This window comes from Leptodactylus fuscus, chromosome 7 (genome assembly GCF_031893055.1).
Source record: "Leptodactylus fuscus isolate aLepFus1 chromosome 7, aLepFus1.hap2, whole genome shotgun sequence".
NCBI lineage: Eukaryota > Metazoa > Chordata > Amphibia > Anura > Leptodactylidae > Leptodactylus > Leptodactylus fuscus.
The window spans coordinates 154,612,985-154,685,073 of NC_134271.1; the positions used below are offsets into that span (position 1 = coordinate 154,612,985).

Sequence of the window (72,089 nt, forward strand, 5' to 3'; positions counted from 1 at the left end):
ATTGGAGTAGTATTATAGTAGTTATATTCTTGTACATAGGAGCAGTATTATAGTAGTTATATTCTTGTACATAGGAGCAGTATTATAGTAGTTATATTCTTGTACATAGGAGCAGTATTATAGTAGTTATATTCTTGTACATAGGAATAGTATTATAGTAGTTATATTCTTGTACATAGGAGCAGTATTATAGTAGTTATATTCTTGTACATAGGAGGTAGTATTATAGTAGTTATATTCTTGTACATAGGAATAGTATTATAGTAGTTATATTCTTGTACATAGGCGGTAGTATTATAGTAGTTATATTCTTGTACATAGGAGTAGTATTATAGTAGTTATATTCTTATACATAGGAGGTAGTATTATAGTAGTTATATTCTTGTACATAGGAGTAGTATTATAGTAGTTATATTCTTGTACATAGGAGTAGTATTATAGTAGTTATATTCTTGTACATAGGCGGTAGTATTATAGTAGTTATATTCTTGTACATAGGCGGTAGTATTATAGTAGTTATATTCTTGTACATAGGAGGTAGTATTATAGTAGTTATATTCTTGTACATAGGAGGTAGTATTATAGTAGTTATATTCTTGTACATAGGAGCAGTATTATAGTAGTTATATTCTTGTACATAGGAGCAGTATTATAGTAGTTATATTCTTGTACATAGGAGCAGTATTATAGTAGTTATATTCTTGTACATTGGAGTAGTATTATAGTAGTTATATTCTTGTACATAGGAGCAGTATTATAGTAGTTATATTCTTGTACATAGGAGCAGTATTATAGTAGTTATATTCTTGTACATAGGAGCAGTATTATAGTAGTTATATTCTTGTACATAGGAGCAGTATTATAGTAGTTATATTCTTGTACATAGGAGTAGTATTATAGTAGTTATATTTTTGTACATAGGAGTAGTATTATAGTAGTTATATTCTTGTACATAGGGGGCAGTATTATTGTTCTCACATGCACCAAGGTTTTCTTGATGGTAAACCTGACCTGCAGGTTCTGGTCTGGTTGTAACCCAGTGTAACTTGATGGAACCACCTCCAGAGTGTTTTTGCCTCTCGCCTCCTCTCTTGTATTTTCAGATAGTTCACCTGTGTTATTGGGATGACAGACTATAGTAAATTCCGACCCTATAGCAAAGGTTAGTAGAAGTAAAAACAGGAGGGGAGGTAGAGTGACCTGGGGTCCCAACCAGTATGGAACCCTCCGGGGTCAGCATCAAGGATACCCCTGCATATATAAGTACAATTACACTCCTTACATAATCCCTTTTAAACAATTGTACCATTTCCATAACCCACAGGACAGGAGATAAGAGTCAGATTTCTGGGGTTGTGACCACTGGAACAGAATAGAGCGTCGGTCACATAAACATACCTGCGCTTCATTCACAGGGAGACATGTGGGACCCCATTTCCCTGATGGCTGGGGGTCCCAGTGTTCATACCCAGAGTGATCTGACTCTTATCCCTTTTCCTGAGGATTGTATTTGATGGAGAAACCCTTTAAAAGGATTCATGAATGAAATGCAGACAGGAAGAGATAGTTATAAAATAAACCTGCGTGATACGCACCATCCTCCTCTGTTCCTGCGCTGGGTCGGCCTTCACCTCCATCGCTCAGTATACAGAACAGTGGCAGCCAAACACTGTATACTGCCGAGGGCGGTGTTTGGCTGCATCAGCCTTGTTCACATGACATCTGTATAGAGTGGCCGGCCCAGCACAGTAACAAAGGGCTATATATGTATTATTATTGTTTATTTATATTTCACTATTAATCCCATGGTGCTCTGTACATTATTATATTAATCCCATGGTGCTGTGTACATTATTATATTAATCCCATGGTGCTCAGTACATTATTATATTAATCCCATGGTGCTCTATACATTATTATATTAATTCCATGGTGCTCTGTACATTATTATATTAATCCCATGGTGCTGTACATTATTATATTAATCCCATGGTGCTCTATACATTATTATATTAATTCCATGGTGCTCTGTACATTATTATATTAATCCCATGGTGCTGTACATTATTATATTAATCCCATGGTGCTTTGTACATTATTATATTAATCCCATGGTGCTCAGTACATTATTATATTAATCCCATGGTGCTGTACATTATTATATTAATCCCATGGTGCTCTGTACATTATTATATTAATCCCATGGTGCTCTGTACATTATTATATTAATCCCATAGTGCTGTACATTATTATATTAATCCCATGGTGCTGTACATTATTATATTAATCCCATGGTGCTCTGTACATTATTATATTAATCCCATGGTGCTCTGTACATTATTATATTAATCCCATGGTGCTGTGTACATTATTATATTAATCCCATGGTGCTCTGTACATTATTATATTAATCCCATAGTGCTGTACATTATTATATTAATCCCATGGTGCTGTACATTATTATATTAATCCCATGGTGCTCTGTACATTATTATATTAATCCCATGGTGCTGTACATTATTATGTTAATCCCATGGTGCTCTGTACATTATTATATTAATCCCATGGTGCTCTGTACATTATTATATTAATCCCATAGTGCTGTACATTATTATATTAATCCCATGGTGCTGTACATTATTATATTAATCCCATGGTGCTCTGTACATTATTATATTAATCCCATGGTGCTGTACATTATTATGTTAATCCCATGGTGCTCTGTACATTATTATATTAATCCCATGGTGCTCTGTACATTATTATATTAATCCCATGGTGCTCTGTACATTACTATATTAATCCCATGGTGCTCTGTACATTATTATATTAATCCCATGGTGCTGTACATTATTATGTTAATCCCATGGTGCTCTGTACATTATTATATTAATCTCATGGTGCTCTGTACATTATTATATTAATCCCATGGTGCTGTACATTATTATGTTAATCCCATGGTGCTCTGTACATTATTATATTAATCTCATGGTGCTCTGTACATTATTATATTATTCCCATGGTGCTCTGTACATTATTATATTAATCCCATGGTGCTCTGTACATTATTATATTAATTCCATGGTGCTCTGTACATTATTATATTAATCTCATGGTGCTGTACATTATTATATTAATCCCATGGTGCTGTACATTATTATATTAATCCCATGGTGCTCTATACATTATTATATTAATTCCATGGTGCTCTGTACATTATTATATTAATTCCATGGTGCTCTGTACATTATTATATTAATCCCATGGTGCTCTATACATTATTATATTAATTCCATGGTGCTCTGTACATTATTATATTAATCTCATGGTGCTGTACATTATTATATTAATCCCATGGTGCTCTATACATTATTATATTAATTCCATGGTGCTCTGTACATTATTATATTAATCCCACGGTGCTCTGTACATTATTATATTAATTCCATGGTGCTCTGTACATTATTATATTCATCCCATGGTGCTGTACATTATTATATTAATCCCATGGTGCTCTGTACATTATTATATTTATCCCATGGTGCAGTACATTATTATATTAATCCCATGGTGCTGTACATTATTATATTAATCTCATGGTGCTGTACATTATTATATTAATCCCATGGTGCTCTGTACATTATTATATTAATCCCATGGTGCTCTATACATTATTATATTAATTCCATGGTGCTCTGTACATTATTATATTAATCTCATGGTGCTGTACATTATTATATTAATCCCATGGTGCTCTATACATTATTATATTAATTCCATGGTGCTCTGTACATTATTATATTAATCCCATGGTGCTCTGTACATTATTATATTAATTCCATGGTGCTCTGTACATTATTATATTCATCCCATGGTGCTGTACATTATTATATTAATCCCATGGTGCTCTGTACATTATTATATTTATCCCATGGTGCAGTACATTATTATATTAATCCCATGGTGCTGTACATTATTATATTAATCTCATGGTGCTGTACATTATTATATTAATCCCATGGTGCTCTGTACATTATTATATTAATTCCATGGTGCTGTACATTATTATATTAATCCCATGGTGCTCTGTACATTATTATATTAATCCCATGGTGCTCTGTACATTATTATATTAATTCCATGGTGCTGTACATTATTATATTAATCTCATGGTGCTGTACATTATTATATTAATCTCATGGTGCTGTACATTATTATATTAATCCCATGGTGCTCTGTACATTATTATATTAATCCCATGGTGCTCTGTACATTATTATATTAATCCCATGGTGCTCTGTACATTATTATATTAATCCCATGGTGCTCTGTACATTATTATATTAATTCCATGGTTCTGTACATTATTATATTAATCCCATGGTGCTCTGTACATTGTTATATTAATCCCATGGTGCTCTGTACATTATTATATTAATCCCATGGTGCTCTGTACATTATTATATTAATTCCATGGTTCTGTACATTATTATATTAATCCCATGGTGCTCTGTACATTGTTATATTAATCCCATGGTGCTCTGTACATAATTATATTAATCCCATGGTGCTCTGTACATTGTTATATTAATCCCATGGTGCTGTACATTATTATATTAATGCCATGGTGCTGTACATTATTATATTAATCCCATAGTGCTGTACATTATTATATTAATCCCATGGTGCTCTGTACATTATTATACTAATCCCATGGTGCTGTACATTATTATATTAATCCCATAGTGCTGTACATTATTATATTAATCCCATAGTGCTGTACATTATTATATTAATCCCCTGGTGTTGTACATTATTATATTAATCCCATAGTGCTGTACATTATTATATTAATCCCATAGTGCTGTACATTATTATATTAATCCCATGGTGCTGTACATTATTATATTAATCCCATAGTGCTGTACATTATTATATTAATCCCATGGTGCTCTGTACATTATTATATTAATCCCATGGTGCTGTACATTATTATATTATTCCCATGGTGCTGTACATTATTATATTAATCCCATGGTGCTCTGTACATTATTATCTTAATCCCATGGTGCTCTGTACATTATTATATTAATCCCATGGTGCTCTGTACATTATTATATTAATTCCATGGTGCTGTACATTATTATATTAATCCCATGGTGCTGTACATTATTATATTAATCCCATGGTGCTCTGTATATTATTATATTAATCCCATGGTGCTCTGTACAATATTATATTAATCCCATGGTGCTGTACATTATTATATTAATCCTATGGTGCTGTACATTATTATATTAATCCTATGGTGCTGTACATTATTATATTAATCCTATGGTGCTGTACATTATTATATTAATCCTATGGTGCTGTACATTATTATATTAATCCCATGGTGCTGTACATTATTATATTAATCCCATGGTGCTGTACATTATTATATTAATCCCATGGTGCTCTGTACATTATTATATTAATCCCATGGTGCTGTACATTATTATATTAATCCTATGGTGCTGTACATTATTATATTAATCCTATGGTGCTGTACATTATTATATTACTTCTATGGTGCTGTACATTATTATATTAATCCCATGGTGCTGTACATTATTATATTAATCCCATGGTGCTGTACATTATTATATTAATCCTATGGTGCTGTACATTATTATATTAATTCCATGGTGCTGTACATTATTATGTTAATCCCATGGTGCTCTGTACATTATTATATTAATTCCATGGTTCTGTACATTATTATATTAATCCCATGGCGCTGTACATTATTATATTAATTCCATGGTGATGTACATTATTATATTAATCCCATGGTGCTCTGTACATTATTATATTAATCCCATGGTGCTCTGTACATTATTATATTAATCCCATGGTGCTGTACATTATTATATTAATCCCATGGTGCTCTGTACATTATTATATTAATCCCACGGTGCTGTACATTATTATATTAATTCCATGGTGCTGTACATTATTATATTAATCCCATGGTGCTCTGTACATTATTATATTAATCCCATGGTGCTCTGTACATTATTATATTAATCCCATGGTGCTGTACATTATTATATTAATTCCATGGTTCTGTACATTATTATATTAATCCCATGGTGCTCTGTACAGTATTACCATATATACTTGAGTATAAGCCGACCCGAATATAAGCCGAGGCCCCTAATTTTATCACAAAAAAACTGGGAAAACTTATTGACTCGAGTATAAACCGAGGGGGGAAAATGCAGCAGCTACTGGAAAATTTCAAAGATTATTATGGTCAGAGTTTTTGGGTGCAGTAGTTGCTGGGTGATGGGGAAGGGGAGGGGGTGTTTTGGTTGTCTGTCTGCCCCTTCCCTGAACTTGAGGACTGTTCCCCCCCCCTACCCCACTTGGAATTCAGCCTGGCTGTATATAGGGGATCTGCAGTGCTGCTATATTCAGTAGACCGGGCACTGTCAGACACAGGGAGACCTAATTTTCTACATTTATATGTATTCTAGGGACAGGAGGGATTTACAACTTTTATTTTATTTAAATCTTTTAATTTTTTTTGCACTATTTTATGGGAGATTCTATACAGTAATACTGTGGCTGGTCATAGACCCCCCCCCCCTCTCCCCTAAAAAAAAAATAAAAAAAATTTTGCTGACTTTTGCCGAGGGGGGCTTTTTCAGCACAAAAACAAGGCTGAAAAATTCAGCTTATACTCGAGTATATACGGTATATTAATCCCACGGTGCTGTACATTATTATATTTATTCCATGCAGTGGCGTAAGTAGGAATGGTGGGGCCACGTAGCAAACTTTTGACATGGACCCCGCCCCCCCGACCGACACGGACGCTGAAGACCTTGACTGACCCCCCCCCTGCACGTTCTATTATCCTCCATAGTGGCCCCTGCACACAGTATTATGTCCCATAGTGGCCCCTGCACACAGTATTATGTCCCATAGTGGCCCCTGCACACAGTATTATGTCCCATAGTGGCCCCTGCACACAGTATTATGTCCCATAGTGACCCCTGCACACAGTATTATGTCCCATAGTGGCCCCTGTACACAGTATTATGTCCCATAGTGGCCCCTGCACACAGTATTATGTCCCATAGTGACGCCTGCACACAGTATTATGTCCCATAGTGGCCCCTGCACACAGTATTATGTCCCATAGTGGCCCCTGCACACAGTATTATGTCCCATAGTGGTCCCTGCACACAGTATTATGTCCCATAGTGGTCCCTGCACACAGTATTATCCCCCATAGTGGCCCCTGCACACAGTATTATGTCCCATAGTGGCCCCTGCACACAGTATTATGTCCCATAGTGACCCCTGCACACGGTATTATGTCCCATAGTGGCCCCTGCACACGGTATTATACCCATAGTGGCCCCTGCACACAGTATTATCCCCCATAGTGGCACCTGCACACAGTATTATGTCCCATAGTGGCCCCTGCACACAGTATTATGTCCCATAGTGACCCCTGCACACGGTATTATGTCCCATAGTGGCCCCTGCACACGGTATTATACCCATAGTGGCCCCTGCACACAGTATTATACCCCATAGTGATCCCTGCACACAGTATTATCCCCCATAGTGACTCCTGCACACAGTATTATGTCCCATAGTGACCTCTGCACACAGTATTATCCCCCATAGTGGCCCCTGCACACAGTATTATGTCCCATAGTGGCCCCTGCACACAGTATTATACCCATAGTGGCCCCTGCACACAGTATTATCCCCCATAGTGGTCCCTGCACACAGTATTATGTCCCATAGTGGCCCCTGCACACAGTATTATCCCCCATAGTGACCCCTGCACACAGTATTATGTCCCATAGTGGCCCCTGCACACAGTATTATACCCCCATAGTGGTCCCTGCACACAGTATTATGTCCCATAGTGGCCCCTGCACACAGTATTATGTCCCATAGTGGCCCCTGCACACAGTATTATCCCCCATAGTGACCCCTGCACACAGTATTATGTCCCATAGTGACCCCTACACACAGTATTATACCCCATAGTGGCCCCTGCACACAGTATTATGTCCCATAGTGGCCCCTGCACACAGTATTATGTCCCATAGTGACCTCTGCACACAGTATTATCCCCCATAGTGGCCCCTGCACACAGTATTATGTCCCATAGTGGCCCCTGCACACAGTATTATGTCCCATAGTGGCCCCTGCACACAGTATTATGTCCCATAGTGGTCCCTGCACACAGTATTATACCCCATAGTGGTCCCTGCACACTGTATTATGCCCCATAGTGACCTCTGCACACAGTATTATGTCCCATAGTGGCCCCTGCACACAGTATTATGTCCCATAGTGGTCCCTGCACACAGTATTATACCCCATAGTGGTCCCTGCACACTGTATTATGCCCCATAGTGACCTCTGCACACAGTATTATGTCCCATAGTGGCCCCTGCACACAGTATTATACCCATAGTGGCCCCTGCACACAGTATTATGCCCCATAGTGACCCCTACACACAGTATTATACCCCATAGTGGCCCCTGCACACAGTATTATGTCCCATAGTGGCCCCTGCACACAGTATTATGTCCCATAGTGACCTCTGCACACAGTATTATCCCCCATAGTGGTCCCTGCACACAGTATTATACCCCATAGTGGTCCCTGCACACAGTATTATGTCCCATAGTGACCTCTGCACACAGTATTATGTCCCATAGTGGCCCCTGCACACAGTATTATACCCATAGTGGCCCCTGCACACAGTATTATGCCCCATAGTGACCCCTGCACACAGTATTATGTCCCATAGTGGCCCCTGCACACAGTATTATACCCATAGTGGCCCCTGCACACAGTATTATGCCCCATAGTGACCCCTGCACACAGTATTATACCCATAGTGGCCCCTGCACACAGTATTATGCCCCATAGTGACCCCTGCACACAGTATTATGTCCCATAGTGGCCCCTGCACACAGTATTATGTCCCATAGTGGCCCCTGCACACAGTATTATGTCCCATAGTGGTCCCTGCACACAGTATTATGTCCCATAGTGGCCCCTGCACACAGTATTATGTCCCATAGTGGTCCCTGCACACAGTATTATACCCATAGTGGCCCCTGCACACAGTATTATGCCCCATAGTGGCCCCTGCACACAGTATTATACCCCATAGTGACCCCTGCACACAGTATTATGTCCTATAGTGGCCCCTGCACACAGTATTATGTCCCATAGTGGTCCCTGCACACAGTATTATGTCCCATAGTGGCCCCTGCACACAGTATTATGCCCCATAGTGACCCCTGCACACAGTATTATGCCCCACTGTGGACAACCATGAACAATATTATACTCTGGGGTCTTTTCAGACCCCAGAGTATAGTAATCGGAGAACTGGGGGGATATAAACATAAAAAACTGTCACTTACCTATCCCCGGCTCCGCTGCAGTCATCAGTGCTGTTGACCATCTTCAATGTCGTCGGGATGTCACATGACCTGGGACACAGGTCCCGGTCATGTTACATCAGATATGTCACACAACTAGGCTGAAGCCTGTATGCAGCACGGAAAGGTAAGTAACACATTTCTTATGTTCTCTTAACTGTCCAATCATTTTATTCGCGGGTCTGGAAAGATCCCCGTCTATAATAATAGTGCTTGTGGGGCCGCGGCGTCACTTACCAATCCCAGCCTCTGCCAGGATCGGTAAGTAAATAGGGCCCGTTACCGGCTGGAGTAATGGAGGGAATGTAGGTATGAATGTGGGCTGATTTTCTAGCCCCTCCCTACTGCCACACCCTGTATAATAATGGGATATTTTCATCTCTGTACCAGTTAGACCGCCCATAAGAATATGGATCCTATCATCCAAACAACATTTTTTCTAACTACCACGTTGGCATAGCCTTAAGAAAGGCTATTCTTCTCCTACCTTTCGTTGTCTTCTCTATGCTGCCGTTCGCCTACGATTCCGGTTCTTGTCGGTATGTAAATGAGCTCTCTCGCAGCACTGGGGGCGGGCCCCAGCACTCAGACAGCACTGGGGGGATCCCCAATGCTGCAAGAGAACTCTCTCCAGCGCCGCCTCCTCTTCAGCCTCTTCTTCCGGCGGTGGCTTGTAACTTCTAAGGCCTCTGGCCTTGGGCAGAGCAGACTGCGCATGCTCATAGGCCACGAGAAAATTGGCCACTTGCATAGCATTGAAAGCAGCCATTGTCTCGGGGCCTGTGGGCATGCGCAGTCTGCTCTGCCCAAGGCCTAGAAGTAAGAAGACACCGCTGGAAGAAGAGAATGAAGAGGCCGTTCCTGACGAAGATGGAAGCGGTGCTGGAGAGTTCTCGCTGAATTGGGGCTGCCCCCAGTGCTGTCTTAGTGATGGGGCCTGCCTCTACTGCTGCGAGAGAGCTAATTTGCATACCGAGAGAAACCGGGATTGTAGGTGAATGGCAGTACGGAGAAGATGACGAAAGGTAGGAGACGAATAGCCTTTCTTAAGGCTAATCCCACGTGGTACTTAGAAAAAATGTTGTCTGAATGATAGGATCCCTTTAAGATTTTGACTCGCTGGTACCGATGCCCGGACCTCCTTCACAGGATCTTCCCTTCGGGGCCTGATACTTGTTGGCGCTGTGGTTCTGCTGTAGGCTCCCTCCTCTTTATTTGGTGGGAATGTGAGGAGATTTGGGCCTTCAGGTCCACCGTGTTTTCCCTCTACACTAAGGTCAGCAGACGGGATGTGGTCCCCTCTCCTGTCCCTCATCCCGGGTCGGATATCTCGAGTTAAGGGTAACTTCCTCTATCACTTTCTCACGGCCACCAGAACAGTTATCCCACGCCATTGGTGTAGCTCTGTGGCCCCTTCTTTGCTGAAGTGGCTCCAGGAATTTCTTCTCATTTGACGGATGGAAGCCCTGGTTGCGGAGGACCCCCCTGCCTCCACTAAATTTGAGGTGCTCTGGTGGCCGTGGGTGGTAAGAATCTTCAGAATTCTTTACCATGTTTTCATGACTCTGTTGGGCCTTTCCCTCTCCTTCATCCCTTCCTGTCTTGTTTCTCCCTCCGTTGTCAGTGTTTCATGGTGTTTCTCAGTCATCCCACCCCTCCATTTCACTGGTGTTTATTCTCTGACTTTGTTTTCCTTCTTATATTGGACTAGTTGGTCCATTTGCACAGTTTGTTATGTGATATGTGCTCCTGGTTGCACCTAATCCTTATGCCCGACATGTCATTGCAGATATAACCTCTGTCCTCCAGGATGAATATAGACCCTCCAGAAAGGAAACATCTAGAAGTCTTCTGAAATCAAGACTTGCTTAAGTAAGGTGGATCTAGAGTCTCTAAAGCCCCTTAACTAGTCCATCAGAATGGACAACCTAAGGCTGGAGTCATGTCCGTACCTGATACCTAAATGTCCGGGTTCTGATGCCTTTTCTCTTCGCGTAGATGGTTGTCCCAACAACTTTTTGCAATCTTGCCAAAGTAAAACCTCAAATCCCTGCCTTGTAAATATTCTGTAAAGTAGGCCATCTTGGAAGGCCACAGTCTAGAGTTTTCTTAGACCAGGTCCAATTTCAGAGTAAACACCAGGAGTTCATTTTCCTGGAATTTTCTCTCCGAACTCTTTGAACGTAGGAGAGGTATCGGCCTAAGATTCCTTGACCACTTTCCAAACAAGACGAACATTTAGGAACCATCATCCCCATTTTAGAAATGGGATATCTCATGGGCACTCTGGATTTGAGGAAACATCTAAAATGCCTGTGCAGATAAGAGGGTCAAGCACTTGTAACTCACAAGGTTTCTGTTGAGGATCTCCTCGGCTCCTCGAACCTTTATGTAAGGTGGTGTCCTGTTTAGCCACCTTTCTAAAACACACGGGATATCTCTGGTTCCTTACCAAGACCATTGGTTAATAAATGCCATCACCTGGTTAAATATTGGATTATGAAGAAGACGGATACCAAAACAATGAAGTTCTTGAGTTTTGGCATAAATTGCCAGGAGACATTGCGCTTGCTCCCACATAGGAGGACAAACTGTAGCTAACAGAGCTCTTAGATCTTCTGTTCCCTTGAGACTTATGGCTCTCTTACAGAAATCTTGAGACTGTGGAGTTTGAATATTAGGTGATCCCTATCAATCTTGTCAGTTCCTCAGAGGAAACAGTGTGGAGACAAGTGACCCTCAAGGACTCTAGGTCCGGTAACAAGAAAATGTGACTCAACTCAAGGACACTATTTGAGAAGAAGATAGTACGGGGACCATGTAGTACCCTTGAAAGGTCTATGTCCTCAAATCTTAAAGAAGCTAGAGCCATATAATCTATTACTTGTAGATCCAGATGAATAAAGTGGACAATGTGACGTCAGTAAGCAGCATTGCACCAACATCAAGGATATAGGAAGGATCATAGCAAGGACAGCCTTATTGGGCTACTGTCCATATTCGAGCATCAACTCTCAACATTGTTACTGGTTGATTGAGATAAGGTCTACCAGCCCTAGAAGAATGGCTCCTCCATCTAGATATCTTCATGTAGACAAGAAAAGAACAAGTTCAATGCCAAGGTCGAAAGATTTGTTTTCACTTTATCAATCTCTTGGCAGTAGATGAGATGAGTCAAAAGCTGTTCGCGGTAATAGACGTCACCGTTCTGGCCAATAATGTCAAAGTTCTTCCACCTCATTCAGTAGAGTCGATGGTGTTACTGGCGACTTCCTCTTGTCCCTCAGAGGACTCAACACTGCCAAATTCTGAAGACATTCCACCCCAAAATTTGAAGACTAAGCAGTCTCATTTATAGAGGACACTCCAACACAGTCGTTACAAGACCTTGTCACATCACACGTCTCAATCCACTGATAAGGTTTACACTATCCTACTCAAGGTGGTATCCTACTCAAGGAGTGGACAGTTATAAACCCCATCAAAATTATAGACTACAGGACCTTATTCACCATTAAAGTCAAGACTTTGCCCATCAGGTAAATCATTGTCACAAGAGCTCTCGGTACAAAGGTTAACGAAGAAGTCTTCTAGAATGAGAACCTCTATCTTCAGCCTGGACACATTCATTTCACATGTACATTGGCTGAACCATTATTTCCTTGTACATAGGGGCAGTATTATAGTAGTTATATTCTTGTACATAGGAGCAGTATTATAGTAGTTATATTCTTGTACATAGGAGAAGTATTATAGTAGTTATATTCTTGTATATAGGAGCAGTATTATAGTAGTTATATTCTTGTACATAGGAGTAGTATTATAGTAGTTATATTCTTGTACATAGGAGCAGTATTATAGTAGTTATATTCTTGTACATAGGAGGTAGTATTATAGTAGTTATATTCTTGTACATAGGAGTAGTATTATAGTAGTTATATTCTTGTACATAGGAGGTAGTATTATAGTAGTTATATTCTTGCACATAGGAGCAGTATTATAGTAGTTATATTCTTGTACATAGGAGGTAGTATTATAGTAGTTATATTCTTGTACATAGGAGTAGTATTATAGTAGTTATATTCTTGTACATAGGAGTAGTATTATAGTAGTTATATTCTTGTACATAGGAGGTAGTATTATAGTAGTTATATTCTTGTACATAGGAGGTAGTATTATAGTAGTTATATTCTTGTACATAGGAGTAGTATTATAGTAGTTATATTCTTGTACATAGGAGGTAGTATTATAGTAGTTATATTCTTGTACATAGGAGTAGTATTATAGTAGTTATATTCTTGTACATAGTAGCAGTATTATAGTAGTTATATTCTTGTACATAGTAGCAGTATTATAGTAGTTATATTCTTGTACATAGGAGCAGTATTATAGTAGTTATATTCTTGTACATAGGAGCAGTATTATAGTAGTTATATTCTTGTACATAGGAGTAGTATTATAGTAGTTATATTCTTGTACATAGGAGGTAGTATTATAGTAGTTATATTCTTGTACATAGGAGCAGTATTATAATAGTTATATTCTTGTACATAGGAGTAGTATTATAGTAGTTATATTCTTGTGCATAGCAATAGTATTATAGTAGTTATATTCTTGTACATAGGAGCAGTACTATAGTAGTTATATTCTTGTACATAGGAGGTAGTATTATAGTAGTTATATTCTTATACATAGGAGCAGTATTATAGTAGTTATATTCTTGTACATAGGAGCAGTATTATAGTAGTTATATTCTTGTGCATAGCAATAGTATTATAGTAGTTATATTCTTGTACATAGGAGCAGTACTATAGTAGTTATATTCTTGTACATAGGAGGTAGTATTATAGTAGTTATATTCTTATACATAGGAGCAGTATTATAGTAGTTATATTCTTGTACATAGGAGCAGTATTATAGTAGTTATATTCTTGTGCATAGCAATAGTATTATAGTAGTTATATTCTTGTACATAGGAGCAGTATTATAGTAGTTATATTCTTGTACATAGGAGGTAGTATTATAGTAGTTATATTCTTGTACATAGGAGCAGTATTATAATAGTTATATTCTTGTACATAGGAGTAGTATTATAGTAGTTATATTCTTGTACATAGGAGCAGTATTGTAGCAGTTATATTCTTGTACATAGGAGCAGTACTATAGTAGTTATATTCTTGTACATAGGAGGTAGTATTATAGTAGTTATATTCTTATACATAGGAGCAGTATTATAGTAGTTATATTCTTGTACATAGGAGCAGTATTATAGTAGTTATATTCTTGTACATAGGAGCAGTATTATAGTAGTTATATTCTTGTACATAGGAGCAGTATTATAGTAGTTATATTCTTGTACATAGGAGTAGTATTATAGTAGTTATATTCTTGTACATAGGAGTAGTATTATAGTAGTTATATTCTTGTACATTGGAGCAGTATTATAGTAGTTATATTCTTGTACATAGGAGTAGTATTATAGTAGTTATATTCTTGTACATAGGAGCAGTATTATAGTAGTTATATTCTTGTACATAGGAGTAGTATTATAGTAGTTATATTCTTGTACATTGGAGCAGTATTATAGTAGTTATATTCTTGTACATAGGAGGTAGTATTATAGTAGTTATATTCTTGTACATAGGAGGTAGTATTATAGTAGTTATATTCTTGTACATAGTAGTATTATAGTAGTTATATTCTTATACATAGGAGGTAGTATTATAGTAGTTATATTCTTGTACATAGGAGTAGTATTATTGTAGTTATATTCTTGTACATAGGAGGTAGTATTATAGTAGTTATATTCTTATACATAGGAGCAGTATTATAGTAGTTATATTCTTGTACATAGGAGCAGTATTATAGTAGTTATATTCTTGTGCATAGCAATAGTATTATAGTAGTTATATTCTTGTACATAGGAGCAGTACTATAGTAGTTATATTCTTGTACATAGGAGTAGTATTATAGTAGTTATATTCTTGTACATAGGAGTAGTATTATAGTAGTTATATTCTTGTACATAGGAGCAGTATTATAGTAGTTATATTCTTGTACATTGGAGCAGTATTATAGTAGTTATATTCTTGTACATAGGAGTAGTATTATAGTAGTTATATTCTTGTACATAGGAGTAGTATTATAGTAGTTATATTCTTGTACATTGGGGCAGTATTATAGTAGTTATATTCTTGTACATTGGGGCAGTATTATAGTAGTTATATTCTTGTACATAGGAGTAGTATTATAGTAGTTATATTCTTATACATAGGAGGTAGTATTATAGTAGTTATATTCTTGTACATAGGAGCAGTATTATAGTAGTTATATTCTTGTATATAGGAGTAGTATTATAGTAGTTATAATCTTGTACATAGGAGGCAACATTATAATACTACTCCTATACTGTAATGACCTCACATACTGTTTCAGTCACTCCCTCATGTTGTGTGTTGGCCACCATTAGATGCAGTAATATTTCTGACAATACCATGACAGCTGTTGGTATATGGTATGGTAATGGTCGACGATCATTGGCCTCCACCTGGACAGTGGCTTAGAGTTCCCACCATGCCTCTTGGGGGGTTTAGTTTCCCACCTGCAGTATAGCCCCAGGTTGGAGACGTTTTTGTGGAGGACAACACACCTTAGAAATCAAGAGATCCATTTATTGTGGCCTCCTGTGGTCAGATTACAGCTGTCAATCACAATGTGTTGGTGTCCATTATAATTTTGATCCTCGCTACACCTGTATCCGCCATATTGGTGAGTTCTTCAGTCCGGTGTCTGCCTGCTGACATAGCCATACAGTTCCGGACGGTGATGATCGTGCAGTGGCATGTCCCTGCGCAGCTTCTGAAGATACGGTAGGTCGATCTCAGCATAGCATAAACCCGTACCATCTGTGCACTGCGCTACGACCACCCCCCACGGATCTACCACCATAGCGTGGCCATACGACGTCCTGCGAGCATTGTGAGCACCAGTCTGTGCCGCCGCCACCACGTAGCACTGATTTTCTATGGCACGGGCTCGCAGCAACACCTGCAAAGCAGAGGAAGTGGTAAGTATCACACTGTATCTAATCAGGATCGTATTCGTGAAGACTCACCTCCCAGTGCGCCAGCCCTGTGGTGATGGTGAAGGCCGAGGGGTAGGTGAGAATGTCCGCTCCTTCCCTGGACAACGCCAAAGACATCTCTGGAAAGCGCAGGTCGTAGCAGACGGTGAGGCCGACCCTCCCCGCTGGGGTGCTGATAGGTGGGACGATCTCAGTTCCGGGGACAGTGAACTCGCTCTCCCTCAGGGTGACGCCACTTTTCAGGTTCACATCAAACAGGTGGGTTTTACGGTAGACGGAGACGACATTTCCTGTGCCGGTGATACGGAATATATTACACAGGAGATACCGATACACAGAGAGTGCGAGTTACATCCTCCCCAGTACTCCAGACACATCCAGAGCTGCAGCCATCAGGCTTACAGTTGTTTACAGCTCTGGATGTGACTGGAGTATAACAGGTGACATCACTATCTAGCAGAGTCTCTACCTGCAGCATCCAAGATGACGTGGGAGTTGGAGATCCTCCGATCCTTGTCCCAGTCCAATCCCTTCTCATGGAATCCTCCGAGAGACAACCAGATGCAGCAGTCCCTGAGAGCGGGGGAGAAAAACCACAAGGTATGGGCATACAACCCGAAGATTGTGTGTGCAGCTTTATATAGGACTGGAGCATCCGGATTGTGTGCAGCTTTATATAGGACTGGAGCGTCCGGATTGTGTGTGCAGCTTTAGATATGACTGGAGCTTCCGGATTGTGTGTGCAGCTTTAGATATGACTGGAGTGTCCAGATTGTGTGTGCAGCTTTAGATATGACTGGGGCGTCCGGATTGTGTGTGCAGCTTTAGATATGACTGGAGCATATGAATTAGGATTGCAGCTTTAGGCTAGGGGCCACATAACTGGATAGGAATAGGACCTGCATATTGTGGCCCGGACTGTCAGGCTACATACAGACACGTGTAACACACAATCATGTCCGTGGGCCGATAGAAATGAATGGGTCAGTGCGGTATCTGGGACACACCCGTAGAGCGCACTGAGCAGACATACGGTCGTCTGTGAGGGGCCTCAGACATGACGGGAGAGTCGGTTTTGTTTTGGTTGTCACAGCCCCGCCCCCGCTGCCCCCTCCTCACCTGGCCAGGGCACTATAGCGCTGTATCAGCTCCCCCTGCAGGGTCTCCGCCAGGCTCAGGGTCTCCTCGTTGCTGCTGCCGATGTAATCAAAGGCCTCGGGGAGGAAGACCATGGAGGCGCGGCGGATGGCGGCCTCATGGATGAGCCGCGAGCAGGTGAAGAAGTTCTGCTCCTTATCGGCGGTGGACGTCATCTGACAGACGGCGATCAGCGGCTTCTGGGCTCCCACCAACGACGACATTGTCCTGGACCTGGAGACAGAACATATCAAGGGATCAGGTGGACAGAAACCCCCCAAAACATAGCTAATCCGAGGAGCCCCTCCCCCGTCAGCCAGAGGGGGCGCTCATGCGGGGACAGAGTTGTAAAGATGACCCCGGTTATAGGCACCATCAATGGGGGGCCCTTAAAGGGATGATACAGATAGAGATACCTCCTGTATGGGTGTGTGCGGAGGACAAATACAGAGGATGGGTGAGGGTGTAACATGCCAGCCATCACTACAAGCCCCTCCCCCATGCACAGGCTCCTCAGACAAAGACCCCCCCCCCCCCCTCACATCCCTCAGCTCATCGTTATTAGGTGACGCCAGGCTGAGACTTGTAGTCCCTCCAGCACGGACTCACCTTCCACACTGTCTCACACCCGCCTGGAACACTCAGATACTGTATAGAGAGAGATGACGTGACGTCACTCACCACAGCCCGGCAATGACGTAACCCGGCGTCCCAGCAGCCGTCCGTAACCAACCATCCGGCGCCTGCCAGCACTCAAGATGGCGGACGGAGTGCGACCGGAAGTCACCTGACTGCGGAGGTTTCCGGTGCGCGTAGCAACGGCTGTAAGTGTGAGGAGAAGGAAGATGGCGTCAGCGGCGGCGAAACAGATCGCGGCGGAGCAGGTGACACCCCCTGTGTATATACCCCGTGTCTGACCCGTTATATATATATATATGTACACACCCCGCGCCACCGTCACGTGTCCTGAGGCCCCGCCCTCTCCAAGGAGTCAGCATGCATCGCCCACATGTCTGCAGTGTCAGGCGCGACCCGAGAGTAATATACAGGGCTGTAATGTATCTGTGTGCACTGGTGACGTCACTACTGTAATGTGTATGGAGAGGGGGGATGTCACTGATGTAATATATCACTATATATAGAGAGCGGTGATGTCACTGATGTAATATATCACTATATATAGAGAGAGCGGTGATGTCACTGATGTAATATATCACTATATATAGAGGGCGGTGATGTCACTGATGTAATATATCACTATATATAGAGAGTGGTGATGTCACTGATGTAATATATCACTATATACAGAGAGCGGTGATGTCACTGATGTAATATATCACTATATATAGAGAGAGCGGTGATGTCACTGATGTAATATATCACTATATATAGAGAGAGCGGTGATGTCACTGATGTAATATATCACTATATATAGAGAGCGGTGATGTCACTGATGTAATATATCACTATATATATAGAGAGAGCGGTGATGTCACTGATGTAATATATCACTATATATAGAGAGAGCGGTGATGTCACTGATGTAATATATCACTATATATAGAGAGCGGTGATGTCACTGATGTAATATATCACTATATATAGAGAGAGCGGTGATGTCACTGATGTAATATATCACTATATAGAGAGAGCGGTGATGTCACTGATGTAATATATCACTATATAGAGAGAGCGGTGATGTCACTGATGTAATATATCACTATATAGAGAGAGTGGTGATGTCACTGATGTAATATATCACTATATACAGAGAGCGGTGATGTCACTGATGTAATATATATATATATATATTATATGTTCATCATTTATTAGAAATATAAAAAAATATAAAAACCTTGCTAGTCTTCAGTAGTTGATCCCTTTTTAATGGCTAACTAATAATGAGGACAGATTACAACGTTTCGGAACTCTCGGCTCCTTTCTCAAGTAAATTTACTTGAGAAAGTTGCCGAGAGTTCCGAAACGTTGTAATCTGTCCTCATTATTAGTTAGCCATTAAAAAGGTATCACCTACTGAAGACTATCAAGGTTTTTATATTTTTTTTTATATTTCCTACCCACTGGCTAACACGGTACAAGAACAAACATTTTCCTTATACATTTATTAGAAGTGACTGAAGTATTTGCTTTATTGTTAATTTCTTGTCCTTCTGACCCTTCAGGTGGTGGCCGGGTTTAATCGCCTTCGGCAAGAACAGAGAGGACTGGCATCTAAGGCGGCGGAGCTGGAGATGGAGCTGAACGAGCACACGTAAGTATATCAGATGTCCCATTCTCTAATGAATATAGTATATCTAGTATACGGATAGGCTGTACTCTCAGTGATGTCACTGCTCTCTAGTATATGGATAGGCTGTATTCTCAGTGATGTCACCGCTGCTCTCTAGTATACGGATAGGCTGTATATTCTCAGTGATGTCACCGCTCTCTAGTATACGGATAGGCTGTATTCTCAGTGATGTCACTGCTCTCTAGTATACGGATAGGCTGTATTCTCAGTGATGTCACCGCTCTCTAGTATATGGATAGGCTGTATTCTCAGTGATGTCACTGCTCTCTAGTATACGGATAGGTTGTATTCTCAGTGATGTCACCGCTCTCTAGTATACGGATAGGCTGTATTCTCAGTGATGTCACTGCTCTCTAGTATATGGATAGGCTGTATTCTCAGTGATGTCACCGCTGCTCTCTAGTATACGGATAGGCTGTATATTCTCAGTGATGTCACCGCTCTCTAGTATACGGATAGGCTGTATTCTCAGTGATGTCACCGCTCTCTAGTATACGGATAGGCTGTATTCTCAGTGATGTCACCGCTCTCTAGTATACGGATAGGCTGTATTCTCAGTGATGTCACCGCTCTCTAGTATACGGATAGGCTGTATACTCAGTGATGTCACCGCTCTCTAGTATACGGATAGGCTGTATTCTCAGTGATGTCACCGCTCTCTAGTATACGGATAGGCTGTATACTCAGTGATGTCACCGCTCTCTAGTATATAGATAGGCTGTATACTCAGTGATGTCACTGCTCTCTAGTATACGGATAGGCTGTATTCTCAGTGATGTCACCGCTCTCTAGTATATGGATAGGCTGTATTCTCAGTGATGTCACCGCTCTCTAGTATACGGATAGGCTGTACTCTCAGTGATGTCACCGCTCTCTAGTATACGGATAGGCTGTATTCTCAGTGATGTCACCGCTCTCTAGTATACGGATAGGCTGTACTCTCAGTGATGTCACCGCTCTCTAGTATACGGATAGGCTGTATTCTCAGTGATGTCACCGCTCTCTAGTATACGGATAGGCTGTACTCTCAGTGATGTCACCGCTCTCTAGTATACGGATAGGCTGTATTCTCAGTGATGTCACCGCTCTCTAGTATACGGATAGGCTGTATTCTCAGTGATGTCACCGCTCTCTAGTATACGGATAGGCTGTATTCTCAGTGATGTCACCGCTCTCTAGTATACGGATAGGCTGTATTCTCAGTGATGTCACCGCTCTCTAGTATACGGATAGGCTGTATTCTCAGTGATGTCACCGCTCTCTAGTATACGGATAGGCTGTATTCTCAGTGATGTCACCGCTCTCTAGTATACGGATAGGCTGTATTCTCAGTGATGTCACCGCTCTCTAGTATACAAATCGTTAACCCCTTGTTCTCCTGCTGTGTAGACTGGTGATTGACACTCTTAAGGAGGTGGATCAGACCCGGAAGTGTTATCGCATGGTTGGAGGGGTCTTGGTGGAGCGGACGGTGAAGGAAGTTCTCCCAGCGCTAGAGAATAATAAGGAGCAGGTAAGGACTCTCTTATGTCCATCACCTATCATGGCTGGACCTGCTGGGCCTTCTTGTTCCACAGCTGCTCAGGCCCATTATTATCAGTAATTGTCACCAATCACCTTGCAGATCAATAAGATCATCGAGACGCTGAGCACGCAGCTGCAGACCAAGGGGCGCGAGCTGAACGACTACCGGGAAAAGCATAACATCCGCCTGATGGGCGAGGACGACCAGAAGCAGCAGCCCAAGGAGAACGGGGATGGCAAACCAACCTCTGCCGGCGTCCTGGTGTCCTGATCTTCTCCCGGGTCGGCCATCTTTCTCACTGTTATTTAAAGGCGGACAGATCCTGAGCCCCCTCCACCGGTAACACATGACTCTTCTCTCCGTACTGTGCACCTCAGAAGTTGGGTCACCCGTCACAGACCTCGGCCAGCGTCCATCTAATACTAAAAAATAAATACTACGGGGTTTACATTGGGCAGGTCCGCTGTTTTTGTTTCATTTTGGGATTTTTGTTTTGTTAAATAAAGTTTGTTGTTGCGGTTATAGGGTGTCAATACTTTATTACACTCAACAGGTGACATGGCCGCTTTCTGATTTTTCACAAGTTTTGTTCTAAGAGGTTGAGGAAGGATCTTAGAGGTGGACAAGCTATGGCTGAATCTACCGCAGATGTCATCGGCTCCCCTGTGAGAATCGAGGGGTTCTGGGGCTCCTCCTCCTATATATAGTAGATGATGTGGCTCAGACTGGCGCCAAATCTAAAAATGGCCGAACCTCGTGAGATCAGCTTCGTAAATCTTCACAGGGTTCTCCAACACGTTTCAGTTCAGTCCAAACCAGAAGTGTCTTTGTTATACTCTGGGGTCACCGCTGAGGTCTGTGATTGGGCCTCAGTGGTCACATGAGGACATCGTCAGGACGTGAATAATAATAATAAATTTTATTTATATAGCGCCAACATATTCCGCAGCGCTGTACAATGTGTAGGGTTCAAATACAGACAGAAAGATACATTACAGAGAAAGTCATTTCACACAATGGGACTGAGGGCCCTGCTCACAAGAGCTTACAATCTATGAGGTAGAGGGGGTGACACAAGAGGTAGCAGGGGCAGCATCGCTTATACAATGTTCAGACAATTCTGTATTAGAGGTGACTGTCATTACATAAACATAAGACTATGAGCCGTCACCAGTCGTGTCCTGTAACATGTGGATGGAGCTTGGACATATAGAGTTAGCCTGAAATGGCATCATATCATGTGGGGTAATGTGGGAGCAGGGACAGAGGAGGGTTAAGGGTTTACGTTAGACATTGTGATAGGCTTGTCTGAAAAGATGCGTCTTTAGTTTGCGTTTGAAACTGTAGAAATTGGGAGTTAATCTTATTGTCCAGGGTAGAGCATTCCAGAGAAGTGGTGCAGCTCGGGAGAAGTCTTGTATACGAGCGGGGGAGGTTCTGATAATAGAGGATGGAAGTGTTAGGTCATTGAGTGAACGGAGAGCACGGGTTGGGCGGTAGACAGAGATGAGGGAGAAAATGTAGGGAGGTGCGGCATTATGGAGAGCCTTGTGGGGGAGGGGGATAACTTTATATTTTATTCTATAATGAATAGGCAGCCAATGTGACGACTGGCACAGACCGGAGGCCTCGCTGTAGTGACTGGCACAGACCGGAGGCCTCGCTGTAGCGTCTAGCCTGATAGATGAGCCGCTGCATTCAGAATAGATTGTAGAGGGGAGAGTTTAGTGAGGGGAAGACCGATTAGTAAGGAGTTACAGTAGTCAAGGCGAGAATGAATCAGAGAGACAATAAGTGTCTTTAGTGTATCTCTGGTAAGGAAAGGACGTATTCTGGAGATGTTTTTGAGGTAGAGGTGACATGAACGTGCGAGTGATTCAATATGAGGGGTGAAGGAAAGGTCTGCGTCAAATATGACCCCAAGGCAGCGGGCATGCTGCCTAGGAGTTATAGTAAGGCCTGAGACTGCAATGGATATATCAGGGACAGATCTGTTAGATGGTGGAAACAGTAGTAGTTCAGTCTTAGAGAGATTTAGTTTCAGATAGAGCGAGGACATGATATTAGAGACAGCAGAGAGACAGTTGCTGGTGTTCTGTATGAGTGCAGGGGTGATGTCACGGGAAGATGTGTATAATTGGGTGTCATCAGCATAAAGATGGTACCTGAAGCCAAATCTGGCGATGGTTTGTCCAAATGGGGGAAAACCAACGTGAAGCATCAGGACATTGATACCCCCAATGTGACTGAGCCTCAGTGGTGACCCGTGGCCACTGATGACACAGGAGACCTGAAGACCATAAAGATAGCACACCATGGTAAAGTCCAGAGAGGTGAGTATGAATGATTGTAACACCTCCCCATGGCCTCCAATTATTACCCTGAAGAGACCCCAGAGTATAACAACAATTCGTGGATAGTGAACCCCAAAAATCTAGTGTAAGGGCGACCTGAAACCGAAGGGGAGGTAGATCGTGCTTAAAGCTCTGGCCGTGACTTATCACCTCGAAAACAATTGAACAGAACAGTTAAAATCCGATCCTTATCTCCTCCGATAGTCTGGAGGCCACGTACACATTAGATGGTTAACTCCTTCCACCAATGTGATGGGTTTGGCCAACATCCATCTAATGGTCACGGCCAGCTTAAACGTTAACTCCAACAGTTAACAAGTTGTCTTCTAGAAAGAACCGACGAGTTTCGTATTCTTAGTTATCTATCCAGAACATGTCCCATCAGGTCCACAAGAACAGCGTTTGGGATCAGCCTTTTTTTTTTTTTTTTTTAATTCAAAAGTTTTATTTGGTTTTCCAGGTTATTTAAAAGAACAGTACAAAAGGCAAAATAGTGCAACAACTGAGCATAAGATCATATACGGAGCATTTCCAGGCAAACAATGCCAAAAGTAGAGCTAAATCAGATAACACAAAATCACAGGTGGTATCCTCTAGGTAGAACATGTGAGCGACAGTAGGATAACACAGATCACCAAAGTGGTGATCCCATCAGAGCATAAAGTACTACAAACAGTCAGACATGAGGGAAGAGATTCCCCGAGAGAAGTGACCGCCACCCGAAAAAAACCAAAACATAAGAAACAGCAAACAGTACCGGACACGTAACCAGCAGATAACAAGAGAAGAGGGGAAAAAATAGGCAGGGGAGAGAGAGGGGGAAAGGGGAGGGGGTAAAGGAGACTACAAAAATCACAAACAAAAACGAAGAGACACACAGCGCCCGCCATACCACAACTCTCCACCAAACATAGAAACACGTGGCGGTCACCAGGCGGAGAGTACGACCACTACTATCGCAATGACAACTAAAGTGAACCAAAATGACTGTAAGAAGAACAAACAACAAGACCCCTCATAACACACACAGGAAACAATAAGGACATATATGATGATTGTAAGGTGGCGTTTATGCAAAAAGAGAATGGCATCAGAGAGTCAAGGCGATCATAACGTACGAGGGGAGAGGGGGAAACAATCCGACGAAGTCCTTGTCAAAAAAAAAAGCAAATGTAAACCAGGTGACACCATTAATCCTCCATAGAGGTAGTCGCAGAAGTCGCAGATTCCGTCTGAGCCAACAGGGATTTTCGGGCCTTCGGCGACTTGTTTCTCCCCGAAGAACTAGAGGGATCCGGGGCGATAGTTGGCAGTGCAGGGATCCTTATGGGCTCCTCCTGGACCGGCATCCACGAGGGGACAGAAATCGGGGGAATGTCCAGAACCTCCCATAGGCGATCTAGGTCTTGTGGCGAATGTACAGCATACCTCTTGCCTTTATGCAGGATCACTATCCCAAAGGGGAACAGCCAAGCGTATCGGAGGCCCTTAGCTTTTAGGTGATCCAGAAGGGGCTTAAGTAACCTGCGTTTTTGGAGAGTGGAAGGCGCTAGGTCTTGATAGAGTCTCAATTGGTACCCCTCATAGGCCAAGTCCGTCCTATCTCTGGCCGCTCGGAGAAGGTCCATAGTGTGTGCGGAAGATAGGAGGGCACACACCACATCACGCTGCGGGTCCTCAGGGCTAGGCTTTGGGCGAACTGACCTATGGACCCTCTCCAGGGACATCATGGAGGCAAAGACTTCAGCAACAATGAGAGGGAGCTGTTCCGGCAAGTAGGTCTCTGGTAGACCTGTAATGTGAAGGTTTCGACGGCAGGACCGGTTGTCCAGATCCTCCATCGCCAAATAGGTGTAATTGAAATGTGCAGTATGGGTGTCCAGGCGCTCCGACATAGATGAGGCAGCTTTAAGACCTCTCCCTGGTGGGACTCTAACAAATCCACACGGCTGGTGACAGTGGCAAAGTCAGCACGCAGCGCAGATAGTTCGCTCAATACAGGAGCAAGGGCTTGGTAGAGAGTCTGAGAAAGAGTTTTCTTGAAATACCCTTTGGAGATGGGCGCCGGAGGGTTGTCCTGTAGGGAGCTATCCCCATCAGAGTCAGGTGTCCCATCCCTCAAGCGGGCAGCATCCTCAGGGGCTATTTTCTTTGGGAGTGCCGGAGAGCCCGACAGCTGCTTCTTGAGGAACTTCTGCATCCCTGCTGACTGACTCGGTCGATCCCTCGAATCAGGGGGTTCATCGGATCTACCACGTCCGATCTTAACCATGGCTATGAGCTGCGGCTGTGTAGCGATGATGTAGGCCGCAAAAACAAAATGGCGGCTTGCGGGGACAGTCCCTCAGGCTGGAGAAGAGCAGGACCAGTCAGAATCGGTGGGAATGGCTCCGGAGGGGCCTCCAGGCCCAGAGATCTCATGCAGGGCGTCCGGTGAGGAAAAGTCCCGTGGCAGCCGACTCCGGAGCAGCAGGCAGACTGGAGCTAAGATGGCGGCCGGCAGCAAGAACAGGGGGAGAGGTAGGCCGCAACAGTCATACTCTCTCAGGAGACCGATAATCCGGTGCGATATCACCCCCGGTAAGCGCACGGAGACTCAGGGGAGGGTCACAGGGTAGCCGAGTCAGTGGATGGCAGCCAGAGAAGCTATAGAAAGCAAATTTTGGGTCCAGCGCTGGGAGCTCAGAAATGGTGCGTCCACACTCACCAGCCGCTAGCCACGCCTCTCGGGATCAGCCATTTTACTTGCTGTTGACCAGATTTTTTTTACGATGACCTAAAGGTTGTCCTATGTTGCTCCTTGTGTAATCTGGTGTCTATAGTCTCAAAGATAATGGAAGAAGAACAATCACAACAACGGAAAACCGTGACTATTGGGACAAATGATTCATGTTCTTCGATCAAAGGTCGCCAAATCGGCGTCTTGTGGTTTAGAAGTGGCACCGTATCCTTTTCACCTTACCAAAATATGGCCAGATTTTAGCAGGAGAGGCCTTGCTACTGTTCTACTTCTAGAAAGTCCAGCCTGGAGATCTTGGGGCATGGGGTTTTGCCATCACCACCAAATCCACCCACAAGGTAGAGGTTGTCGTTAAGCAGACAGGTCCGGTGGCCGACTCTTTTGTGAAGAGGATCTGATCCTGGGAAACGGAACCAGCTTATTGGGGCGCGGCCTGTAAAAATAAAGTAGTGATGATATAGGGGTACAAGCCTCATCAGGTTATTAGGTCAGCGAGGGTACAAGTCAACGTAACCTGACGTAAACCTTACTCAACCTTTGGAGGTCGATGTGGTAAGTAGAAAACTCACGTGTGTCACAGACGTAGAGGTCATTGCAGACGGAATCACGGCTCCTACCGAGGGTCTCCCCACCAAAAACGACCAGAAACGGCCCAATGACAGAGCAGGAGTGATGCCGAAGGCTCTTAGGAGCTTCTTGTTTGGCTTTTTCTGAAGCAACGAGTCGAGACAATCGTTCCGATAAACGGGGACAGGGAGTCGTGTCCTCCTGGGGAATGGAGACAAAGTGTTTGGGTTGAGCGTAATGTGGAAAGTTTGGTTCTACAGCTGAGAGAGAACACAACCTGGAAGGGTTATCTAACCTCTAGGAGACAAGGGAGCATCTACCCTGCCGAAGACGATATAAGTCGGAGACAAGGAAACTTAATTGGGCGTCTCTAACCAATCAGATCTATGACCCCTCTGACTAATGTAAAGGTCCACCATCGTCAGAGAGGCCCTCACACAATGCGAGTAGACCCTGTACCTGGATTTTTCCCGCCTTCCAGTGACCGACCAAGTCAACAGTAGTCAACTCTCGCCCTCCAAATACATAGAGCGACCATCCATCTCTTCTGCCAGACTGCAGGAGGACGGCCGAGTGCCCCGATCGTGACGCTGTGCGGGATTCGTTCTCTTTATACCTGGACAATGAGACGTTACTGAGGAGCTATAAGATACAGCGAGACCGTCTTCCCGGAGACTCCAGATTACTAAAGTTTTGGCTTTCTATTCATGACAGACTGACACAGAGCAGTAGGAGAGATTATGACTTCTGTAGCAGTGCAGACTGATAGGCCTTAAAGCCGGGTGACATATCCCAGACATGCAGGAAGGTGGCGCTCTAAGGGGGGGTCTTACACCTCAGTATCACTTACTGGTAAGTCCTGGCGCTGGTATCGACCTGTAGAGTGTATACACTGGCGTATCTCCTTTGTGTCCGTAGTCCTCCCTCTCTACCAACCACGCAGAGCTCACGGTCAGATATCTTGGTGCAGGTATGACTGCTCAGCCCCGCCGGGGGGTTACTGGGACGCTTTTCTGCCCACGACGTCAATATTCTTGTCTCGGTGTCGTAGCCGAGGACCGAAGATAATCTCTGTGAGCCGTCCCATCCTCCGACCACACATAGCCACTTGTCACCGAGCACCACAGCATCGTGGTGACTCCTGGATAGACCTCCGTGAGTGACCGTCTCCACTGCGTTCTGCTCCGGGTCAAAGGTCACAATGTCATCAAGAGGAGGCTCTTTGGGGTCAGCGGATTTCATCCCACCATACAGATACAGCTTGCCCCCTATTGGTGTACATGTGTGGTAGGCACGAGCAAATAGTAGATCCTGAGCCACCGGGGTCCACGTCCACATTGCTGCTCACGAGACTCCGCCTGGTGCTTGAAGTCAGAAAGAAGGGTTATGGCGGAGGCAGAGAATCCCTACGGAGACATACAAACCAAGACGTCTCACACTACTATATTCACACTAGTGGTCCATGTCTTGGCCAGATTCACTGCCCTAAACAAGGCTCAACTGAACCACCATGTTGCCTTTAGGTCACTCCTGCTGTGGCCAATGACTACACAAGTTTGTAGGTGATACCTCAGGGTTAGGCGGCTTCACACGGACTCCAAACATCATAGTCATCTATGGAAACAGGGTCCCCCGTCTCCCCATGGTACGACTGCCAAGGACTCACAACAAGACTACACTGTGGGAGTCCAGGGCCAAGCTTGGTGTTTGGCCGTATTATGGTCCGTATATAACACACCATATACACCATTGTGAGGCCGACCTCACCAACAAACCTGTGCTGTTGTCTGCTCTGGGTGGCCAAGTATTCGGCCACAAGCAATTGCCTGAATGTGTGGCCAGTTCCTTAAACACCACAGTGACACACTCACTACTGAGTCACACGGCTGAATGGATTTGAATGAAATTCGGCACATAGATAGATTGTAACCTCGATTAAACCATAGGCTTTTTATCCTGGTAAATGACATGGCTTCACAACTTAACAACACGCTCATTATATGGCGTCCCAGTGAGCTGCTTCGATGCCGGAACAATCACGGGCACAGCTTGAGGAACGAGTTCAGTGACAGGCCAGTTTGATAGCTGTCGAAATGCCAGAGCAGGCTGATCATTAACACCAACAACACGCTCATTATATGGCGTCTCAGCGAGCTGCTGAGATGCTGGAACAATCACAGGCACAATGTGAGGAACAAGTTGAGCAGCAAGACAACTTGAAAGCTGCCGAAACGCCGGAGCAGGCAAACCATCGGCGGCAGCAATTTGCTGAATATAGGCGAATCATTGACGTCAATAACCCGCAGACAAGGTCGCGGGCAGAGGCTAGTCGGTAATAATCCCTACTGTGATGTATTCACTACAGTGTCACTCACTTAATGATCCCTACTGAGATACATCCATTACTGTATCATACATAATGATCCCTATTGTGATGCGCTCGCTATTGAGTCACTCTTATGTAGTGATCCCTACTATGACATCCCTACTAAGCAGTCCTTTCTGAGGTGACCACACTAAGCAGTTCCTACGGTCAATGCCGTCACGTGAGGACAATCTCAGACCCCGACATCTTCCATGTGTCGCTGCTCGATGGCTTATTGTTGGGTTTTACCAAGTGAACGTCCGAGTGACTGAAATCGATCATTTCCATAAATGTGTATGCGCAGTGATAGATCCCTACTATACAATCCCTACTGAGAGGCAGCCACAACATGAGACCGCAGTCCCTACACTTACATGTCTCATGGCCGTCACACAAGGGGTTAATGCACGGTGCAGAAAACGCGCACTCACCTGACTGCAGCACCGCAACGTGAGGCCGCAACCGAGTCATGGCCACACCCACATCTCCATAGCAACCGCTGTACATAAACCGCGCGCAAGACACAGGCTGTGCCTATAATACGGCCCACATACCGAGAGAGGGAAGTGGTACTGTGCATACCGAGAGAGGGAAGTGGTACTGTGCATACTGAGAGAGGGAAGTGGTACTGTGCATACTGAGAGAGGGAAGTGGCACTGTGCATACCAAGAGAGGGAAGTGGTACTGTGCATACCGAGAGAGGGAAGTGGTACTGTGCATACCGAGAGAGGGAAGTGGTACTGTGCATACCGAGAGAGGGAAGTGGTACTGTGCATACCGAGAGAGGGAAGTGGTACTGTGCATACCGAGAGAGGGAAGTGGTACTGTGCATACCGAGAGAGGGAAGTGGTACTGTGCATACCGAGAGAGGGAAGTGGTACTGTGCATACCGAGAGAGTGGTACTGTGCATACCGAGAGAGGGAAGTGGTACTGTGCATACCGAGAGAGGGAAGTGGTACTGTGCATACTGAGAGAGGGAAGTGGTACAGTGCATACCGAGAGAGGGAAGTGGTACTGTGCATACTGAGAGAGGGAAGTGGTACAGTGCATACTGAGAGAGGGAAGTGGTACTGTGCATACCGAGAGAGGGAAGTGGTACTGTGCATACCGAGAGAGGGAAGTGGTACTGTGCATACCGAGAGAGGGAAGTGGTACTGTGCATACCGAGAGAGGGAAGTGGTACTGTGCATACCGAGAGAGGGAAGTGGTACTGTGCATACCGAGAGAGGGAAGTGGTACTGTGCATACCGAGAGAGGGAAGTGGTACTGTGCATACCGAGAGAGGGAAGTGGTACTGTGCATACCGAGAGAGGGAAGTGGTACTGTGCATACCGAGAGAGGGAAGTGGTACTGTGCATACGGAGAGAGGGAAGTGGTACTGTGCATACGGAGAGAGGGAAGTGGTACTGTGCATACCGAGAGAGTGGTACTGTGCATACCGAGAGAGGGAAGTGGTACTGTGCATACCGAGAGAGGGAAGTGGTACTGTGCATACCGAGAGAGGGAAGTGGTACTGTGCATACCGAGAGAGGGAAGTGGTACTGTGCATACCGAGAGAGGGAAGTGGTACTGTGCATACTGAGCGAGGGAAGTGGTACTGTGCATACCGAGAGAGGGAAGTGGTACTGTGCATACTGAGAGAGGGAAGTGGTACTGTGCAGCATCCATATATACAGGACAAGAGAAGTGGTACTGTGCACTCTCCATATATACAGGACAAGAGAAGTGTTACTGTGCAGTGTCCATATATACAGGACAGGAGAAGAGAAGTTGTACTGTGCAGTGTCCATATATACAGGACAGGAGAAGAGAAGTTGTACTGTGCAGTGTCCATATATACAGGACAGGAGAAGAGAAGTTGTACTGTGCAGTGTCCATATATACAGGACAGGAGAAGAGAAGTGGTACTGTGCAGTGTCCATATATACAGGACAAGAGAAGTGGTACTGTGCACTCTCCATATATACAGGACAAGAGAAGTGTTACTGTGCAGTGTCCATATATACAGGACAGGAGAAGAGAAGTTGTACTGTGCAGTGTCCATATATACAGGACAGGAGAAGAGAAGTTGTACTGTGCAGTGTCCATATATACAGGACAGGAGAAGAGAAGTGGTACTGTGCAGTGTCCATATATACAGGACTAGAGAAGTAGTACTGTGCAGTGTCCATATATACAGGACAGGAGAAGTGGTACTGTGCACTGTCCATATATACAGGACAAGAGAAGTGGTACTGTGCACTGTCCATATATACAGGACAGGAGAAGTGGTACTGTGCACTGTCCATATATACAGGACAGGAGAAGTGGTACTGTGTACTGTCCATATATACAGGACAGGAGAAGTGGTACTGTGCAGTGTCCATATATACAGGACTAGAGAAGTGGTACTGTGCGCTGTCCATATATACAGGACAGGAGAAGTGGTACTGTGCAGTGTCCATATATACAGGACTAGAGAAGTGGTACTGTGCAGTGTCCATATATACAGGACAGGAGAAGTGGTACTGTGCACTGTCCATATATACAGGACAGGAGAAGTGGTACTGTGCAGTGTCCATATATACAGGACTAGAGAAGTGGTACTGTGCAGTGTCCATATATACAGGACTAGAGAAGTGGTACTGTGCACTGTCCATATATACAGGACAGGAGAAGTGGTACTGTGCAGTGTCCATATATACAGGACTAGAGAAGTGGTACTGTGCAGTGTCCTTATATGCAGGACTAGAGAAGTGGTACTGTGCAGTGTGCATATATACAGGACAGAAGTGGTACTTTGCAGTGTCCATATATACAGGACTAGAGAAGTGGTACTGTGCAGTGTGCATATATACAGGACAGGAGAAGTGGTACTGTGCAGTGTCCATATATACAGGACTAGAGAAGTGGTACTGTGCAGTGTGCATATATACAGGACAGGAGAAGTGGTACTTTGCAGTGTCCATATATACAGGACTAGAGAAGTGGTACTGTGCACTCTCCATATATACAGGACAAGAGAAGTGGTACTGTGCAGTGTCCATATATACAGGACAGGAGAAGTGGTACTGTGCAGTGTCCATATATACAGGACAGGAGAAGTGGTACTGAGCAGTGTCCATATATACAGGACAGGAGAAGTGGTACTTTGCAGTGTCCATATATATAGAAAGACACAATTCCTGCAGTACCACTGGTGACCATTAGATGGAGACAGGTGCCTGGTCCTTTCTTCCATCCCTCCTTGTCTCTGTATATTATACTGCAGTTTCCCATGTACTGATATAATAATGAGGTGTATGGAGTATATATATTTCTCAGCCCCACTTGAGGAGAGCTCTGTGACTTCTGGCTCCTTTATAGCTTTTGTTGTTTTAGAATTTTGTGACAAATTAGATTCTCTTTTTCCCTGGCATGTTTAATAGTAGCAAACTGACAATTTAGATTAAAGGTGATTGCCCATGTCAGTGTGTCAGCACTGCCTGGAGCAGATCAGATAATATGCAAACGCTTGTACACAATGGACTGAGGGTTAGCTGAGTGTTTACACAGAGAGATAACAGCCCTAGCTTTCTCAGAAGCTGAGATAACAGCAGTGTAATATAGTATGTGAACATAAATTCATAACAGTCTTGAAGCCATGTCATTTACCAGGATAAAAACTAGCCAATGTGTCAATCAAGGTTACAATCTATCTACTGTATGTGTCATCCAAATCTGTTCAGCCGTTTTTGTGTGATTGAGGAACAAACATCCAAACTTTCACATTTATAATATTAGTAGGATGAGGTATATGGAGTATATATATATATATATATATATATATATATATATATATATATATATATATATATATATATATATATGAGGTATATGGAGTACACAGGCACAGTCCAGTCATATTAATGTGACCAGCGCCTACTTTTGAAGTCAGCGTTCAATAACCAATCACAGAAGGCGCGTGTCATCAGCCATCTGGGTGCGCTCATCATTGTGGAAGGCACAATGGATCACCACAAGTATGCGTCTATCCTTGCGGACCATGTTCACCCCTACATGCGAAATGTTTTTCCTCAGGATGATGGCATCTACCAGCAGGACAATGTGACGTGTCATAAAGCTCGCAGTGTAAGCGCGTGGTTCGAGGAGCACCAGGATGAGTTTACTGTACTCCCTTGGCCAGGAAATTCCCCAGACTTGAACCCAATCGAGAATAATAATAATAAATGTTATTTCTATAGCGCCAACATATTCCGCAGCACTGTACAATTTGTAGGGTTCAAATACAGACAGAAAGATACATTACAAAGAACATCATTCCGGGTTGTTCGGGCCATGGATGCTCAACCGCGTAACCTAGCGCAGCTGGCCACGGCACTGGAGTCGGCATGGCTCAACATCCCAGTGACATCATCACAACATCCCCTCTCTTCCTGCACATCTCGCAGCGGTCCGCTCTGCCAAAGGGGGTTATTCTGGATTGTGACAGGTGGTCACATTAATGTGACTGGACTATGTATATATATGAGGTATATGGAGTATATATATACTGTATATATGAGGTATATGGAGTATATCGAGGACTCCTCACTAGGAGATGCTCGCTGGAGGCTAATTAGCATATGGATAAAAGCGGGCTCATTCAAAAACAACTGAGGGGATTAATATGCAAAAGGTAGGTGTGGAATATATAAAGGCTATGCAAGTATGAGCTTAGCTAAAAATGACTATTCCCAATGATAGAGCCCATTTAAGTTTGTGGTTGTGACAAAATGTGAAAAAGTTCAAGGGGTGTGAATACTTATGAAAGTTACTGCATATATATATATATATATATATATATATATATATATATATATATATATATATTATATATGCAGGAGATATAGGAGATTATATATATATATATATATATATATATATATACACTCACCGGCCACTTTATTAGGTACACCATGCTAGTAACGGGTTGGACCCCCTTTTGCCTTCAGAACTGCCTCAATTCTTCGTGGCATAGATACAACAAGGTGCTGGAAGCATTCCTCAGAGATTTTGGTCCATATTGACATGATGGCATCACACAGTTGCCGCAGATTTGTCGGCTGCACATCCATGATGCGAATCTCCCGTTCCACCACATCCCAAAGATGCTCCTCTATTGGATTGAGATCTGGTGACTGTGGAGGCCATTGGAGTACAGTGAACTCATTGTCATGTTCAAGAAACCAGTCTGAGATGATTCCAGCTTTATGACATGGCATTGCATTATCCTGCTGAAAGTAGCCATCAGATGTTGGGTACATTGTGGTCATAAAGGGATGGACATGGTCAGCAACAATACTCAGGTAGGCTTTGGCGTTGCAACGATGCTCAATTGGTACCAAGGGGCCCAAAGAGTGCCAAGAAAATATTCCCCACACCATGACACCACCACCACCAGCCTGAACCGTTACCGATACAAGGCAGGATGGATCCATGCTTTCATGTTGTTGACGCCAAATTCTGACCCTACCATCCGAATGTCGCAGCAGAAATCGAGACTCATCAGACCAGGCAACGTTTTTCCAATCTTCAATTGTCCAATTTCGATGAGCTTGTGCAAATTGTAGCCTCAGTTTCCTGTTCTTAGCTGAAAGGAGTGGCACCCGGTGTGGTCTTCTGCTGCTGTAGCCCATCTGTAGCCTCAAAGTGCGACGTACTGTGCGGCGTTCAGAGATGCTCTTCTGGCTACCTTGGTTGTAACGGGTGGCTATTTGAGTCACTATTGCCTTTCTATCAGCTCGAACCAGTCTGGCCATTCTCCTCTGACCTCTGGCATCAACAACGCATTTCCGCCCCCCACAGAACTGCCGCTCACTGGATGTTTTTTCTTTTTTGGACCATTCTCTGTAAACCCTAGAGATGGTTGTGCGTGAAAATCCCAGTAGATCAGCAGTTTCTGAAATACTCAGACCAGCCCTTCTGGCACCAACAACCATGCCACGTTCAAAGGCACTCAAATCACCTTTCTTCTCCATACTGATGCTCGGTTTGAACTGCAGGAGATTGTCTTGACCATGTCTACATGCCTAAATGCACTGAGTTGCCGCCATGTGATTGGCTGATTAGAAATTAAGTGTTAACGAGCAGTTGGACAGGTGTACCTAATAAAGTGGCCGGTGAGTGTATATATATATATATATATATATATATATATATATATATATGATAGTCCTATGAAAAAGTTTGGGCACCCCTATTAATCTTAATCATTTGTAGTTCTAAATATTTTGGTGTTTGCAGCAGCCATTTCAGTTTGATATATCTAATAACTGATGGACACAGTAATATTTCAGGATTGAAATGAGGTTTATTGTACTAACAGAAAATGTGCAATATGCATTAAACCAAAATTTGACCGGTGCAAAAGTATGGGCACCTCAATAGAAAAGCTTCCTGTAGCTTTTAATCAGTTCCTGGATCCTGGATGAAGGGATTTTGGACCATTCCGCTTTACAAAACAATTCAAGTTCAGTTCAGTTTGATGGTCGCCGAGCATGGACAGCCCGCTCTCAAGTGATCTGAAAACAAAGATTGTTCAACATAGTTGTTCAGGGGAAGGATACAAAACGTTGTCTCAGAGATTTAACCTGTCAGTTTCCACTGTGAGGAACATAGTAAGGAAATGGAAGACCACAGGGACAGTTCTTGTTAAGCCCAGAAGTGGCAGGCCAAGAAAAATATCAGAAAGGCAGAGAAGAAGAATGGTGAGAACAGTCAAGGACAATCCACAGACCACCTCCAAAGAGCTGCAGCATCATCTTGCTGCAGATGGTGTCACTGTGCATCGGTAACAATACAGCGCACTCTGCACAAATAGAAGCTGTATTGGAGAGTGATGAGAAAGAAGCCGTTTCTGCACGTACGCCACAAATAGAGTTGCCTGAGGTATGAAAAAGCACATTTGGACAAGGCAGCTTCATTTTGGAAACAAAGATTGAGTTGTTTGGTCATACAAAAAGGCGTTATGCATGGCGTCCAAAAAGAAACAGCATTCCAAGAAAAACACATGCTACCCACTGTAAAATTTGGTGGAAGTTCCATCATACTTTGGGGCTGTGTGGCCAATGCCGGCATCGGGAATCTTGTTAAAGTTGAGGGTCGCATGGATTCCACTCAGTATCAGCAGATTTTTGAGAATAATGTTCAAGAATCAGTGACGAAGTTGAAGTTACGCCGGGGATGGATATTTCAGCAAGACAATGATCCAAAACACCGCTCCAAATCCTCAGGCATTCATGCAGAGGAACAATTACAATGTTCTGGAATGGCCATCCCAGTCCCCAGACCTGAATATCATTGAACATCTGTGGGATGATTTGAAGCGGGCTGTCCATGCTCGGCGACCATCTAACTTAACTGAACGCGAATTGTTTTGTAAAGAGAAATGGTCCAAAATACCTTTATCCAGGAACTGATTAAAAGCTACAGGAAGCGACTAGAGGCTGTTATCTTTGTAAAAGGAGGATCTACTAAATATTAATGTCACTTTTCTGTTGAGGTGCCCATACTTTTGCACCGGTCAAATTTTGGTTTAATGCATATTGCACATTTTCTGTTAGTACAATAAACCTCATTTCAATCCTGAAATATTACTGTGTCCATCAGTTATTAGATATATCAAACTGAAATGGCTGCTGCAAATACCAAAATATTTAGAACTAAAAATGATTAAGATTAATAGGGGGGCACAAACTTTTTCATAGGACTGTATATATACAGTACAGACCAAAGGTTTTGGCCACACTTTCTCATTCACAGAGTTTTCTGTATTTCCATGACTATGACAATTGTAGATTCTCACTGAAGGTATCAAAACTCAGAAGTAAGACATGTGGGATTATAGACTTACAAACAGTGTGACACAACTGACAATCTGTTTTATATTCTCGGTTCCTTTTGCTTTGATTCCTGCTTTGCACACTCTTGGCATGCTCTTGATGAGCTCCATGAGGTAGTCACCTGAAATGGTTCTCACTTCCCAGGTCCTGCCCTGTCAGGGTTAATAAGAGGGATTTCTTGCCTGATATATGGGGTTGGGCCCACCAGTTGTGTTGTGCAGAAGTCAGGTGGATACACAGCTGATAGTCCTACTGAATAGACTGTTAGAATTTGTATTATGGCAAGAAAAAAGTAGGATAGATAGAGAGAGAGAGAGAGAGAGAGAGAGAGAGAGAGAGAGAGAGAGAGAGATAGATAGATAGATAGGAGATAGATAGATAGATAGATAGGAGATAGATAGATAGATAGATAGGAGATAGATAGATAGATAGATAGATAGATAGATAGATAGATAGATAGATAGATAGATAGGAGATAGATAGATAGGAGATAGATAGATAGATAGATAGGAGATAGATAGATAGATAGATAGATAGATAGATAGATAGATAGATAGGAGATAGATAGATAGATAGATAGATAGATAGATAGATAGGAGATAGATAGATAGGAGATAGATAGATAGATAGATAGATAGATAGGAGATAGATAGATAGGAGATAGATAGATAGATAGATAGATAGATAGATGATAGATAGATAGATAGATAGATAGATAGGAGATAGATAGATAGATAGATAGATAGATAGATAGGAGATAGATAGATAGATAGATAGATAGATGATAGATAGATAGATAGATAGATAGATAGATAGATAGATAGATAGATAGGAGATAGATAGGAGATAGATAGATAGATAGATAGATAGATAGGAGATAGATAGATAGATAGATGATAGATAGATAGATAGATAGATAGATAGATAGATAGATAGATAGATAGGAGATAGATAGATAGATAGATAGGAGATAGATAGATAGATGATAGATAGATAGATAGATAGATAGATAGGAGATAGATAGATAGATAGATAGATAGATAGATAGATAGATAGATAGGAGATAGATAGATAGATGATAGATAGATAGATAGATAGATAGATAGATAGATAGATAGATAGGAGATAGATAGGAGATAGATAGATAGATAGATAGATAGATAGATAGATAGATAGATAGGAGATAGATAGGAGATAGATAGATAGGACATGATAGATAGATAGATAGATAGATAGATAGATAGATAGATAGATAGATAGATAGATAGGAGATAGATAGGAGATAGATAGATAGATAGATAGATAGATAGATAGATAGATAGATAGATAGGAGATAGATAGGAGATAGATAGATAGATAGGACATGATAGATAGATAGATAGATAGATAGATAGATAGATAGATAGATAGATAGATAGATAGGAGATAGATAGGGAGATAGATAGATAGATAGATAGATAGATAGGACATGATAGATAGATAGATAGATAGATAGATAGATAGATAGATAGATAGATAGATAGGAGATAGATAGATAGATAGATGATAGATAGATGATAGATAGGAGATAGATAGATAGATAGATAGATAGGAGATAGATAGGAGATAGATAGATAGATAGATAGATAGATAGATAGATAGATAGATAGGAGATAGATAGATAGATAGATAGATAGATAGGAGATAGATAGATAGATAGATAGGAGATAGATAGATAGATAGGAGATAGATAGATAGATAGATAGATGATAGATAGATAGATAGATAGATAGGAGATAGATAGATAGATAGATAGATAGATAGATAGATAGATAGATAGGAGATAGATAGGAGATAGATAGATAGATAGATAGATAGATAGATAGATAGGAGATAGATAGGAGATAGATAGATAGGACATGATAGATAGATAGATAGATAGATAGATAGATAGATAGATAGGAGATAGATAGGAGATAGATAGATAGATAGATAGATAGATAGATAGATAGGAGATAGATAGGAGATAGATAGATAGATAGATAGATAGGAGATAGATAGATAGGACATGATAGATAGATAGATAGATAGATAGGAGATAGATAGATAGATAGATAGATAGATAGATGATAGATAGATAGATAGATAGATAGATAGATAGGAGATAGATAGATAGATAGATAGATAGATAGATAGATAGGAGATAGATAGGAGATAGATAGATAGATAGATAGATAGATAGATAGATAGATAGATAGGAGATAGATAGGAGATAGATAGATAGATAGATAGGAGATAGATAGGAGATAGATAGGGAGATAGATAGATAGATAGATAGATAGATAGATAGATAGATAGATAGATAGATAGATAGATAGGACATGATAGATAGATAGATAGATAGATAGATAGATAGATAGATAGGAGATAGATAGATAGATAGATGATAGATAGATGATAGATAGGAGATAGATAGATAGATAGATAGATAGGAGATAGATAGGAGATAGATAGATAGGAGATAGATAGATAGATAGGAGATAGATAGGAGATAGATAGATAGGAGATAGATAGATAGATAGATAGATAGATGATAGATAGATGATAGATAGGAGATAGATAGATAGATAGGAGATAGATAGATAGATAGATAGATAGAAGATAGATAGACAGATAGGAGATAGATAGATAGATAGATAGATAGATAGATAGATAGATAGATAGATAGCAGATAGATAGATAGATAGATAGATAGGAGATAGATAGATAGGAGATAGATAGATAGGAGATAGATAGATAGATAGATGATAGATAGATGATAGATAGATAGGAGATAGATAGATAGATAGATAGATAGATAGGAGATAGATAGATAGATAGGAGATAGATAGATAGATAGATAGATAGATAGATAGATAGATAGATAGGAGATAGATAGATGGGAGATAGATAGATAGATAGATAGATAGGAGATAGATAGATAGATAGATAGATAGATAGATAGGAGATAGATAGGAGATAGATAGATAGATAGATAGATAGATAGATAGGAGATAGATAGGAGATAGATAGATAGATAGATAGATAGATAGATAGATAGATAGATAGGAGATAGATAGGAGATAGATAGATAGATAGGAGATAGATAGGAGATAGATAGGGAGATAGATAGATAGATAGATAGATAGATAGATAGATAGATAGATAGATAGGACATGATAGATAGATAGATAGATAGATAGATAGATAGATAGGAGATAGATAGATAGATAGATAGATGATAGATAGATGATAGATAGGAGATAGATAGATAGATAGATAGATAGATAGGAGATAGATAGGAGATAGATAGATAGGAGATAGATAGATAGATAGATAGGAGATAGATAGGAGATAGATAGATAGGAGATAGATAGATAGATAGATAGATAGATGATAGATAGATGATAGATAGGAGATAGATAGATAGATAGGAGATAGATAGATAGATAGATAGAAGATAGATAGACAGATAGGAGATAGATAGATAGATAGATAGATAGATAGCAGATAGATAGATAGATAGATAGATAGGAGATAGATAGATAGGAGATAGATAGATAGGAGATAGATAGATAGATAGATGATAGATAGATGATAGATAGATAGGAGATAGATAGATAGATAGATAGATAGGAGATAGATAGATAGATAGGAGATAGATAGATAGATAGATAGATAGATAGATAGATAGATAGATAGGAGATAGATAGATGGGAGATAGATAGATAGATAGATAGATAGATAGATAGATAGGAGATAGATAGATAGATAGATAGATAGATAGATAGATAGATAGATAGATAGAGTAGTAATTCCTCTCGGCTACATCTAGATATTTCTATATCCTGCAGTGTTTGTCATGTAGAGGTGTTGCTGGTCCCACATGGGGTTAATCTGTACGTGTTCGGGGTGACACGCGTGACTGTTCCATGTTCTCCACATTTCTGACTAAATCCTTCTTTAATAATTAATGGTGGCTCTATAGTCTTGTCTCGGGCCGGGCCGCAGTGCCACCTACAGACCAGGAGCAGGCAGTGCAGGAGCGGGCATCGGCACAGAGCGCAGCTGGCGCTGCATTGTAACCTTTGTTCCACGTCTGGAGCTTTATGGCGTCCGCGTCACCCCCTTTTTTTTCAGGGTGCATATGTTTAAGCTCATGTGACATATGCAGCGGTGTACGGCGCGGTGGTGTGTCTCTATGCAGTGGCGTGGGGGGAGGAGCTCTGCGTATTCTGCATCGTGGGTTAAGGGGTGTGTGAGGCTCGCAGCCCCCCCAATATTCCTGCTCCACCTCTGAGGCCAGCGTGAGGGGTGTAATGTGATCCCTCGCTAGGTTGTCAAGGGGGGATTATGGTGCGCTTGACGAGGGGGCCCGTGTGGCAAGATTGGGGGGAGCTCTAATGCCACGGGACGCTGCTCTCCTATTGAGCGCTCCGGCCTCTGTTCTCTTTGTGAGATGGGAAGGCTGCCTGCTCCCCGTACCCCTCCCATCTGCCCTGCCGGCCGAGCCCTGATCATCCCAAACAAAAGGTTACCAGCTCCCTGCACCTCCAAACACAGGTGCGACTCCGGGTATCCCCCGCAATTCGCCCCCCTCTATGCACCGCATCATCCGCTCTCGCACTGGAAATTTTTTGTAAAAAATTTCTACGTCCTTTCATCAATCAACACGGCAAAGGTGACAATAAAGATTGTTGAGGGATACAAGGCTGGACGGTGCGGCCACCGTTCACAAAGGGTTAATCACTGAAATATAAAGGAGCTTGTAAAATGCCGACATCGAACACGACCGGTGCGAGGAATTTCAAAAACTGCGTTCAGCGGATCATGTGACTATCCAAACACGATCCTTAGGGTACGACGACACTTAGCGGCCGCGGGTTGGTAGTCTGTTCTTTTGGTTTACCACAAATTGGCGCACTTGCGCTGCAGTTTTTGGCGGTGTGACTTATACCAGCAATGCACGTGGAGACCAGGAAAACCCACAGAAACTCATAGTGAGACATGCCCAAAACGGTTCGGTCACGTGGGGCACATCCATGTTATGACCCGACCTTGACACATCCCACATGTCCACTGAGGTCCCCGAGGGCCACTGGCATCACCCAAGAGGAGAAGACCTATGGGATGGCGCACGCGAAGGGCAAATATGACTTTATAATATTTTATGGGCCTCCAGACCCCAGAATATAGTAATGGGCCCCCAAAATATCAGGTTTGACTAAACCCAAAATTTTTGAAAAATTCATAAGAAAGCCGTCTCGTTACGAATCGCTTATCTACTCAGGGTAAGCGCCGTCTGCAGATTTTCACCACAAATTTATGGTTTACAGTGGATGAAATTTTAACAAATGTTATCAAAAATTTTGGAAACACTCTGTATGGAAATTGATTTTTCTTTTTGTAATTTTTCATCACATCTTTCATCCTTAGCAATGAAATCTGTGGCAGCGCGTAGCTTGTGGTGTGTGAACATGGTGGATATTACAGGGCCGTGGGTTCAAATCCAACTGCATGGACTTTCTATGTTCTCCTCATCGTTGAGGTTTCAGGTTCCAAAAATATAGATTTGGTAATAGGTCATCGTTACCCAGGTCCGGCACCCATCGACCAAAGAAAAGGTAAGCAGGTAACATCGCGGCTAACCCATAACAGTTACGCAGAATTGAGAATCCACCGGGATGTTTTTGCTTCTGTTCCACGGTCACGTCTCTGTATCTCCGGCCCCAGGAGCAGATTACGGAGCAGAACTCCTCCGACCCCTCCACACCCTCCTCTTCTTCTCTCCTGCCAGCTCATTTCCATCCCCTTGGCCTCCAGCAGTTAAAGTTCATAACCTGCCCTGTACTGACATCCGAAGGGGACAAGGGGCCGCACACCCCATCGATCACGGTAAAAAACTATAAAACGATAGAAGGACTGAACATCTGCATCCCGGGGACAAAAGTTCACGCAACAATACAAACCCCCTCACTCTGCGAAGCCCCAAATTTCATACAAAAAAAAAAAGGCCCAAAATTGACCAAACTTTTGAGAATTTTAACGCCAAATTTTGAAGGAAAATTACAAAAAATGAGTTTGTCTATTTCTTCGATTCTTGCCAGGCAGATGAGGGGTCGGTTTCAGGGGCTAGAAGAGGTTAAGCGTGTCCCTGGGAAATTAAATCATGCATGACATTAAGTCAGCGCGGACTACATGGCCCACAATGCACTTGGCTTGTCGAGCGAGCAGGATATAAATAAATGGGGTCTCAGGTGGCAGTGGTTGGCTGCGGCCATCTGCCAGGCGCGGGTTGTATACTGTAGGGAGGCCGGGATCGGAGGTATCGATTATCAGTTATTAAGATGTTGAGAGTACGGGGCCCAGTCCCCCCCCCTCCCTTTATCCACCCCCTCCGGGGAGGCACAGTAGACGGCAGCACAGAGGGTAATTGGGCAGTGAGATCATGCCACACACACACAGTAATCTATGAGCTCAGACCCGGCCAATCAGATGCTCTGCTGAACGATTAGAATGTCAAGGGGTCACCTGGATTTAAGGCCAGGGGCTTAATTTAACCCCCACGTCGTGGCGCGATGCGACGTGTGCCATTGCTCTGTAACCCTTTGCCAGGGGCACCTAAGGGGTTAAAATGCAGCAACTCTTCCCCCCTCCCTCCTTCATATCCTGAACTTCACAGCGCCCCCTTTCTGTCTTCGGTCGCAGAGGGTTAAACCGTTGCCATGAGGGGTACACAAAAAAACATGGCTGCCGCCAGCACCCTTTGTTCTCAGCGTGACTGCAACGATTTTTTTTTTCTTCTCAAGGTCCAGTAGAGAAAAGAAGGGCAGAAGACAAAACAAGGAAAGGGGCACGGGAGGCGGGCACCGGAGCACAGGGGAAGGGGCACACGTGGATATGTTGATATAGTGGGCAGAGGGGGTGTGGTGCCTACTGTTCTGCGCACACTGCGAGCCCAGGGGCATCCTCCGCATCCGCCACCTCCTCCCCCTGGGCACTAGTAGCCCCCACACTTGCCGGACATGCTGATGGCATCCGTGTGGAGGGGGTAGCACTCACTCCAGCCATTCATGAAGTCAGGTGCACACAATTACTGTCTAGACAGTCACCGGGGAAGGAGCTGCTCTGACATCCCGTTGGGGATACTTACCGCAGCCGCCGTGCAACGCCTTGTAACGAGGCAGTCACCGCCACTACCACCATGTGCTGCGCACGCCCATAAACACACATTATTTATTAACATCCCTCATTTACACAGCGGCGTCGGGAGGGGGGCAGATACTTACAGATGTTTGACATGCAGCAACACAGAAGGGAGGGCAGAGGAAAGATGGGTACTGGTCCGGGCAATCTTCATCGTGGCACCTCGAGAGTCAGATCAGGTGACCCTGCAACAATGAAGGGTCGCAGTAAATTAGATTACGTATGTTTCTGGGAAAGCTGGGTGATAACTAGACTTGGGTGAACCGAGCCGGGTTCGACCCCAATATTCAAAATTGTTTGGTTTTTAACAAAACACTTTATAGAGTAGGACGACTTATTGCGCTTGTTAGTAGAACGACTTACCTTGTCCCAAGGAGCTTCCGAAGGACTCGACTATACAGCTCAATCCTCAGTTAAGACCTACAGAGGGCCACAAGGTCAACAAGAACATATGGTGGACTTATCAGAAGTCAGTCTGAGCAATGTAAGATTGGAGACGAAGCAACGATGACAAAGTAGAGGGCCATATTGGGGGATCGCTATTTTTTGGTGGTGGAAATCGTGGCACTCCACCTAAAGCATGGTAACGTTACACACTCTTGACGGTCCACGTACTATTGTGTGTCAGTGGTTAGGATACAACTGTGTGGTTGGCCTGGGGGGACTAAAGGTTCAGCCATGTGTAGGCAGGGCCGGGTTGACTTGGCACTTGACGTGTTAGATGTCGTAGAACAGAGAACGTTGACACATATCACATCTAGGTGAGGTTTTACACATCATGGCGGGTGGTGCTTTGGGTGTCAGGGTGGACTTTCCATTCTCTGTAATTTGGAAGGTAGTTTGAGAGGTGTAGAGGGGGTATAAAAGGTGAAGGGGCCTGTGTTTAGGGAGAAATGGGGGTCAGTTTTGAGCCAGGTGAGGCAGAATCACAAGAAAAGTAGTCAGGTGACGTAGAATCAGAAAGACTTTTTGTCTCTTATACACCCAGTCTTCCAATGGCCGAGATTCCGGTACAGATATTTATATTTTATGGGGGATTCATCAAGACCGGGATCTTGTACGCTGGTCATGAAATCAACTCATTGATGAGTATGTAACGCCCGCTGCTCGGATGAGAAGCCATTAAAAACAGACCCATTGACTTTAATGGGCGCAGTGTGGCCGTCAACACAGTTTTTCGGCAGGCCTGTAAAACGGTCCAAGAAACCAGGCGAGTGAATAGCCTGAGTCACTCTCATTGTTTTCAACGTGTGTGAATAAGGTCCAAGGGAGCCATGGGGTCAGCCGGGTGCAGGTGGAACCTCGTTGACCTATGTGCATGGAAATTTCACGACTTAAGTCAGTTACTTAAATTTTTTCCATGAAGAATGTGGTCTATGGTTATTGGTTAGGGAACATGGGAGTAGCAGGTTCTCATAGAGAGGGCAGGGTGTTCTGCGGTACTGAATTTTGAGTTGAAGGAGCCTATGGTGACAGGCACGAGACAATATGGAGCCTAACCTACCAAGGTGCAATAAAGAATGTGAACCTGTAAGCAGAGGAGGGACCTCCGTCTTAAAGTGGTATTCTTAGTTATAGTTAATAGATGTCGGCCCCACCTCCATATCGATGACAAGGCCATGTTCACGGCTGAATGGAGGATCTCTTTTATGGCAAATGAGAGAGATTAAACTCGTAAATGAAGAGACGAATGGGATGGGGATAACTGCAGCCAAAACCTTGTGACAGGTCACCTTTAAGGGATGCTATTACTATGGGTAACTATTCGTTATTAGTTCTCAGGACTATGGCTACTTGACCATGTCCATCCAACATGGTACGGCAAAGTACCGCCCTAGATGTCACGATTGGTGGGGAACTCTATAGCAATTGGTTCCCAAAATCACAAGTGTAGGTGTATGGCGTTCCGTAACCGGGCTGTACTGGCACCTGTACCTGGTACAGAGGTGTCACTCCTGTTGTTGTTCAACCCCCCCTGCTGCAACGGACTGGTGTCTGCACCATGTGTACCTGTAACTTGCCTTTTCCTCGGAGAGGTGTATATAGCTTCGGGGGAGACTGCCCTTATCCATTGATAAATATGGAAATTATTTCCCAATGCATTTGTCATTTCCATAGCGACAACGAGCCCCAATGAGATTAGCTCTCTATTCGGGGTGTGTATACATGAGGGTGGGCCAGTCCCGGGGAAGGGGCTGCATCTATTTTGGTCTCAGGGTGTGTAATGAGATACTCTGTGTCATTAGACTGCGCCGTGTGCTCGCAGGTTCTCGTCCCAGGAGGGGGAAACACCTGCCAGGTTAATTCGCACTGACGCTGCTGGAATTCCCAGCGAGACGTGGTGGAGACAGGAGTCCTGCATAACAGGGGGTCTCTGCGGGGAGATTAAGGAGCCATGATCTGTGCGAGCAAACACGGGCGGCGGCAGCAGAAAAACCGCGGATGTAGAAGCACCTGGCGAGTCCTGCTGGACGCAGCATGGATCCATAAAATCCCTTTTAGGCGCACTTAACCCCTTAAGAACCAGGCCAAATCTTCGTTTTTTTATCTCACATTTTATTTTTCTCTGTACAATATTAAAAAAAAACCAAAATATATATTATTACATTACATGAATTGGTGTGAATATGAACACCGTTAAAGCCACGACTTTTGGTGCGACAATCAAACTTCGACATCATGACCGTGTAAAAAAAATGGTCGAAATCAGAACTTTTCCAGAACGGCCCGCCTTGTATGTTGTAACTCATTTCAGATAGGCAATTTCTTTTCCTAAATTTTTGCAACTTGAGTCCAAATCGTGGACAAATCCCATATTCTTCTTATTTTTAGAGCACCAATAATTCCGTGGTTCAGGCTAGGTTCACATCTGCACTGGGTTCTACGTCCTTCGTTTTCAGACTAATAGCGGGGGAAAGAACAGTCCTCCGTTAAGGATTTTTCTCTCTGTCGATTTCTGTGGCAAAAACTCCAACAAAGAACTTAGCTTCAGGGTAAGTACAAACAGTGACCGATGGTACGGTGGGATAGAGGCCCCTGCCCACAAGAGCCACACGTTTTTGGTTGAGTCTCCTGCATGTGACTTGATGACCAAAGTCGTCTCGTAGTCCTAGCCTAAAAGAATATTCCGGCCCATCCAATGCGTGATTGGTGGAAAGCTCCCTGCTGGGACCCATACGTATCATGAGAATATGGGGCACCTGTCCCCTCCAGCTGCAAGTCGGTGGCTAGGAGTAGGTTATGGAAACAGCCGAGGATAGCGGCCCAGCTGGTAGACCCCCAACAAAACTGTAGAGAAAGGAAGTGCACCAAGAAGGTTACCCGCACTACATGATCCCTGAGAAGAACGGACCTTATGAAAGGTAACCCACTGCTCGGGCCACAGCCCAAAAATTCTGCAGCACCTGTGTAGCAACCACAACCATATCAACCATGATAAATTCCTTCAACGACAAACTAAGTTTCTAGAATAAAACACCGCCGAAATCAACCAAAAATCTACCTATTTTAGAGGTTCTGCCTTGCCGTAATTACCGTCACCGAGCATTATCCTGGGAAACGGGCGGTCCCACCGCATCAACGTCAAAATAGAATGAAACGTGAAAAAAAAAAAAAAACGTAAACGGCCGTAGAGGATCTGAATGCGAGAAACTTATACTGACCGTGAACCAAAGTCACAATGAATTGTACAAAACTTAGAAGAAAGTCAAACTGGACACAAAGTTAGTAAACAAAAAAATTCGAAATTGCGGAAATTTTACCTTCGACTTTCAGTCTCAGAATATTCGCAATGTCGTCTGTCGTCCTTTCATGCACGGTGGCGAATCGCCGCGAGGACCTGTTTTCTACGCCACGCAATAATTATTCACTTTTTATTTTTGTCGTTTTTGTCTTCCTTTAGAAACTTTTAATCGCGCCGGCTGCAAAACAATGATTTCCTATGAGAGGAAGCAGCATCTGCTGTGTGCACTCACGGGAGAGAGGGTCCTGCCCCCCCCCCCTTAACCCTTCTACTGCCAGAAGACAGATCGCAGCGGGGACTTATCACCTCACGCTGCGAATGCTTAGTCCGAGCCCAAGAGGGAAGAACGCTGGTGAATTCTAATGATCAGACGGCAGCTGCTGTGATGTGGGAAGACATGGAAGATCCCACTGCTGCCCCCTAAAATAAGGAAACCCCCAGTGAATACGCCCTTGAGCTGCCCACTGGGATTGACATCCAGATTTTCTTGAGACCAGAATGAAAAATTTGACGAATCATGAGGCAAAATCGTAGCAGACAATGCTATATAGTGAGGGACGTTTACCACTCAGGAGTCTAGGAAAGCTGGGAGGCAACCAATAAAGCCAACATGGCCGGTCACCCAGCTTTCTTGTGTCCTGATCAGAAAGATTTGCCTAGCCATGTGACACAATAGAGGATGGGTTGCTACCTAAGACTACAAGCACATGGCTGTAGTTACGGATCTGATATGGACTCAATCCTTTCCATGGATCCATAAACATGGCCGTGTTTTTGCAGATCGGAGCGTATGCCCGGACGCCATGCCGACAAAAACTCAGGACGCGCTCTATCCTGTCTGACTTGCCCCTACAAGTGTACAGGATTGTACAAATCTTTTTACGCGTGGCGCAATTCAGAGATGTTTTTTTGGCAAAATATTGTTCGCAACAGTAAAAACCCCTGCAGTCACATGTAGGCTAACTGGACCAGTTCACTATTCAGGAGTCTAGGAAAGCTGGGTGAACTGCCAATACGCTCAATATTACAGCACCCGTCTGTGTCATTATTCCGTTTCCTTAGGCTGAGTTCATACGGGGTTTTTCGGACTGGAATTTGACGCGGAATCCGCCTCCAAAAAACGCCTCCCATTGACTTCAATGGGAGCCATTCGCTTCCTTTTTCCGTGAGTGTTTTTTTCCTACTTGCGGAAAAAAGAACCAAACTGCCCTATCTTGATGCGGATTCCATGGTGGAATCATCCGCGGGGTCCGCGACGCTCCCTCCCGACTAGGTCCATTCATTTGGGCCTAATCCAGAGCAAAATGCCACAACTGGACGCCCGCCATCCGATCGCGGCTAGCCGCAGGAAATGTTTTTTAGTCTGGATTCTGATGCGGATTCCCGCGTCAAAATCCAGTCCAGAAAACCCCGTATGAACTCAGACTTAGGCTGTGTTCACACAGCAGAACTTGTAATTCAGAAGTAGAAGTTTTTCCCTTAACCAAACACGCCGCGCAAATTTCGCACCGGCCTGGAGGTATCTGTCCAATTCAATGGGAATCCGCCTGCAGCTCAAACATGACGCTTACAGTCCTGGACAAAATATCCGATTCCCGCTCCAGTACCGCAGCAAATCAGCCAGATATTGATTGTCAGTACTCTAGGAAAGCTGGGTGACAAGCACTATTGTATACGAGCATCAGCCACTTGTTAATGTTATCTGTATCCGGGAAAGCTGGGTGGTAGACAACCACAACAATGACAGGTCAGAGGATATACTACTGTAATCACTATGAACATCTGCCACATCATACCTTGAGGCAATACTGAAAGGTGTGATGTCATCACGAGCTGGAGGAACCAATGATGTCACTCATCCCAAGTGAACTGCACTGAACAATCAGCTGAGGCTTCTATATCGGACGGATGACAGTAAGATGAGTCATCGGGAGCCGAGAAGGAGACGTCTGATAAAATAGCCATTAAATATTGAATCTGCTGCGGCAGGATGATGATGTCATCAAGCAACACCAGGAGGATGACATCATCAGCAGAAGAAGGATGAAAAAGACAAACAAAACATACAAACCAGATATGAGATCACCCAATAAATATAACACACAGAGAAGGCCGAGCAGTGAATGACCGTGTCCGAAAGAGGCGAGATAAGGGAACGGACGAAAGAGACAAAAGAAGTTATTTCCTCGGTCTGGGAAAGCTGAGTGACATTCAATATGGCCGCCATGATGGTTCCTGTTGTCCGCTTCCATCACTGGCAGAAATGTCAGGAGTCTGGAAAAGCTTTGTGACAAATACTGTAAAATGTGACGCCCAGATTTGCATCTCTCTCACAGTGCTACCCCCCCACCCAAGATTAAAAACATACCCCAAAAATGAGGGCCAGAAGCCTGACAGGGCCCTCCCCCAAATAATCAGGTGAAAATGGCGGCACTTGTGATGTACTTGTGACTTCTCACAATTTGGCCGTCTCTTACGTGGGCGCCATTTTGTCTACAATATAATGAGGTGTTGGTCTCTGAGGTAAAAATTACCCCCAAAACAATATTTTTCTAAAGTACTTTTTTGTTCAGGGTCAAAACTAATAGCTGAGCCCCAATATTCCAAAAATTGCCCCCCAAACCCTCTATTCTACAAACAGCCCTCCATTTTCCCTCACCTCAGTCACAATCGTATAATCCTGTCACTATTGCCTGTATGAGCCCCTATACCCCATCACACCGGCCCCCAGTACTCCTAATAAATCCCCCCAAGTACTAGTCTTCTCCTTCTAGCCCCCCAGGAATTCTCCTGCCCTCGACACCTGATTCTGCCCCATAAATAACTCAAACTGCCCCCCTTTACTCTGACTGCCCCTCAGTTCTTCTTTCCACTACAACTCCCACCTGTGGGGGTCCATCAATATGGCGTCACGTGACACATCTTACAGTTGGCAGCTAAAGCCGCCATTGTCTTCTCTGACGTGAGACCATTTATTATAGCTTTAGACCTGCACAGTGGCGCCCCCATGCTGTTGATGGCACTTGTCACAGACAATACCCCTCCATTGTTCAGTGCTCCCTCCACAACACCTCACCCACATACTGAAGTCCAGTCCTCCCTGTACCCCCAAAACTTCACTGCACCCCAAAATCATCCAATTCACTCTAATCTCACAAAGTGCCCCCTCAGACCGGCCCCTCTCCAATAAAGCCCCCTCCCTCCTAATATTTTCAGTACCCAAGTTCCCTCAGATACCCCGCTAGGTTCTCCAGTCTTCACCATCTCAGGCCCTGTTCACACCTGCGTTATTTCTGTCATGAGTATTGCGTGACACGACAGATACCAACAGGCCCGGCGACCCACGCGGCATACCGGGGCCGAGATATTACTATGGGCGAAAAGCAAGACTGTCCATAGCAGCCAATCAGAGCACATAGCAATCAATCACAGCACATAGGAACCAATCACAGCGCAGCTTTCACCTTCCATTGTGCTCCTGAAAAATTAAAGCTGTGCTGTGATTGGTTGCCAGGTATCTCTCCTGGAGCTGCTTCATGAGGGAAGTTTCTGTGAAGACTCCAGCACAGATGTGTCACCCCACTAACTGCCCCAGAGGCCCCGATACCCCTCTTATCACCCCACTAACTGCCCCAGAGGCCCCGATACCCCTCTTATCACCCCACTAACTGCCCCAGAGGCCCCGATACCCCTCTTATCACCCCACTAACTGCCCCAGAGGCCCCGATACCCCTCTTATCACCCCACTAACTGCCCCAGAGGCCCCGATACCCCTCTTATCACCCCACTAACTGCCCCAGAGGCCCCGATACCCCTCTTATCACCCCACTAACTGCCCCAGAGGCCCCGATACCCCTCTTATCACCTCACTAACTGCCCCAGAGGCCCCGATACCCCTCTTATCACCCCACTAACTGCCCCAGAGGCCCCGATACCCCTCTTATCACCCCACTAACTGCCCCAGAGGCCCCGATACCCCTCTTATCACCCCACTAACTTCCCCAGAGGCCCCGATACCCCTCTTATCACCCCACTAACTGCCCCAGAGGCCCCGATACCCCTCTTATCACCCCACTAACTGCCCCAGAGGCCCCGATACCCCTCTTATCACCCCACTAACTGCCCCAGAGGCCCCGATACCCCTCTTATCACCCCACTAACTGCCCCAGAGGCCCCGATACCCCTCTTATCACCTCACTAACTGCCCCAGAGGCCCCGATACCCCTCTTATCACCCCACTAACTGCCCCAGAGGCCCAGATACCCCTCTTATCACCCCACTAACTGCCCCAGAGGCCCCGATACCCCTCTTATCACCCCACTAACTTCCCCAGAGGCCCCGATACCCCTCTTATCACCCCACTAACTGCCCCAGAGGCCCCGATACCCCTCTTATCACCCCACTAACTACCCCAGAGGCCCCGATACCCCTCTTATCACCCCACTAACTGCCCCAGAGGCCCCGATACCCCTCTTATCACCCCACTAACTGCCCCAGAGGCCCCGATACCCCTCTTATCACCCCACTAACTGCCCCAGAGGCCCCGATACCCCTCTTATCACCCCACTAACTGCCCCAGAGGCCCCGATACCCCTCTTATCACCTCACTAACTGCCCCAGAGGCCCCGATACCCCTCTTATCACCCCACTAACTGCCCCAGAGGCCCCGATACCCCTCTTATCACCCCACTAACTGCCCCAGAGGCCCCGATACCCCTCTTATCACCCCACTAACTTCCCCAGAGGCCCCGATACCCCTCTTATCACCCCACTAACTGCCCCAGAGGCCCCGATACCCCTCTTATCACCCCACTAACTGCCCCAGAGGCCCCGATACCCCTCTTATCACCCCACTAACTGCCCCAGAGGCCCCGATACCCCTCTTATCACCCCACTAACTGCCCCAGAGGCCCCGATACCCCTCTTATCACCTCACTAACTGCCCCAGAGGCCCCGATACCCCTCTTATCACCCCACTAACTGCCCCAGAGGCCCCGATACCCCTCTTATCACCCCACTAACTGCCCCAGAGGCCCCGATACCCCTCTTATCACCCCACTAACTTCCCCAGAGGCCCCGATACCCCTCTTATCACCCCACTAACTGCCCCAGAGGCCCCGATACCCCTCTTATCACCCCACTAACTACCCCAGAGGCCCCGATACCCCTCTTATCACCCCACTAACTGCCCCAGAGGCCCCGATACCCCTCTTATCACCCCAGTTACCCCTCTTATCACCCCAGTTACCCCTCTTATCACCCCAGTTACCCCTCTTCCCTCACTACCACACCCAGACTCCCATTTACCCCCTCACCACAGTCCCCACCGCTCCCACAGACCTCATGTGTGACATTGTCCCCTCATCCCCAACACCTGCCATTACCAGCCCCATCTTAGCTGACAGACCCTCCCTCACATCCCCAAATCTCAACTGTCCATACAGACCCTCATATCACCCCAACTGCCTCCTCATATTACCTCAGACCCCTCCTAACTCCTATTACCACCAATAACCCTCCTAACTCCTATTACCCCCCCATTACCCCATCTACCCCTCCTCGCTCCCTATTACCCCCAGACTCCCCATTCCTTCCTATTATCCCAGCTACCTCTCGTAACTCATTATTACCCCTATATATCATCCCAATTGCCCTTCCTTGCTCCCTTTTACCCCCCATAACCCCCTTTATCTCCTATATCCCTCCTAACTACTCATATTACCCCAGTTACCTCCCCTCCCTTTTATCCCTATACTCCCCTTATTACCCCAGCTACCCCTCCTCACTCCCTATTACCCCCAAATGTCACCCCAACTACCCCTCCTCCTTTGCTATAACCCCAGACTCCCCTTTGTCTCCCTCTATTACCCCAGCTACCCCTCCTCCCTATTACCCCCAGACTCCCCATTAACCCCTCCCTATTACCCCCGCTCCCTCTCTATTACCCCCAGACTCCTCTTTGTCTCCCCCTATTACCCCAGCTACCCCTCCTCCGTCCCTATTACCCCCAGACTCCCCTTTACCTCCCCCTATTGCCCCAGCTACCCCTCCTCCGTCCTTATTACCCCCCAGACTCCCCTTTGTCTCCCCCTATTACTCCAGCTACCCCTCCTCACTCCTTATTACCCCCCAGACTCCCCTTTACCTCCCCCTATTACCCCAGCTACCCCTCCTCTGTCCCTATTACCCCCAGACTCCACTTTGTCTCCCACTATTACCCCAGCTCCCCCTCCTCTGTCCCTATTACCCCCAGACTCCCCCTATTACCCCAGCTACCCCTCCTCCGCCCTTATTGCCCCCAGACTCCCCTTTACCTCCCCCTATTGCCCCAGCTACCCCTCCTCCGCCCTTATTACCCCCAGACTCCCCTTTACCTCCCCCTATTACCCCAGCTACCCCTCCTCCGTCCTTATTACCCCCAGACTCCCCTTTGTCTCCCCCTATTACCCCAGCTCCCCCTCCTCTGTCCCTATTACCCCCAGACTCCCCCTATTACCCCAGCTACCCCTCCTCCGCCCTTATTGCCCCCAGACTCCCCTTTACCTCCCCCTATTGCCCCAGCTACCCCTCCTCCGCCCTTATTACCCCCAGACTCCCCTTTCCCTCCCCCTATTACCCCCAGGCTCCTCTTTACCTCCCCCTATTACCCCCAGGCTCCTCTTTACCTCCCCCTATTACCCCCAGGCTCCTCTTTACCTCCCCCTATTACCCCCAGGCTCCTCTTTACCTCCCCCTATTGCCCCAGCTACCCCTCCTCCGCCCTTATTACCCCCAGACTCCCCTTTCCCTCCCCCTATTACCCCCAGGCTCCTCTTTACCTCCCCCTATTACCCCCAGGCTCCTCTTTACCTCCCCCTATTACCCCCAGGCTCCTCTTTACCTCCCCCTATTGCCCCAGCTACCCCTCCTCCGCCCTTATTACCCCCAGACTCCCCTTTCCCTCCCCCTATTACCCCCAGGCTCCTCTTTACCTCCCCCTATTACCCCCAGGCTCCTCTTTACCTCCCCCTATTGCCCCAGCTACCCCTCCTCCGTCCCTATTACCCCTCACCTCTCCCCCTAGTCACAGACAGCCCCTTCCCCAGGTCTCCCCATCCCCCCCCACCTGTCCAGACAGCCCCCCCACTCAGTAACCTCCTCCTGACACCCCCTATTTCCTCCTCCTCCCATCCCCCCGAAACTTCACGTCCCCTCCGGTGAGAAACTTAGAGCCCTCCCCGCCTCCCCCCCGCCGCACTACAACTCCCAGCATGCCCCGGGCGCCCGTCAGCAGGCAGGGAATTTCAAACAAAAGAGTTTCCCCGCACGCTGCTGGCAGGCGGGGAGGGGCGTGCCCGGGGGCGGGGCCGGAGGAGGAGGGCCTCCCTGCCTCCTCCTCCTCCTCCTCCTCCTCCTCCTCCTCCTCTCCCACTGTCTCCCTCTCTCTCTCTCCTCTGGTTCCTCTCTCTTGCCCTTCTTCTTTGTTCCCTAGCCTTTGTTAGCCATGCCTAGCCTGGTGGTATCAGGGATGATGGAAAGGAATGGGCATGGCATGGCAGACCTCACCAAGGACAGGGTGCTGGAGGATGACAGAGCCCTGCAGATCGCCCTGGACCAACTCTGCCTGCTGGGTCTGGGGGAGACAGAAGAAGACACCAACAACAACAACAACAGCAGCAGCACCAACAGCTCCAGCAGCGGCCAGCACCCCCAAAAAGCTGGGGAGAGCAAGCTGTGCGCCCTGTACAAGGAGGCCGAGCTGAGGCTGAAGAGTTCCAACACCACAGAGTGTGTGCCAGTGCCCAGCTCCGAACACGTGGCTGAGATTGTGGGAAGACAAGGTGAGCAGCCTCCTTTGTCTCCATCACTGCACCATGTGGGGGCATCTGGGGGGTCCGGCATGCCACACACATCCCCGCCGGGGGCCAACCAACAACTCACACATGCATGCTTTGTTTGCAGTCTGCTACACTGTAGCGACATCCCATACCATACGATATTTGGGTAGGGGGTCTTTGTTTTGTACCCTTTCCCGTGTGCAGCATACCCCCTTGTGCCCCCGCTGCACCTGGAAAACAAAGGCTTGTCACAAACTTCACCGAGAAGTGTGCATTGTTGTCGAGGACTCTGGGTCCTTTTGTTTGGGGACGTTGTCACCTACACACACCCCCTTGCCCCTTCGCTGGCAGCGGGCACCCTTCACCCCCATGTCATGTGCCTGTCCTCTCTTTATGTTTCTTTAATGTTGTTTTTTATTTTATTTTTGATAATTTTTTTTTTTTGGGGGGGGGTGTATGGGGGGGGGTGCAGTGGAGGGGTTTAGGTGCGGAGTTTGGGATTCGGGGGGGGTGGACGTGTTTGATTTCTTCCATGTGGCAGGGGTAGTTGGCGTGATCCTTTTGTTGTCTCGGCACTCTTTCCATTGTCTCCGGCATGTGGGCACTTCCTGAGAGATGCTGTGGGAAAAGTTTATGTAAGGATACGCCGCTGCAGTCTGACTGTAGACAGCGTACAGTCTCCACCGCACACTCGGCTGGGGTCTTAAGACTCCATGTCCTTTCGCTTCTCGGAAGTGTGGACCATGTCGGGTACAGTCTCCAGAAGATTGTCGCCTTTGTTTAGGAGTCATAAGTGCTGATGGTTGGAGGGAAGAAGTGAGGGGGGGGGGGGTGTAGTGTCCAGGAAAGGGACGATGATGTTCCTCGACGACTTTGAGACCCGCACAACTTCCTTGGTTATCATGTGATTCAGCTCCTGAGGAGTTGGGTGAAAACTTGTGTTGGTGGTGGTTGTTGCTCGGAGCGAACTGCTGCCCCCGAGCCTTATTTTTGAAGCCAGGCTTTTGTTCTCTGCTACAGGGATTAGGGGAGGACTTGTCAGGGTTAAAATGATACCACACCCACCTTCCCCGCACACAAGCGTTCCCAATGAGGATGTTTAGGGATGGATGGATCCCGCACCACCAAATAATACACTTCATGGGGCAGTAGTGGTGACAAAATACCAAAATATTGTAGAGACTCTGCAAGGGACGTTATGGGGGGTATTTGTTGTCTGGAGGGTACGTGGATTAGATTAAAAGTCTGACCTACAGAACTGACAGTCCAAAATGGGTCACCCCAAAAGAGGGATCTATGATTAACTCATGCTATGGGGGGCTACAAGCTTCCCAAAATTTAGCACAGGCCTTTTGTGCCCGTACGGCTGGGACTCCTCAAGTAGGAAAGAAGTTTTTGGTGGGTGTGTGCAGGAGATGGCTTCTCTCTGGAGCCCAACTCTCACTTCGCTGTATCTTTGATGGCTTCGTCACCTCCAAAATGTTATGAAAAGGTCATGCCTAGTATGAGGGAACCAGGCCTCCATGTAAATAATTTGGGCCAAAGTGTTCGGAGGGTATTGTGTTTATGAGAGATGAATGCCACTTTGGATAAAGTAAACCTGTGTTGTGTTGTGTGTAACCTCTACCCTCTGCAGATATGGGGGGCTGCGGTAGTGAGTGCCATGTTCTTCGGACCCCTCATCCCCACCCCCTCAACCAAAACCTGCCTTTGCTAGAGTGATGAATGATATGACATCACCATCATTTTCGCATTGTCCTTTGCTGTGTTTTTGGAGTTTATCGGTGGTCACGGACACGTTACTTTTGAGGGTCACCATGACTGGGCATCCGGAGACTGCATGTTAGAGTTCTTTACCTTGGTGGCTTTGTGAAATTTCGTCCTACCCCGTCTCCATCTTCTCGCACACACCCACTCGAGAACCAATACGTCCTATTGCTCGAGCCCCCAAAACATTTCATTTCTGCTAAATATTTTGTAAGATTTTGACCGAAACCAGGTCGGTAAACTTAAAATGTAGCCCAGGAGAGCTGTCAGTTTGGGTCTTTGTTCGTTGGTGCACGTGCTGGTCTCACGGTTGTAATTAAGCTGCACTTCCTTCTTTATACAGCTGTTTGCTACATGGCCAAGGCTTATTCCAAAAACATCCCACCCCTGGTCCTACCATGGAGGCCTGGGTGATGTTCTGGGTACCAAAACACCAATGAACCATGGCCACCATGTGTTGTGAGACAGAGGGTGCCACAACAAAGCCTGCCCGCTTGTTATGTGGTGCAGACAGCGTGTCACGAAACTCTCGTAGTAACAGAGATTATTTGTGTGTCTCGTTCTCAGTCGTTGTGTCTCGGAAATGGCTGAGAGGGTGGAAGACGAGTTGTAGGCACTTGTCAAATTATGCAACTGCAGGCGGTGGGGATGATCCGCCGTGCTAGACTAGGAGGCATTGTTCTTGACGAGCCATTATCGTGGTGTTTGGGCAGTTTTGTGCCGTGCATTCTTAAATTTTCACTCGCCAACCTTTGTGTGTTGGTGCAGCAGCGTGCTGTAGTGCAGGAAGTGAGGTTTTTTGCAGGCTCTTTGTCTGGAGAAATATAGACTTTTCTCTTCTGCACATGTGCTACGGAGATGCAGAAATTGTCCCAGCTTTTGTCTGGAGGAGCAACACGAAAAAAAAAAAAAACACCTCCCCACCACGCTACATATCTGTCCGCCGTCCAGTCAGTGGCGTCACTTGGGTTTCACTCCAAGAATGAGCGCAGCGTGAGACTAATTTAAATATTTCATCTCCAAATCTTAGGAACGATTAACTCCCCGGGAGGATAGATTTTAAGTTGGTGGTGACCAGGGCCCAAAAAAAAAACAGCCTGGATGAGGTCTTCGTAAAACAAAAACAGGCATGGCAGCGACTTGTGAACAAAGAGACCATGGAGATGTTCAATATCTGGAGCCCAAAAGTGCTGCGGGGTTCTCCAGAACTCTCCGAAGTGCGTGTTTGTGTTAACCCTTCAGTCCCCCAAGCCCCTCAGACACGCATGGACGGTTGCTATCTGGAGACTGTCCAGATATAGATTTTATCTTCCCAGATTTGATGTCTGAACTTTACCGAAAGGCCGTTTTTCTCCTTGCTAACAAGTATTTGGGTTTATTAGGTGCACGTTGGTTCCGGCCTTTGTTGTATTGCGACTTGACAACTAGACAAAAGGTAGAATTTGCACCATTTTTTTTTTCCAGCGCGCCGAATGCGCAGGTTGTAGCGAAAACAGTTAGGGGGGTGTGGTCCTTATTTTACAGTCGCGAGGAGAGCCATGCGTGTTTCTAGGAAGGCATTGCAGAGGAGCGCAGCAGACGTTTAGGAAATTAAGGGGGTGGGGGTTGCTGTTGCTCCAATTTTTCGGGCTAATCTTTGTGGACCGCTTTTAATATTTAACCGTTTTTGATTATCCAATGTAATTTTTTTTAATTTTTTTTATTATCGTAACGTATTTGGTCGAGATATTCACGAGGGGGCAAAAATCTAATGTCTTCTTTTAGAATCGGGTGAAGACCGTTTGAAGGTGCTCAGGACGGCTAACAAATCTTTGGTAGGGCTACGTGTCTATTGTGTTGGGAATCGATTCCTAGGTGGGAGTGACTGCGTGTCCTGGAATCCAGCATGAGCGGCGGTGGTGTTACGGGGGGGGGGATCAAAGTTTATTCTGTGAATTTCCAATTGCGAATATACGTCTTGTAAATTTCTGACTTTAGTGACCCCATGCTGCCCCTTTCGAGAGGCCCGGAGCTGACCGAAGATTTAAGGGTCTTTGTTGTAGATTACGATTTCACCGTTACGATGGTGGTTCATTGTGAATTTTTTTTTGTGAAAATGAATGAACCCTGTAAGGCTGTTCTATTCAGAATATTCCGGGATCTCTACATTGGCAGCATTGGCATGCACGTGGCTTGGCGCTGCGTCTATAGATCTTAATGACTCTCTGCAGCACCCCCTTAGAAACCTAGATCCTAGCAATTATATCAGTCATCTCCCTGATAGGAGGATCTTGCCATTGGTGGCTGAAATGGGGTGGTGGCGTTGGTGGGGCGTGGCGATGTTTGGCAGCGGCATACTCACGCGGTCAATGGAGCAGGCGCAGTGTTGGTAAACACACGCCACACTTTGGCGTGGAACGACATGTCGATGGGAAGGTGGAGTGACAACCGCTGCCTTTCTCTCTTAACTCTTTAGACCGCACCGAAATTGGTAACCCCTTTCGCAAACCTTGAATGATTTCTCTACCGTAACACTTCCAAAAACTTTGCAAACACTTTTTTGCGGGGAAAAAAGCAGATGTTTGGAGGGTGTGCTCTTGACCTTAACCCTTATAGAGTCACGTATGATCACGGTCGTTTTTATTGTATTTTTTTAACATCTTACGTAAATTGGCACTTTTTGACTTTTGAATATTTTTGTCACGTTGACATCTACAGAAGGTCTTGAAGTGAAATGTATCGTCTAAGTTTTGACCCGGCATTGGTGGGTGTCATGACCACACTCACAAGGACTTTCCAAAAGTTGATTTGTGTATTGAACTGTGGTCTTGGAAAGGGTTAAATTGAGTCATTTTAGATATTAGAATAGTCTACAAAGTTTACAAAAAATTTTTTTTTTAATGTATGTATTCTGGACCTCAGCAGGGGGAGCTTATAGCTGAGTATAGGACATCTGGTTACTACAACTTATCTTCCTGCCATACGAGACACGCGAGCATCTGGCCACTGTGCTATCTCGATCACCTGGGATATGGTTACTTAGGAAGGGTTCGGCCCACCTCTGTGACAAGGGGCTCTTGTTGACCCTTCCTATTGTTCTTCAAGAGACTTTTTTTTTATCTCTGCGTCATGCTTGGTTGAGTCAGTCAATGAATAGGGCACTTGATCAAGAGAATTGGGATCGTTGAGAAATAATACCAGGACGGGCAAACCACAAAAAAGATAATCATGCGTGATCATGATCGGAGAGACTTTGATCTTCTCTGTTGACTGGACTGTGAAAACTCTCGGGTTCCTCAGTTGGGGGATGAAGGCAGCCGAAATGACACCTCATTATGGGTTTTTTTTCTAAAAAGGGAGTGTAAGGAAATTTTATAGTCAAATCATGTTTTGACTTTTAAACAATGGAATGTTTTTGGGTCCATGGGTGTGTGAGAGTAGTAGTCACCACCAGTACGATTGACTAGGTCATGACTTTCTCCACTGAGACGGAGTGTAGGAGGTCAGTTTTTAGGTGGGAACATTTGTTTTCAGAAAGGACATAATATAAGGAAGAATATTAGGATGCTTCTTTGTTGTGCATTGGGCAACCCCACCCATTCCCCCCCAACACTTGCCTCCCCCCCTTTCCCGTCACCCTTTCATATCCATCTCTCGTTGATCTTCTCTTGGCTGCTAGCCAGCCCCGAGTAAAGCCAATTTTAGCATTTAAAAATGACTCGAGGAGAAGTATGTGCAACCTGCATCTATTAGCAAGATAGTGTCAAGTCATTTGGCACCTAGGTTGGCCCATACATGTCCTCCTCGTGATGCTCTTCATGGCAGGATGCCAGGATCATGGAAATTACAGTCCACTTTATACATTTTCCATACGGTTGACCTCTTCCTCGGTCTCCTATCCCCAAAATTTTACAGTTTTAGAATCTCTTTTTTGTGGTTGGTGGAGACAATAGATGGGCCCTTGTAAATGAATCAGCACAATCTCAGGGTGGGTGTGGGTATCTGTCAATGGAGGTTGGATTGTTTTGAAGTATATTGCGAGCTCTGAATTTAACTGGTTCTGTTTCTTGCATATGGTGGCCGTACACATAACTCAAAAGTTAGCCAAAAACTTAGCTTAGTGATACTCAGCTACGACCCCATCCCCTGTTCAGCATTAGGTTCCCTGTTCCATTCTGTGTCAGAAATGAAGCCGTTGCGAGGACTGTTGTGGCCAGTCATTGGCTTCAGTGGTCGCATGTTGTTTACTAGTGACTTACTAACACTGATGTCACCGTATCAGTCACCTGGGCTTCTTCACTTCTGGCTCAGCCAATACCAGATTGAAATGAAACAAGGGATCCAACGTGGAAAGGAGAAATCAAGATACCTGACTGTCACTTCATTTTTTATTTTAGCCCACCCCTGAACCGCTTTGGTTTTTCCAGTTTGTCACTGCTATGTTTTTGGTCAAATTTTGTGTAATGTGTATGGACACTGTGACCCAGATACAATATGCTTCAAAACAATCCAGCTACCATTGACTGGAGTATTCCCTCAGGTATGATTCACGGTTATCTAAAAGGACCCCGTTTGGGTAGGGGGGTCATCTTTTGCCTCCACCTAGCACCCTTTTAGGCTGGCTTGGGATGTAGCTGTTGCACATTCGAAGGACAAGTTTGCCGACAACTGTTGTTCCTGACTCCCGCATACACATGCACGCTCAGCCCTGCCGATCTTGCATGTGTTCTGATACCTTTAGTGGTGGCTTAATATTGAGTACAAAACAATGTCATGTTCACATTCAGTATGTTCCTTCTTTTGTCCAACATCTGCGGAGACTTGAGTCGATCAGTAGGTTTGGCTGACATTCACCTAATATATATGACCAGCCATATTCCACCTTGGGTGCGAAAATATGTACAACCCAGGCCCATTGTGTCTATAAATAAAGGGGGGGTGTCCACCAAGATGGGAACCTACTCGTTTCAAAGCTTCAGAATATGACCCTATATGGCCGATTGGAAATAAATTGGAAAAAAAAATTTGTCTAGGATTCCATATGTGCAAAAAAATTTTTTAATGATCCAAAAGCTCATGGGCGATGGCTGGATGGCAGTCTATAGGGAAAGCCTAAAAAGGTAGGAAATGGGTAAGGCCTTTAGCTCCTCGGGCCTTTGTTCACAAGGGTAGCAACGCTTATATCTACACCTAATTGTATAGACCATACACATAAGACAACTGTGAACACTCAGCTGCCAGTCAACAGCTATTCTTCTGGATTCTCTTTTTCCCATACACATGCACACTAGGCTCGGCAGAGTGTTCTGAATACGAAAAGAAGAGTAAGGGTATGTTTACATGGCCGAATATGGTGGATTCCACCTCGAAATCGGCGCCAAATTCCACTCTTTTCGATGGAAGTCAGAGATCGAAGCAAGGAGCGGAAAAAAATGTGTCCTGCTTGATCTTGCCATGGATTCCACGGCCAATTCAGCCGAAGAACCCGCACAGCCAGCCACGCCGCTGAGGTGGCCCATTCATCTGAGCCTAATAAGTGAGGGAAAGCCAAAAGGATGGAAATGGAAGAGAAATTTAAGGTTATGGTCACTTCGGACAGCAGCTTATCTTCTCTGAGAACAAAAGGGTAGGGTATGTTGGAATCCAACATGCTCGATCCTTCTTTGTCACTGTAGGAGACTCGAGAGGCCCCTATACACATTAGATGGCCGGTGGTCCCAGTGAAATTGGGGAGGAGAGGTTTGTACGTATCTAATGCTTACTGCCACCTTTTACTTTGAGAAAAATCTGATTACTAACGTGGCCTCATGATCAGATTTTTTTAGGAGGCTGTACACACTAGGTTAATGCCTGACCATTCTCGGCCTGCTTTTTCCTTTCCTTGCAGACATGAGAGTGTCAGTCAGACCGAGAGCTGAACAGCTGAGTCATGTCTGGTTGTAAGGTACACACGGCCTAAGGACTACAGTGACATGGCAGTATGCCTCTGTGTTTGGTTGTTCAGGACTGAGGTTTGGTAGGTCTTAAAGGGAACCTGTCATGTATATCTGATACACTAAACCACCAACATGCCCATATGGACTGATAGTTTCATGTTCTAAATAATCCTGCCAGGGTTAAAAACAGAAAAAAGTCTATACTCACTTGGCTGCCAGCGCATGTGCAGCTCAGCCTCACTGCGCATGTACCGTGCCTTGGGTGCATGCACAATGAAGTGGAAGTGTACTTGTCTTAGTGAAAAACGCGTCAGCGTTGGGAAAACCAGGTATGAGTCCAATGAATTGTGCCTGACTCCTCTCTGGTGTTCCCAACGCATGCGTATTTTCCCATTAGAGTTAGAATGGTTCATTGCGCATCCGCGGTACTTTGAACACGTTGGTACCTCGGTGCTTATGCAGTACCTTGAACGCGTATGCTGTGGAACAGAAATGTGTTGTCTCAGCCTCAAAGAAACTCTAAGCATGCGCAAGGAGAACCAGGAGATAAGTCAGACGAGATTCATCGAACTCTTCTCTGGTCCTCCCGACACACGTGCACACTGACAGGGATATTTGGGATACGGTAAGGACTCAGTGGTGGTAGTTTACTGACAGAAATATACATGGCCGCTTCCCTTTAAACTATAATATTTGCAAAAATTAAGAACTTGTCTAAATGGACTTTTCCTTTAAGCAAGTTTCCGTGGTCACATTTGCCTCTTTCTTGGTGGCTCTGCCCTTATTGGGTAGTTGTGTATTAATATTTATTAAATTTCTTATTTCTATGCCTTGAGAAGTTTGGGATATCCAGTATTTCACCCATCCCTTTAATATCGGAAGGAGACAGGTGTGAGGGAGGTGACATTACAGCCGGCCATTATCTCCCGTAACCCGAGTGCCTCAGAGATGTTATTTTGTCCACAGAGGTAGAAGGACCTTTACTTTTGAGATTATCCGACCCCCCCCTTGGGAGAATATCCCGAAGAGGTCAGATAATACTGCTGCCTAATGGAGGCAGATGATATGGGACATATGCTGTTGTTGACACAGCTTGTGGCGTACAGTCCTCCATATGCGTTCTACGTATGGATATAGACACACATTGTGCGCAGTGCCAGTCCTGTCCCATTCGCACAGCCTTGGTGAGATTCTAAGAAATCCTTTGTGGCCGTCTCTGGCCCCCTCGCACGCCCTCCCCAGAGAATGAGGCCTTTTCAGAAGGGATTAATTCAACCTTCTTGCAGCAAGTGAGACTCTCAGACCGTTACAGTTAACCTGTTCGTGGCCCGGCCAGTCATCGGACAATCTGGGATTTCCCCTCTTTTTTGGGTGTTTAGGGTTAAATCGAAAAAATAAAATAAAAAAAAAGGGGCGAAAACAGCAGGACTTAATATCTAAATTTTTTCAGATTTTTCCTCTAAGTCCTGCCTTTTGGTTTGTACTTTGACCCACATTAAAACAAAAGAGGGGGGTCGGCCATTTTGTGGTCATTTCCAAATATTTAGGCAAATTTAGCGCGTGGGCTGTTTAAGATGACCAACGTAGCGTAAGTTTTTGGGGAACGTTGTCAACCGGTTAAGTGGAGAGGACCAACGTTCTCAGCTCGGTAATGGGCGTCCTTATTGCGATGTCATGGAGATTGATTAGAGCACAAAATGGCTGCCTCCACCGTGTATGAGTAGCCGACGGGCCTGAGTCAATGTATTCCCCTAAATTTACTCCCTTGTTTCAAATAAAAATTTTGGGGGGTGTCGTGTCAAAACAAGAGGTAAATCCCCCATAGTACCTGATATTTTTTAATTTTTGTAGTCCAAATTTTGGATTTCTTTAGGCAAATTCTAAGATCTTTGCATGATAGATGTATGGAATTTTTTTTAAACCTACAGTGGAGCAGTTTAATGGAAATTTTTGGGTGTTTTTGAACCCCACAGTGTATATATACGAATAACTTGGGTTTGGTCCTCGTCCAAGAATTGACAATCTAGTCACCGGTTGTAGCGTTGTGGCCTGGTAAGCGACGCTGGTCCTAAAACCTTTAGTAGGTCATATTTATTTACAGTTTTTGGTTGTAAAGTAGGACATGCCCCCCGCCGGGAGCTTAAGGTCTACTGCTGTGATTGGAGGCCTGCCGAAGGCGATTTTGGTTGACCACAATTCATAGGGAGCCAAAAATATTTGATTTTTTTTTATTTTTTTTTTTTATCTGGGTTAAAAATAGGAACTTGTAATATTTGTAGAAGAGTCAAGAAATAATAACCCGATCGCCGCAGGGTTCGTCCCGGACAGGCCGGAGCATCTGATCGCTCCTGTAGTCGTGGGCACTGTTTACGCTCGGTCAAGTTGTCCCAACGACACGTGTTACGCCTGCCAAATAATTGGACAAGTTTATGAATGTTGTGTTTCAGAATCGAGTTTATGAGGCTGATTTTATGAGGGTACGGGGACAAGCGGCAGACTCTCCCCCCTAATATCTGTTGGGGGGTGGGGGTAGCGACAACCCTGATAATAAAAACCTTGAGGCTTTTAGTAGACTATTAAAGCAGACTTCATTTCCTAGAGAGCAGAGACCCTTGTGAGACGGCCAACAATGTGCGCTTTGTTTGCTCTTAGAGAGACCTAGGCGGTGTTCTGGGTAAAGGGAGGGTGGTGTTGCTAGATTAATAGCCCCCCATAGGCCGGGTCACTGCGTGCACCTATTTGTTAACCTTTTCTCTCCCAGGTATGGGCTTCCCTGGCCATTGTTTGTTGGATTGTTGACTTCTTTTGGGGTACAATAGACTTTATTATTCTCGATATCAGTGTTGTTGTTCTAGTTGTTTTTTTTTTTTTTACGGTAGTAATTTTTGTACCCCCATATTTTTTCTCCGCCTTGGCCAGTGCACTGCTGTTGCCTTTGTGTCATCTGCTCGTCGTCTTTCTGCTTTCTTCATATGGTGTGGCTTTACGTAATATGGCTTTGTAAATTTGTAAGTCTCCCGGGGCTGACTTTTTTTTCTTTTAGCCTGCCCCCTTGTCTCGTCTGTCCTATTAATGTGCATTGCATCATCGTCATCTAAAACAAAGTCAGCCATGTTTGAAATTTTTATCTGATGGTGTGGCCGAAAATCTCTCTCTAAAACAATCTTCCCAGAAAGATCACTTATCCTTCGCCCAGTATAAGGCCGGTCTGAACAACTATATTGCCAGTATGAAGTAAAATTTGTATTGTTGCGTAGGTGTAAGAATTATTAACCTGATGGTCGTTGTAGAGTCGGACTGACGGAGTCAAAGTTGGGTTGGAAGTTCAGTTTTGGGTGGAATTTTTTTTGGGAAAAAGGTTTCCGACTCCAGCATCAAAATGGTTGAATATTGTGTTATGATATTTTTGACATTATCAGGTCTGAGGGACTTGTTTGGGCATCGAAGCTCCTTTTTAGTGGTTTGTTCCTCTCTTGTGGTATCGCAATCGTTGACGTTGTTACGGGATGCTTTTGCTGCTCCTGTCTGACCATGGCTGGCAGCCATTTAAGAAGGGGTTGGAGTCGGAGTCTGGCTGTGGGAAAATACAGGAATGAAAGTTGGTGGTTTGGCCTACGGACGCCACAGCCCTGGTTTCTACATAATCATATGTTCAGTGGTTGTTCAACCAGTAACCTACTTCTTCGCTACTTTACATGTACGTCCATCTTGATTCCTTGTCAGGAGTCGTAAATGTCTATTCTGTCCCATGGGGAAAAAAAAATTTCTATCCGACTTGTCGTGAAATATGGTTCTTCTAATCGGACTTGAGTCAAATAGACTCAAAGGGATTGATATTGATAAAGTTGTAAAATGTTGGCTTAACTTCATGAATGTTTTTGTTTTTTTAAATTCAATGTAATTTTCAATTTTAAAATTTTAAAATGTTTTTTCATTTATTTTTTTAGGTTGCAAAATCAAAGCGCTAAGAGCGAAAACAAACACATATATCAAGACTCCGGTTCGAGGAGAAGAACCGGTGTTTATGGTGACTGGACGTAGAGAGGACGTTGCCATGGCAAGGCGCGAGATCATTTCCGCTGCTGAACACTTCTCCATGATAAGAGCTTCCCGGAACAAAGCGGGCAGTGCTTTCGGCAGTGCACCCACTCTACCCGGACAAGTCACAATCCGCGTCCGAGTCCCTTACAGAGTTGTTGGGTTAGTAGTCGGACCCAAGGGGGCTACCATTAAGAGAATTCAGCAACAAACAAACACTTATATTATCACTCCAAGCCGTGACAGAGACCCGGTGTTTGAGATCACTGGGGCTCCAGGAAATGTCGAACGGGCACGAGAAGAAATTGAGACACACATTGCGGTACGAACCGGCAAAATCTTGGAATACAACAACGAGAATGACTTTCTGTCTAATAGTCCAGATTCTGGAATGGAAAGCCGATATCCAGAGAGCTGGAGAGTTCACGGTACAGCAGCCGGTTGCAAACCTCTTTCTACCTTCCGACAAAACAGCCTAGGCTGCATCGGCGACTGTCCGACAGAACCTGTTTATGAGACGCCACGACTGAACGATCAGAACGAATTCAACTACGGCTATTTGTTCCCCAACTACAAGCAGGACGTTTATTACGGTGTGGCCGAAACTGGAGGACCCATGTGGGGCGGACAAGAGAACAACAGCCCAACCCCAAGCATCTTCACGAAGCAGCAGCGCTCCGGGAGCAGTGGCACCATCCAGACCAATGCCACCCAGAGGTCTCCAGAATCCAGCCTCACTAGCTTGCCGAGGAGGAACCAAGGCGATACTCTGCCAGGCTTCACCAAACTTAACGCCACTCGGAACTCTGTTTCTGGAAGCCGGGAGTGCATGGTATGCTTTGAAAGCGAGGTCACAGCTGCACTGGTGCCCTGCGGGCACAACCTTTTTTGCATGGAGTGTGCCGTACGCATCTGTGAACGTAACGAACCCGAGTGTCCCGTTTGTCACGCGTCCGCCACTCAAGCCATAAGGATATTTTCCTAAGAGACTTTGAAGAGGGAGAGGGTGGGATAAGAGATGACGGACTTTGAGGTGCATAGAGGTCAAGAAACAATATTTAAACTTCATAATAAAATCTTAACTATAATCCGAATGTTACAAAGGATTTCTGAAACTTGCAATTTTTTTTCTCTTCTTTTTGAACTTTGATGGTTACTAAAGGGTTACAGACGGCCCTTTCCAGCAGTCACAGCTAATTTCTGGGACACCAGTGCCCACGAGGATCCAATTTCTTGAGTCCAGGTGAAACCTTTTAAGTTTTTGAACTTTTTTTTTTTGGAGTTCTTAAAGAGCAAGTTCTTTCCCCGTGGTAGCAGCTTCACAAAAAGGAAAAGGAAAAGCTTGCTGCTGTAAAACCATCAAGATTTTTCTTCAACTTTTTTATTTTTTGTTAGCTGTTCAGTCGTACGCCATCAACCTCTACCGCGGTTTTGAATATGCAGCCGAAAATTCTACTTTTGATCTCTATACTATGGAAGGGTTAAGCGGAAAGAGGGGTCCAGCTGAGGTCAGAGATATCCTCTTTCTAAATCGCCCTTCTTAAGCACTGTAGGAGATTTACCCTCTCTGAAGTTAAAGCGGGCAGCGTTGGCAGAAACCAATGGATGCAGAACGGACGGCACTCAGGGGTACTACCAGCCAGGTCAAATTTCCAGGGCATTTCCAGGCCCCCCCACTTCCGGTTGCCCACTGAATGCTCACTCTCACTTTTCTGCCTGACGAATTATCGACGAGAATCTATTATCATCATTGCAAGCAAAAAATAAATAAAAAAACAAAAAAAACAAAAACTCTTATCGATCTCTGGGAATCTGCAACATGAGGACACAACGATTACCTCACACTCAACGAAATGCAGCTCAATCTACAGTTTGCAAAATTTTTTTTGTCATTTTGCTGTAAAGAAGATTCTGAATTCAGATGTTACCAATTCCTGCCGGTTTTAATTTTTAACACCAGGACGAGAAACAAAACTCAACAATCAGGACTTTATATGCATGGAGGTCTTGCTTTTTGTAAGAAAATTAAAAAAAAAAAAAAAAACCAGACAAAAAAAAAAAGACTTTGATTTTTACTGTGCACTGAAGCTGGGCCATCAGGATTCCTGGTCCTCCTCAACTCAGACAACTGCCGCTTCATCTGTTAGGCCTCTGCGGCCATCGCAAGGAAAATACAACGTTTTTTGTTTTTATTTTTTAACTTTAAAGCGGGAGCACTGGTATTTAGAAAGGGAGGAACACTAAAAAAAACTTCCACACGTGACTACGGAACTTTCTTTTGTTCTTTTTTCGTAACGAATGCAAAGAAAATAAGTAACGATATCGATTGTTCTCATTCTTCCTCTTAACTGGACCAGACGGAACATTTTAAAGAAAATGCAGAAACATTGGACCAAAGTTTTATGTGCTGGAAAAAAAAAAAAAAGTTTTAGAGGGTGCCATGTTTAGTCTTCAACCGTTTTGAAGATGTTCGAGACCACTTGTCGAGTTAGGGTTTTCTCTTGCCCTTGGGATTACGCAAAACGAGAGGCAGTCTAACCAGGGGGGTTATTCTATATAGACTGCTCGGTATGCCCCGCCCCTTACCCCACCTTCCAGGGTTCTATTATCCCGATTGATGGTGCTTCCCGGATAATCGTTTTTATTTATTTTTGTTGACTATGTGATTTTGGGACTAGAACAACACTTGATCATGGCATAGCGCAACGCGAGGAGATTCTTTCGAAGACTGTTTTCAATTTGTGAACTGTATAATATCCACAGTCGCCATATCGAAAAACAAAACAAAAAATTGCATATGACACATTGAGATATCTTCATGCCATTTTCCAGTGGTGAGACGTTCCATTACTTCCGATCCCTACCAGGGGAGATCCTTGCCCTTCATCTCACTTTTGGGTCAGTAAGGGCAGGAACTTCCGTCACATTGCACCTGTGAAAGAACCTTCCCGAGTCTTTCATCGAAACACTAATCTACTTCAATTGCATAAGAATGTAGGCACTAGGGATGTAATATTTGTTGTGCCCCACCCCCTCCGCCAAAAAAAACAAAAAAAATATTTAGAAATTGATGGGGGAGGGATTATATCCAAGCTGATTTTTATTATGTTTTTGGAAACCTGACTCTTCGACATGTTACCTGTAATTTTTTGTTTTAATTTTTTTTTTTTTTTTTAGATTTTCAGAAACTTTTTGAATTTATGTAGCAGTCATAATTCCTTGTTACAACTTTTAGCAGTATTTTTTTTTTGTTTAAACCAATGTAGCAATTTTACGTTGAAAAAGGGACAAAAATGAGAAAAAATATTTCAGGTCAATTTCGGGGGGGAACTGCTCAGTCAGATTTCAAAGGACGGGGTAGGCTCGAGGATGGAACTTTTTTGGGGGGGTTTTGGAGTCTACGGTGTGACGAGTGCAGTTGAATATTTAAAGCTTATGAAGTCTTCAGTGGGAATGTATTTGCTGCACTGGAGCACATTAATCTTTCCTACCATTCAAAGTAGTCTTTGCTATATAGCTTTAGGAGAAACTTTTCTGCTTGCATTACTACGACCTGCACCCCCCTGGATTTAAGGAAAAAAAAACGAAAAACAAAAAAAATTCCTGGCATAATTTCTCTCGACTTTTTCTGAAGGTTTTAGGTTGCATGCAAAAAGCACTTTGAGGAATGGCCTGCATGGAATAGGACTTTGGAGTCTTTTTTTTTTTTTACGAGGACCTAGCACTACGTCTTCAGGTCTCTGAGGCTGAAAACATTTTTTGAATAATTCGCCGGACCCCTTGGTTAATTTATTGAGGCTCGTAGTTTGCAAATATACCACTCCCAGTCATATTGGAGGCTTCGATTCCTTCTAATTTTTTGTATTTTTTATTTGTACGGTCTGTTGGCCACTGACCAGGCCTTGAAAAACGTGTTTGTTTTTTTTTTTAATTCCAGACACAAAGACGTAACACTACCTTACATATTTATGAGGCGACAGCCTCACGTGACTAACGTCAGCACACGGGGGCAGCAGCCAAAGTGTGGACTGAACCATTCGTTTTTGAGAGAACAGCCAATCTATCCAAGGAGAAGCGGTGTGACGTCATCGGTTCTTCGCGGAGAAGTCGGTTGTAGTCTAGCCTGACAAAAACGTAATTTCTTGGGAGAAGATCTGCTTAATGTT

General features: G+C 44.6%; 4 protein-coding genes across 4 annotated transcripts; 2 read left to right on the top strand and 2 right to left on the bottom strand.

Moving 5' to 3' along the window:
* Positions 1–16,124: 16,124 nt before the first annotated feature.
* NIT1 (nitrilase 1) lies at positions 16,125–18,446 on the bottom strand. Its single transcript, XM_075283318.1, is given in 6 exon segments — positions 16,125–16,521; positions 16,589–16,848; positions 17,028–17,131; positions 17,678–17,929; positions 18,377–18,395; positions 18,398–18,446. Coding segments are annotated over 6 exon segments (939 nt in total). The 5' UTR covers positions 18,432–18,446; the 3' UTR covers positions 16,125–16,251.
* Positions 18,447–18,471: 25 nt separating this feature from the next.
* On the top strand, positions 18,472–22,053 carry PFDN2 (prefoldin subunit 2). The gene is made up of 4 exons (XM_075283321.1): positions 18,472–18,579; positions 19,879–19,967; positions 21,396–21,519; positions 21,631–22,053. The coding sequence occupies exons 1-4, from the start codon at positions 18,541–18,543 to the stop codon at positions 21,799–21,801; spliced, it is 423 nt and encodes a 140-aa protein (XP_075139422.1). The 5' UTR covers positions 18,472–18,540; the 3' UTR covers positions 21,802–22,053.
* Positions 22,054–26,882: 4,829 nt separating this feature from the next.
* Positions 26,883–28,552, bottom strand: KLHDC9 (kelch domain containing 9). Its single transcript, XM_075281827.1, has 4 exons — positions 28,043–28,552; positions 27,652–27,808; positions 27,195–27,393; positions 26,883–27,058 (listed from the first exon to the last, which is right to left on the bottom strand). The coding sequence occupies exons 1-4, from the start codon at positions 28,528–28,530 to the stop codon at positions 26,883–26,885; spliced, it is 1,020 nt and encodes a 339-aa protein (XP_075137928.1). The 5' UTR covers positions 28,531–28,552.
* A 27,259-nt stretch (positions 28,553–55,811) lies between these two features.
* Positions 55,812–69,037, top strand: MEX3A (mex-3 RNA binding family member A). Its single transcript, XM_075283309.1, has 2 exons — positions 55,812–56,206; positions 67,833–69,037. The coding sequence occupies exons 1-2, from the start codon at positions 55,870–55,872 to the stop codon at positions 68,906–68,908; spliced, it is 1,413 nt and encodes a 470-aa protein (XP_075139410.1). The 5' UTR covers positions 55,812–55,869; the 3' UTR covers positions 68,909–69,037.
* Positions 69,038–72,089: the final 3,052 nt, after the last annotated feature.

Bases quoted from the DNA above. Each gene is read 5' to 3' on its own strand.
- KLHDC9 (XM_075281827.1), bottom strand. From the start codon at position 28,530: ATGTGGACGTGGACCCCGGTGGCTCAGGATCTACTATTTGCTCGTGCC. The intron at 27,809-28,042 runs GTAAGTGATACT...CTCATTGTCCAG, and splicing joins ACCAGCGCCAGGACTTACCA to GTATAAAGAGAACGAATCCC. The intron at 27,394-27,651 runs GTACAGGGTCTA...TCCATTCCCCAG, and splicing joins GGAAGGCGGGAAAAATCCAG to GAGGACACGACTCCCTGTCC.
- PFDN2 (XM_075283321.1), top strand. From the start codon at position 18,541: ATGGCGTCAGCGGCGGCGAAACAGATCGCGGCGGAGCAG. The intron at 18,580-19,878 runs GTGACACCCCCT...CTGACCCTTCAG, and splicing joins AACAGATCGCGGCGGAGCAG to GTGGTGGCCGGGTTTAATCG. The intron at 19,968-21,395 runs GTAAGTATATCA...CCTGCTGTGTAG, and splicing joins ATGGAGCTGAACGAGCACAC to ACTGGTGATTGACACTCTTA.
- MEX3A (XM_075283309.1), top strand. From the start codon at position 55,870: ATGCCTAGCCTGGTGGTATCAGGGATGATGGAAAGGAATGGGCATGGC. The intron at 56,207-67,832 runs GTGAGCAGCCTC...TTATTTTTTTAG, and splicing joins TGAGATTGTGGGAAGACAAG to GTTGCAAAATCAAAGCGCTA.